Source organism: Mesoplodon bidens, assembly GCF_964165515.1.
Source record: "Mesoplodon bidens genome assembly, chromosome: 16".
Taxonomy (NCBI): Eukaryota; Metazoa; Chordata; class Mammalia; order Artiodactyla; family Ziphiidae; genus Mesoplodon; species Mesoplodon bidens.
In genome coordinates this window covers 39017521-39089609 of record NC_138173.1, presented here as the reverse complement: position 1 = coordinate 39089609, position 72089 = coordinate 39017521, and the positions used below count along the sequence as shown (strand labels likewise).

Here is a 72089-nt window from a genome sequence, read left to right as displayed (position 1 = left end):
GTTTTGTTCACCACTGTATTTCTGGCCACTGGAACTTTGCCTGACACTGTAAGTGCTAAATAAATATTTTTGCAGGGAGGGAAGATGAAGGAAGGAAAGTAGGAAGGAAGCGGGCAAAGAAGGGAAGAGATGAAGGAATGTCATGTAATGTTAAGTAGTAATCAAGGTGCTTAATGTCTGTCTAAATAGTATAATTTGATTTAAATAGAGTATGTGGGGTTTTTTTCTTTCGCTCCACTAAGCATGCAGGATCTTAGTTCCCTGAGCAGGGATCAAACTCATGCCCCCTGCAGTGGAAGTGCAGAGTCCTAACCACTGGACCGCCAGGGAATTCCCCAATAGAGTTATTTTTAAATAATATAAAATGCATTGTAAAACTTTTGAAAAATAGAAGTTTGTAGGGGATATCAACTTATGATGAAGAAGATTTGAATTCTAAGCACTGAGATGAATGAATCACCTGAGTGAATAAACTGCAATGATGTAATATTTAATGACGATAAATATCAACTATTTTGGTATTCACCCATAATGTAATAGTACTTTCTTATACCTTTGAAGAGTTCTTATAAAAGAGTAAATTCCAATTAAGAATACAGGCCTTGGGACTTCCCTGGTAGTCCAGTGGTAAAGAATCCACCTTCCAATGCAGGGGACATGGGTTTGATCCCTGGTGGGGGAACTAAGATCCCACATGCCTTGGGGCAACTAAGCCCACATGCCACAACTATTGAGCTCACATGCCTCAACTAGAGAGCCCACGTGCCACAAATTACAGAGCCCGTGAGCAAAAACTAGAGAGAGAAAAACCCACATGCCTCAGCTAGAGAGAAACCCGGGGACCACAACTAGAGAGAAACTCGAGCAGACCACGCACCATAACAAAACGATCCCATGTGCCTCAACAAAGATCCCATATGCCGCAACTAAGACCTGACGCAGCCAAAAAAATAAGGAAAATAGATAAATAAAATAAATATTAAAAAAAGGAATACAGGCCTTATTTACAATTATCAAGATATGGAAGCAACCGAAGTGTCCATCAACAGATGAATGGATAAAGATGTGAGATATATATATATATATATATATATATATATATATATATATATATATATAGGATATAAAGGATATATATATATAAAGGATATATATATATAAAGGATATATATATATGTATATAAAGGATATAAAGGATATATATATATATATAAAGGAATACTACTCAGCAATAAAAAGGAACAGAATTTTGCCATTTACAATAACATGGATGGACTTGTAGGGTATTATGCTAAGTGAAATAAGTCAGACAGAGATAGACAAATACTGTATGATATCACTTATACATGGAATCTGAAAAATAAAACAAACTAGTGAATATAACAAAACAAGAAATAGACAAGCAGATACAGTAAATACACTAGTGATTACCAGTGGGGAGAGGGAAGGGAGGAGGGGCAAGATGGGGTAGGGGATTAAGAAGTACAAACTATTATGTATAAAATAAATAAGCTACAAGAATATATTGCACAATACATAAAATATAGCCAATATTTTATGAATCACTATGTTGTACATCTGTAACTTATATAATATTGTACATCAGCTATACTTTTACAATTAAAAATGAAAAAATAAAAAAGAATACAGGCGTTAGTAAACAATAACTAAAGTACCAGGTCCAGGGCAGTATGGTGTTAGGGTAAAATCATTTGATTCAAGACACTTGGAAGTTTAGTCCTAATAATCTCATATGCCAAATAGGTTTCAATTTCTTCACCTGTGAAATGAAAATAATGAATCTGATTATTTCTGAAGCAGTTCTGAGTTATAAATGTCTTTGATTTTAGGATTAAGTTTTATATTTTGGTGAGAATGCCAGTAAAACAGCTACAATAAATAGTATGTTCTCAATGTATGGAGATGTTTATAGTACTAATTCTCTGTGTCTGTTAAGGGAAGTTAGAGTTTGGTATTTAAAACATAAAAAATGGTTAAACAAAGGCTTTAGCCATTTTTTTAACTCTTAGTTTTGTATAAATGGCATCACTTTGATTTTTTTCTCCGTATAATTTAAGTAATTTGCCTGCTCAAGAAACTACCCAATTGAACCAGAAGTATTAGCTCAGATGAAAGAACTATGTTATCTGATGTGCGGCCTCAGAAAGCAAAATCCATTAGGCAAGATGGTCGTATGGATGCAGGGGGTCCTACACGATTACCATAGATAGTACTGTTTGATACCCAGCAAAGAGCTAACGTAGAGTCACACATTATCTTATCTGATTCTCACCACAATCCTTTAGAGTAGAAATTCTTATTTTCATTTTAAGAATAAGAAAATAGAGATGTGGGGAGGTTAAGTGACTTGACTATGGATATGCAGCCAATAAATGGTGAAACTGGGCTGTGAATCCAGGTCTAAGCCTGTGCTCTTAACCAACCCTGTATGCTGCCTCCATACTCTCTCACATGCTCCAGCTTAATGAAGAGTAAAGGAAAAGGCAAAGTAATGGGATCAAATTGTTCTATAAGATCTGTTATGAATTGAATGTTTGTGCCCCCACCCCCAAATTCACATGTTGAAGCCTAATCCCCAGTGTAATAGTATTAAGAGGTGGGGCTCTGGGGATGATTAGGTCATGAAGATGAAGTCTTTGTGAATAGGATTAGTGTCCTTATTAAAGAGACCCCAGAGAGGTCCCTTACCCATTCCTCCATGTGAAGACACAATGAGAAGATGGTCGTCTATGAACCAGGAAGTAGTCCCCCACCAGAGGCCAAATCTGCCAACACTTTGATCTTGGACTTCCAGACTTCAGAACCATGGGAAATAATGTATGTTTTTTAAGTCACCCAGTCCATATTATTTATTATAGTAGCCTGAACAGCCTAAGACAATATCCTTTAACCACTCGTAGGCATTACTGATATCTCTAAGTAACAATGTCTATGGGCAGTAGACATAAGGGCTCACAAAACCACCCTGTCAATTGACCCTTCAGATTGAGGTCCATCATCACTTTCTGGAATATAACCAAGTCACCACAGCAGATAGAAATAGGGTTCTATTAAATTTTCTGTCCTGAAAGTGGCACAGATGACTTTCACTCACAACTCATTGATAAAATTTGATCATATGACCACTAACACCAGGGGCCAAGAATTCAATCTTATCATGGAAGAGAGGAAACCAGAAACATTTGAGAAATCATACTAATGGTTACCACAATAACTACAGCACCGAGTCATGTGAGCTGCAATGTAAGTGTGTAAAAGTGCTTGGGAGCACAGAGAAGGAGGAGCAGAGAAGATTCCATACAAGAGGTGACAGATTGGCCCTTAAAATACTGGAAGGATTCGCTTTTTAAAGAAAAGTGTATTCCAGGAGAGGGACGAGAACTACAAAACAGGCTCCTGGCGTGAAGCTCCCCTGCATGTTCAGGACAGCAAGGAAGTAGTTGGGAAAGATAGAGCAGCAATGCTTAATTTGTATTATGCTTAGGAGTCTCCTGAGGAGCTTGGGGCCCCATCCTCAGATATACTGATTCTGCAGATTTTGAGCAGGACCTAGATACATCCATCCCTACCCTCTATATCTTTCTGTGATTCCAGGGAAGGAAGTCCAAGGACCACACCATGAGATATACTAAAATGAAAGTCCGAGGAGAAGGAACTAGTGAGGCTCTAGAAAGGAAGTGCTGGATCCAGAACCTGAAGGTCCCAGTTTTCCTAGCTAGAGAATTGTCCTCACACTTTCGGGAAGAGAAATAATTGGTACTTTTAACCAGTAGAGATTTTTAGAGCTGTTGGTGGCAGTATGAAGGACAGATTGGAATAAGAAAAGAATGAAATGAGAACAACTGCCTTTGGAAGCTACTTCATTAATCTAGCATATAGTTAGTGAAAGCCTGAACTACAGATGCTAACCTGAAGCTCGGATATATGTTATTTTAAAAATCTGTAGCAACAGCAACAATTGTCTAGAACTTAGACTAACAAAAGATTTTTTCAGAGAGAAGTATTTTATCATTGACACTGTTAGGCTGCCAATGCATAGAGTTGATAAAAATCTGACTGACTTTTAGTAGTTTTATTATTATTGTAAATTCTCTCCAGATTATAAATGCCCTTATTGCCTCTACTTTCCAGTAGAACACTCCAATCACTTTACCTTTGGGATGCCTCTTGTGGACAACCAGATTGCAGTTCAAAAGGAGCTTTGACAAATATATACATCCATGAAGCCACCACCACAATCAAAATATGAAACATATTCATCATCAAATGGTTCTCTGTGCCCCTTCCCCAATCTCCACCACTGGCCACTGATCAGTTTTCTATCACTATAGATTTGATTTGTCTTATCTAGAGTTTCATATAAATGGAATCATACATATTCTTTTTTGTCTGGCTTCTTTCACTCAGCATACTGTTCTTGAGATTCATCCACATTGTTGCACAAATCAGTAGTTCATCCATTTTAATCCTGAGTAGTATTCCATTGTATAGGTGTGACACAGTTGTTTATCTGTTCACCTGTTGATGAACATTTGAGTTGATTCCAGTTTAAGGCTATCGTAAATAAAGCTAAGTTGACAAATTTTTGTGTAGACGTGATTTTTACTTTTGGAGGGTAAAAACCTAGGGCTGCTAAAATTGATGTGTCATAAGCTAAGTGTATGTTGAACTTTACAAGAAACTGCTAAACTGTTTTCCAAAGTGGTACCATTCTGTATTCCCATTAGTAATGTATAAGAATTCTAGTTGCTTCACGTTTTAGTAGATACTTGGCATTGTTAGATTTTCTAATTTTAGCCATTCTAGTGGATGTAATGATACTTCATTATGGATCCTTTCCTTTGGCTATAAATTTTTCATTAAATTAGGGACTGTACTAGATCATCCTAATTCTTTTTAAATTAGGGACTTGTACTAAATCATCCTAATTCTTTTCTTAACACTCTCTATCACAGATGTAGCTAAAGGAAGAATTCAGCTGTGAACCTTTATAAGGATAACATATCTCTTCAATAATAATAGGTAGACTCAGGTTTTAATGATGAAAGAAAAATAAAATTCTATAAACTTCTTTTTCGTCCACCCAACATTTTACTTATACTTATCCAAAGAAAAGTGGATATTCCTGAAGTTCTGCAGCACTTCTTTTTCCTACCTCGTATATATATGAGGTATATCTTATATAAAGCATTTGCTTTTCCCTATAGAGCTTATTTCTTTTCTGTATTCCACATAAATTTCATTTTTTTGGTTTGAACTAAGAGTAATAGACTTAATTAAACTTAAAAGAAGTTTCAGAGAAAAATGAAGAGACACACCACGCAATTATTTTAGATTACAAACTGGTTTTTTAAGGAAGACCCCAAACCCAACTGCTCCAGAGTGAGGCAGAAAGCAGAGCTGAAGTGATACTGCTGTAAATCGGTTAAGAACATTTTACTTTACCTGGTAACTAATGTAACACTTTCGAATTGTTGAAGAATCACATCCTCAGTTGAAGATGATGATTTGGTTCCTGTGGGAAAACACACCCATGCACACACAAACGCATGCTCAATACACTCTCAGCTGATGTCAATAAGGTCTAGGTATGGGTTTACACAATTCTGCATTTAAACATCTGGTGAGAGGGGTAAAAATTATTGGCATTGATAATAAAACAATAAGGATAAGCTAATTGGGATATTAGTTAATAAGCAGTGTACATATGCAACAGCATCTTTCTTATTTTGCAGCATAAATGCAAGAACTCTTTCTATTCGCATACACCTTTCTCCTACCTCTAAGCAGACATATATGATCTTAGAAATTTAAAGCTGATGGTTCAGCTATCTAGTCCAACAACCTCATTTTCCAAACTGAAGAAATTAAGGTCCACACCAGTTAAGTGACCTGTCTCAGGTCCCTTCTGTAATTAGTGGCAGAGTTGGATCTAGAACCACTGATGGATATATCTCCACTGATCAATTTACCATATCATCCTGTGTCCCATAACGGTTAAAAGATAGAATTGGGTTGTTGGCCATAGGTGCATGGGTTTATCTCTGGACATTCTATCCTGTTCCATTGATCTATATTTCTGTTTTTCTGCCAGTACCATACTGTTTTGATTACTGCAGCTTTGTAGTATAGTTTGAAGTCAGGGAGCCTGATTCCTCTAGCTCCATTTTTCTTTCTCAAGATTCCTTTGGCTATTTGGGGTCTTTTGTGTTTCCATACAGATTGTAAATTTTTTTGTTCTAATTCTGTGAAAAATGCCATTAATAATTTGATAGGGATTGCATTGGATCTGTAGATTGATTTGGGTAGTATAGTCATTTTGATAACATTGATTCTTCCAATCCAAGAACACGGTATATCTCACCATCTGTTTCTGTAAGCTTTGATTTCTTTCATCAGTATCTTATAGTATTCTGAGTACAGGTCTTTTGTCTCCTTAGGTAAATTTATTCCTATGTATTTTACTCTTTTTGATGTGATTGCAAATGGGATTGTTTCCTTAATTTCTCTTTCTGATCATTATGACAAAGGAGGCAAGAATATACAGTGGAAAAAAAGACAGTCTCTTCAATAATTGGTGCTGGGAAAATTGGACAGCTGCATGTAAAAGAATGAAATTAGAACACTCCCTAACACCATACAGAAAAATAAACTCAAAGGGGATTAAAGACCTAAATGTAAGGTCAGATACTATAAAACTCTTAGAGGAAAACACAGGCAGAACACTCTCTGACATAAATCGCAGCAAGATCTTTTTTGACCCATCTCCTAGAGTAATGAAAATAAAAACAAAAATAAACAAATGGGAACTAATTAAACTCAAAGCTTTTGCACAGCAAAGGAAACCATAAACAAAATGGAAAGACAACCCTCAGAATGGGAGAAAATATTTGCAAATGAAGCGACCGACAAAGGATTAATCTCCAAAATATACAAACAGCTCATGCCACTCAATAACAAAAACATAAACAACCCAATCAAAAAGTGGACGGAAGACCTAGACATTTCTCCAAAGAAGACATACAGATGACCAACAAACACATGAAAATATGCTCAACATCACTAATTATTAGAGAAATGCAAATCAAAACTACAATGAGGTATCACCTCACACGAGTCAGAATGGCTATTATCAAAAAATCTACAAACAATAAATGCTGGAGAGGGTGTGGAGAAAAGGGAACCCTCCTACACTGTTGGTGGGAATGTAAATTGGTACAGCCACTACTATGGAGAGCAGTATGGAGGTTCCTTAAAGAACTAAAAAGAGAGCTACCATATGATCCAGCAATCCCACTCCTGGGCATATATCCAGAGAAAACCACAATTTAAAAAGATACATGCTCCCCAACATTCTTTGCAGCACTATTTACAACAGACAGGACATGGAAGCAACCTAAATGTCTACTGACAGGAATGGATAAAGAATATGTGGTATACCTATACAGTGGAACATTACTCAGCCATTAAAAAAAGAACAAAATAATGCCATTTGCAGCAACATAGATGGACCTAGAAATTTTTATATTGAGTGAAGTAAGTCAGACAGAGAAGGACAAATATCGTGTGATATCGCTTATATGTGGAATCTAAAAAAATTGTACAAATGAACATATTTACAAAACAGAAATAGATTTACAGATGTAGAAAACAATCATGGTTACCAGGGGGAAACAGGGAGAGGGATAAATTGGGAGATTGAGATCGACATATACACACTACTATATATAAAATAGATAACTAATAAGCACCTACTATATAGTAAAGGGAACTCTACTCAATACTCTGTAATGACCTATATGGGAAAAGAGTCTAAAAAAGAGCGGGTATATGTATAACTGATTCACTTTGCTGTACAGCAGAAACTAACACAATATTGTAAATCAACTATACTCCAATAAAAAATGTTTTTAAAAAAGACAGGGAGCATAAAAATTAAAAATTAGCATACATATTTGTAAAACATTTAAATAAATGTGATTTCCTAATGGCTTAACAAAATGTAAGTAAAATTTCTTTTTAAAATAGAGCTAAAGTTACTTCCAGATGGCATCAATTTATTCCTTTCCCAGTTTCCATGATAGAAAAATGAGGAAGTCAGGGTGAAGAGTTCCCTTTTCTCAAAAAATTACTTGGAAACGAACTCTACACCATCTCCAAATTTCTAACACTCTTAGCTTAACAAGGAAATTAACTCTTCTTTGCAATCAACAATACAAAAAAGTTATGATGTTGTTCTTTGCATTCTGGGTGAACTCATGGGTCTTGCCCTCTTGCATTCAAGAATATGTGAGGGTACAAACAGACCAATGTCCTGCAAAACCCTAGACTGACAGATAAAGCAGATATCGGGAAGATCTTGTTTGGGAGGAATTCTCATGAATTTATATATCCTAGACTGCTCCCCCTTTACAGTTTTGGATCAAACAAATGATTCTCATGTCTCCTACCTGACATTCCACAGGGTCCAGGTCTCTTCACAATTTGGCTCAAATTTCCTGGAAATTCTGCCAAAATTCAATCTTAGTTTGTGAATCTTGGCAAAGGATTCTGCTGGCCGCTCCAAGCTACCCCCAGCCAGGAACATGCACTGCCTTCCCAATCTGGAGGATCTGGAGAGCCAGCCTTACTGTGTGTTTGTGTTGGTTATCCTCCCCAAGTCCAGGGTGATGTCTCCTTTCCTGAGTTCCAGGTCTACAATTCCCTAATGTTGACCACCACATCCCAGAGGGAAGATAAAAATCCTGGGGCCATACTAATGGTGAAAAGTTCCTCTGACATGGCCAGTTTAGTCTTGGTCTCTGTCCATTGCCAGCCCCCAGATAGCACTCTTAACATGGTTCCACCATCCCTTGACATCCCTTCAGGGTGTCCTAAACACACTTTTAACTACTCTTCCCTTTACCATGTGCCTCACAACACCATGGGTTGAGGGAGTTATAGTGTATCACTCCTATTTTATCATTTGGGGATTCTTGTAATAAGTTAAAATAGGTTTCTCTATAGTATCTCTCCTTGCATGAAGAACTTCAATCAGGGAAATTTCAAAACTTAAACCTAATTCTCTTTTAAAAATATAAGCTGCTGGGGCTTCCCTGGTGGCGAAGTGGTTGAGAGTCCGCCGGCCGATGCAGGGGACACGGGTTCGTGCCCCGGTCCGGGAAGATCCCACATGTCGCGGAGCGGCTGGGGCCGTGAGCCATGGCCGCTGAGCCTGCGCGTCCGGAGCCTGTGCTCTGCAATGGGAGAGGCCGCAACAGTGAGAGGCCCGCGTACCACCAAAAAAAAAAAAAATATATATATATATATATATATATATATATATATATATAAAAGCTGCTATCTCCTCAAATTAATAATTACATTTAGAGCAATCTCAATTGTAATTTTGTGATTGCGTTAAATCCCAAAGTGTCTTTCTAAAGGTAATGATTCTAAAATCCACGGTAAATTAAGCAAGTGAAAACACTCAATAAAATTTGGGGTGAGGGAAATACTGATATAACTTAAAAGCATAAAAAAGCTATAACAAGGAGAACATTTCTGTCTTAACATAGAACTCAGTAGAGGACTATGAAATTTTTTAAAAATCCAAGAAAACATAATATAATAAATATTAAGGGTTAAAACTCAAATTGGAATATTTGTTTATCCAAAGAAAAAGTTATCTCACAGCATACATTAAAATACTTTATAGAGTTAATTTTTTAAAAAACAATAAAAGGGAATTTTTTTTGCTTAACTCAGTCTTTATAAGCATAAATTATACTCAAAATATAAAAAAGATGAGCTGGTTATGTATGACTTCAGGAGGGTGAGAATAAATAAACTTATGGATGTCAAAATTACCACAAACAAAATATATTGACAAAAGACAAACCAACAAAAAGACAAAAGTATCTATAGCATATATAATGGCAATGGATATATGTATGTATACATTATAGTTAATATGTAAATGGTTTTTATAAATCAAACAGGAGAAAATGAACATACCAATCAAAAGCTGGTAAAGAATATCTATAGGAAATTCATAAGAAACCACATTAAATTGGTCCATAAACATACAAAATATGTATAACCTAAGAATCAGTGGGTCTAGTCTAAAAACCAGTATTTCAAAGAAAAATTAAAATAAGATGCAATTTTTCACCTACTAAATTTACAAATATTAAAGAAAGTACAATGCTGATGATGATGTAAAAATACTGTAAAAATACCATTCATTACTACTGATTGTTTAAATTGGTAATTTCTGAAAAGCAATCAGAAACATGTATCAAGAGTCTTACAAATGTCACATTTTTTGACCTAGATATTCAAATGTTGGACATTAGTCCTGGGACAATAAAAAAAATTATGCAGAAGTGTGGATATAAAGATGCTTATCATAATAGCATAATTTGTAGGAAAGGTTAGATTTTTTAATGGAAATATGTAGGCAAGTCAGTGTCAGGACATAAAGTCAGTAGGTAAAGACTCTTGCTTCTTAAAATTATTTTCATCCACACATTTCCACAGGAATGCAGGGGCCAGAAATTCAAAGTTGTTAAAAAAAAAAAACCAAAAAACATGTTATACAGTTGGCCCTGATTGAGGCTAGTTTATATGAAAGACTTAAGGTTTAAAGTCAATGAAAAAACCTTTACATTAAGATCATGTCAGTTCCAGATCTCTGAGACTTCAACATGCCTGACTGGCTCCATAGAAACTGACTGTCTAGAAATATTGGTAGACATTCGCAACCAAGGAGACATTCTGGGCTCACAAAGAACTGTGTACCTGTAGTCTACTGAACTAGGGTGATCATTCTCCCCATTCTGCCTGAGATAGTCCTGGTTTACTCTTATTGACTGGGTATAAATGTTTAATTTGCTCTCAAAACCTCCCCATTATTTGGATGATAAATTATATGTCATCCTAATGACCCATTTATTTTTATTTATTTATTTATTTATTAATTACATGAATGAATCAACAGTTTAAATTTTATTTATTTATTTTTTGCTGTGTTGGGTCTTCGTTTCTGCGTGAGGGCTTTCTCTAGTTGCAGCGAGCGGGGGCCACTCTTCATTGCGGTGCACGGGCCTCTCACTATTGTGGCCTCTCTTGTTGCGGAGCACGGGCTCCAGATGCGCAGGCTCAGTAGTTGTGACTCACAGGCCCAGATGCTCCGTGGCATGTGGGATCCTCCCAGACCAGGGCTCGAACCCGTGTCCCCTGCATTGGCAGGCAGACTCTCAACCACTGCGCCACCAGGGAAGCCCGCATTTATTTTAAGTAAATAAATTCCACTCATTTTAATTAAATGGTGTTTTGACGCAATGGAACATATTGAAGAGCATTAAATGAAATAGCTCTCCTCAGGTAGGTTTATTCCTAGGTATTTTATTATTTTTGTTGAAATGGTAAATGGGAGTGTGTCCTTAATTTCTCTTTCAGATTTTTCGTTGTTAGTGTATAGGAATGCAAGAGATTTCTGTGCATTAATTTTGCATCCTGCTACTTTAACAAATTCATTGATATGCTCTAGTAGTTTTCTGGTAGCAACTTTAGGATTCTCTATAGATAGTATCATGTCACCTGCAAACAGTGACAGTTTTCTTCTTTTCTGATTTGGATTCCTTTTATTTCTTTTTCTTCTCTTATTGCCGTGGCTAAAACTTCCAAAACTATGTTGAATAACAGTGGTGAGAGTGGGCACCCTTGTCTTGTTCCTGATCTTAGAGGAAATGGTTTCAGTTATTCACCATTGAGAATGATGTTGGCTGTGGGTTTGTCATATATGGCCTTTATTACAGTGTTTTGTGACCACCTAGAGGGGTGGGATAGGGAGGGTGGGAGGGAGGCTCAAGAGGGAAGGGATATGGGGATATATGTATACATATAGATGATTCACTTTGTTATACAGCAGAAACTAACACAACATTGTAATTATACTCCAATAAAGATGTAAAAAATAATAAAATAAAATTAATAACAGATGTAGTCAAACTAATATACATTTTATTTTGGAATCAATATGTATACGCATTGCTTATGTCTAATTATCTTCCTCACCTAAATATATCTGTGTATGTGTGTGTGTTTTGTGTGTGTACATACATATCCCCATACATGTTGTACATTTATCTCAAAGCTGTTTTATATTCTCATATCTCATTACTGACTAAGGTCCTTTACCATAATACTTTGATTTACTTCTAGTAATGTCTGTTTGCCACAAGGCATTTAAGAATGTGAAACCTGAAAAGGAGATTAATTTGAAGTCGTGAAATGCAGGCTAATAAAATGTACATGAAATTGCCTTGAAAACAATAGTGAAAAGATTTTCTATAGATGAGTACATACATGGGAAAAAAACAAAAGAAATAGCTCAATGTAAGTCATTACAGTATGTGCCAAGGGTGTGTCCATTATGTTGTTCTTCTCTTTGAGAACTCATGAGAGGCATTTCTCTCTGGACTCATTGACAGTGTAGCTGTGTTTCTCCTGAGAATCTGGTGTAGTTTTGTCTCCTGGACTCAACTGTAGAACTGGTCCTGTTTCCCACCTTGCATTCAGACATTGCTAGATGCTTGGAGCCAACCATGATGTTCACTTTCAGTCCAATCATGGCCCTAGAGTTCTGGGAGATAATTAGGTCTAAAACTTAGACCTAATGTTTTATCTTCCCTTCAAACTGCAAATACTTGTTTTTCATTTTAAGGGTTTAAAAGTAGCAGAAATATCATGCCAACCACCCACCATTAAACAATGTTTTCCAAAAGATACATATTACTATAAGAATGCTATAGGTGTCAGCCAGCATACATTGTATTTGTCAGGTCACCCTTCAAACAGCCCATGTCTTACCATTGCTACATGTGTGATGTACTCTCATAGTGCAGTCAAGAAAAAAAGAAAAAACCAATGGCTTATGCTATGATCAGGAGTTGATTGGGGAGTTTATTCCTGTAACTAGTATCTCCCTCCTGTTCCTTTATTTAGGTCAGTTTTATTGGTTCTGCAGCCACAGAAAGCTTTCACTCCAAATGGCATCTGGCAACTTAGTCTCTGGTCTGTGTAAGGATATGATATAATTCTTCCTCCAATATCTAGAAGGTAATAGAGGCAGCTATTGACAGAGCTTCAAGTATCAGGGCAAGCCTAGAATTGACTAATGTCATTTTCAACATTAGTTGGCAGAATGTAGGGACTTAAAACAGAAAAGAGAGGGTTTAGGCAACAACATGCTCAGATTTTGTTTTCCTTCCTGATACCTTTGGACTAAGCATCATCATTTCCTCAGCTATAAAGACATATTTTTAAAAAGACATGGTCGTACTATCTTTGCAACTTTTCTGTAAATCCAAAACTATTCTAAAGTAAAAAGTTTATTTTAAAAAAAGCACAGTTGCCAACTACAAATTGGGAGTTACCATCTACCTCTACAAGGATTAAATCATGAGCTGCTGCAGCTGCTGACCTTCATCACCCCCTGAAAAAAGTTCAGGGTGGAGATCAGGAATGAGGCCCTCTATGCCCGGGGAAAACTGGCAGAACCGCTTTTCAGAGAGTTAGATATTTTCAGATTTTATGAGCCCAATTCTTGCATCTTCTCTTATCTAGAAAAGCACTAAAATCCTTCGTGGTGACGTCTGCTCCTCGTGACTAGCAGTAACCTTCTGCAAAAAATATGTGCTTGGGGGCTTCCCTGGTGGCACAGTGGTTGAGAGTCCGCCTGCTGATGCAGGGGACACGGGTTCGTGCCCCAGTCTGGGAAGATCCCACATGCCGCGGAGCGGCTGGGCCCGAGAGCCACGGCCGCTGAGCCTGTGCATCCGGAGCCCGTGCTCCGCAACGGGAGAGGCCACAGCAGTGAGAGGCCCGCGTACCAAAAAAAAAAAAAAAAAAGTGCTTGGTTGCATGTACTCCCCCTTCACCAAAATCACATATATACTGACCTTCCCCCCTACCTCTTTGGAGCAGTTTCTCAGAGCTATCTGAAATGCTGTCTCTGGGCTATCGTCCTCATTTTTCCCCAAATAAAACTTAACTCTCAACTCTAATGTCAACACAGTGTATTTTTTAAAAAATTATAAACACTCTTTGTGCTAGCTATAATGCTGCTAAACAAATATTTGCAGTTCTTCAAACTCCAGGCACATGGTAGGATTGCACTTTCTGGACCCCTGAAGTTACTAGGGCCATGTGACCACCTCTTGTCAATGAATTGGGGCCAGAAGTATTTCCTGGCATTGTAGTCAGGTGCTGTTATAAGACACTGCTTTCTCTCTGGCACAGTGATTGAGACTGTTCTAGCCAGAGGATGTTCCACCACCCTGGGTCTTGAGCAATGATGACAAAGGAGCACAGCAAAGTCCCAGCTGACCATCGATGGACATGCAGTGTGATATGAATCTTTATCTTTCAAGCCACTGAAATTTGAGGGCTGCTTTTTCTCACAGCATAATTGAGCATATACTGATGCAACATGCCAGGACTTTAGATAGAATGGTGGAATCCAAGTTTATTTGACTGTACTCTGTGTGTGTGTGTGTGTGTGTGTGTGTGTGAAGTTTATTAAATGGGTCCTTAAACACTATTTAGTATAATTATGTTCTTGTTTGTCCAGCAGAGTTCAGGTTAACATCTATTGCCCTGGAGTATCACAAAGTTGCCTTTCGTTGTCAGAAGTGTCTCAGTTTACACAACAAATTGTACAGTCATAACAGAGCAACTGCATGTTTCTAGGAAATGTATTAGACTTCATAGTATGCATTTTGCACACAAACCTCAATAAAAGCCTCCATTTAATTTTCCTAACTTTATTTTTAATTTCCTTTATTTTTCCAATTTATTTAAAATATTCTCCATTTTGCTCTAATGTAGTATTTTTAATTTTCCATTGGGAAACAAGCTGATATAGTAATGTGTGTAAACAATTTATTTTAATTACTTAGTTTTAAATTAATTTATTAAAAATAATTTTTATTTTTAAACGTGTTTGAAGAATTGTAAATGGCTTTCCTTCTTTTAATACTGTTACATGTCCTTCATCTAATATCATTTCCCTTCACATTCCAGTAAAGCAGCCCATTCTGGTGACTGATTAGCCCTGAGATTAACTACATAATGTGCTATGACAGTTGCATCAGTCAGGACTTTTACCTGCAAGCAACGGAGGTAGATTCTGGCTGAGTTAAGAAGAAAAAGGAATTAAGAAGATATCAGGGAACTCCCAGAATCATTGGAAAATCTTGAAGCTAAGCAGCCATGGAAAATCCCCCCAAATCTAGAACCTTATTCAGTGAGGAAACAGCTTTAGCTGATTGGCCCTGCAGCCATGAAGAGAAGCTTCTTATTCTTTACTTCTTGAGTTACGAGTTCCTGAATCAAATTCTGATGTAGATATCCCTGACTGATCTTCTGGGTGCTTGTGTTCTACTGCAAAGAAGGCTGGAAAAGCAAAAATCTGGCATTTTCAGCAACTACAGTAAAAGACAGTCTTTGTTCTGTACAAAGATATGTAGTATGGGGAATTAAGTAAATATTCCCTTGGGCTTTTGTTAAGGGTTTAGATGCTGAAACAGAATAATTGGAGAACCAAAATAAATGGCAAATGTCTGTTTTAGGCAATGAAATTCAATACAGAATTGCAAGTGGTCGTTATAGTGTACACACATGTGGCTTTGATCTACTGTTTGGCCAAATATCCACAGTCCTATTTATTCCCATGCACTGAGACCACAGCCACTATTTGAAAAGCCAGATGCATTCATCCACTTTACACCAATTAGAATGTTCTTTCTTCAGTAATGACTGCATAGAAAAAAACTAAAAGGAAGGCAAATATCCTTCTCTCTTACTACAAAAAGTCTTCAATAACATCTTCATCCACAGATTTAGGTGAAGTAACAGCAATTCTTAAGAGAAGAGCTTGCCCCAGAGTTAGGAACAAGCCTACTTGTCCACTGTGAATCCATTTACCCAAGGTCCTAGCTAAATAAACTACCAACATTAAATAAAATGTTACTCTTCAAACTGAAGTTAGAAAACCAGCTCTGCTACTCAGTCACAACATGTCTTTAGATATCCACTGGTGTCATTTTTACCACCCATGAAATGAGGCATTTGAGAGCAATAAGATCCTCAAAGTGCTTCCAGATCTCAAATTCTATGCTTCAGTAAATATAAGACAAATAGGCAGGATTGTGGCCAGGTATAGTCTCTGGACCTAAGCATGATATTAATATATGGCAGATACTTACTGAAGGTTGGTTGAATGAAGGAATAAATTACGAATGGACAAATTAAGTTAATGAATTATGAATGAACAAATATTTCTTTAATTCTTTGTTGAATGAAACATAACCAGATCAAGGACTACCACTCAGTTGAACTCCCTCTGATTATGTTTCCTCTTTTCAACTAATCCATAAGTTTTCTCCTTTTTCTTTTTCTTTTTCTTTCTTTTTTTTTTTTTTTCTTGCAGTACACGGGCCTCTCACTGTTGCGGCCTCTCCCATTGCGGAGCACAGGCTCCGGACGCGCAGGCTCAGCGGCCATGGCTCACGGTCCTAGCCGCTCCGCCACATGCAGGATATTACCGAACCGGGGCACGAACCCGTGTCCCCTGCATCGGCAGGTGGACCCTCAACCACTGCGCCACCAGGGAAACCCAGTTTTCTCCTTTTTCTAAACCAACACTATCACTAAGAACTGCTCAGCTAAAATGCTCTAACTGCACCTTTATTTCTATTTACTTTTTTAAAGTTTAGTTGAGTTATATTTTATACACTACACTATTTACCCACTTAAGTGTACAGTTCAATGTTTTTTAGTATATCCACATTAGCTGTAAAACCATTACCACAATCTAATTTTAGAACTTCTTAAAATTCTTCCTCCAAAACCCTGATACCCATTAGCAGTCACTCTCCATCTACCTCCTACCCCCAGCCGTGGGCCAACACTAATCTACTTTTGGTCCCAATAAATTTGTCTCTTCTGGACATTTCATATAAATGGAATAATAAAATATGTGCTCTTTATAACTGGCTCCTTTCAGTTAGCATAATATTTTCAAGGTTTGTCCTTGTTGTAGCACTAGTCAATGAATCATTCCTTTCTTTGGCCAAATGACATTTACTTGTATGAGTATATCATATTTTATTTATTCATTCATCAGGTGATGAATATTTGAATTGTTTCCACTTTTTTTGCTATTATGAATAATGCCACTATGAATATTTAGGTAATAGCTTGTTTTGTTTTTTATGAATGGATATTTTCATTTCTCTTGAGGATATACCTAGAGATGGAATTACTGGGTCTTACGGCAACTCTATGTTCAACCTTTTGCAGAACTATGAGACTATTTTCCAAAGTGGCTGCACCATTCTACATTCCCAGCAGCAATTTATGAGGGTTCTGATTTCTCCATCCCCTCACCAACACTTGTTATTATGTCTTTTGATCATAGGCTTCCTAGGGGATGTGAAGTTACATCTCATTGTGGTTTTTTTTAATAGTTCATTATTTTTTTTATTAGTTTCTGCTTTATAACAAAGTGAATCAGTCATACATATACATCTGTTCCCATATCCCTTCCCTCTTGCGTCTCCCTCCCTCCCACCCTCCCTATCCCACCCCTCCAGGCGGTCACAAAGCACCGAGCTGATCTCCCTGTGCTATGCGGCTGCTTCCCACTATCTATCTACCTTACGTTTGGTAGTGTATATATGTCCATGCCTCTCTCTCGCTTTGTCACAGCTTACCCTTCCCCCTCCCCATATCCTCAAGTCCATTGTGGTTTTGATTTACATTTCTTTGATAACTAATGATGTTGAGAATCTTTTCGTATGTGTATTGCTCATTTGTATATCTTCCTTGGAGAAATGTCTATTAAGATCCTTTCATCATTTTTAATTGGGTTGTCTTTTTATTGTTGAGTTGTGCAAGCTCTTTATATAGTCTGTGTACAGGTCACTTAGCCGATATATGATTTGAAAATATTTTCTCTCATTCTGTGGATTGTTTTTTGCACTTCTGTATGGTGTCATCTGAAGCACAATTTTTTTTTAATTTTGATGAATATCAGTTAATCTATTTTTTCTTTTGTCAATTATACTATTTCTTCTTTAGTCAGTTCCAGAAAATTATGGGTTTCTAGGAATTTAATTTTTGACATAGAGTTGCTCAAAATTCTCTTTATTTGTGCAAGATCAGTGGTGATGTCCTTCTTCCATTCTTGATTTTTTTGATTTGATTCTTCTCTTTCTGGTATCATTGATTTTCTCTATTGTTTTTGAATAGATCATGCCACTCCCTTGTGGCCTGCAAAGTTTCTGTTAAAAGTCAGCTGATAGTCTTATAGGAGTTCCCTTGTATGTATCTAGTTGCTTTTCTCTTGCTGCTTTTAAGATTCTATCTTTATCTAACTTTTGCCATTTTAATTATAATCTGTCTTGGTGTGGACCTCTTTTGGGGTTCATTGTGTCCAAATAGAGGAAGACTCTCTGTGTTTCCTGGACCTGGTTATCTGTTTCCTTTCCCAGGTCAGGGAAGTTTTCATTTATTATTTCTTCAAATAAGTTCTCTTCCTTTTCTCTCTCTCTCTTCTCCTTTTGGGATTCCTGTAATGGGAATGTTAGTATGCTTGATGTTGTCTCAGAGATCTCTTAAAGTATCCTCTTTTTTAAAATTCTTTTTCCTTTTTCCTCTTCAGCTTGGGTGATCTCCACTACTCTGTCTTCCAATTCAGTCATCCATTCCTCTGTATCAGCTAATCTACTGTTAATTTCTTCTAGTGTAGCTTTATTTCAGTTATTATATTCTTCGGCTGTTTGATTCTTCTTTATATTCTCTAATCTCTGTTAAACTTCTCACTGTGTTTATCCATTCTTCCCCCAAGTTCATTGAGCATCTTTATGATCATTAACTTGAACTCTTTATCAGGTAAATTGCTTATCTCCATTTTGCTTAGTTCTTTTTCTGGGATTTTGTCTTGTTCCTTCTTTTGCAGCATGTTTCTCTATGCCATCATTGTGCTTAAGTCTCTGTTTATTTTTATATATTAGTTAGGTCAGTTGTATTTCCTGATCTCAGAGAAGTGGCTTTATGTAGGGGACATCCTATGGGGCCCAACAGCACATTTCTCTTGGTCACCAAAGCTGTATTTTCTAGAGCTGGCCCCTACATAAACTGTGTGGGCCCTTCTGTTTTGGTAAGGCCAACTACTGTGGGTGTGCTGGTGGGCAGGGCTTGGTCCCAGCATGGCTTGCTGCATAGCCCTGCACATCCTGGGGCTTGTGCTGAGCTGCCAGTGGGCAGAGCTGGCCCCAGCCCATTAGCTGCCTGTCTGTGTCTCATGCAGTGGCTGCTGGCCCACTGGTGAACAGGGTCAGGTTTGAGGGATCTTTTAAATTTTTTCTTTCCTTGATTCTCTCTGGTGAGCTTCTAACTGGCTTACAGTTTAGCTTGATGCTTTCATGAAGCTACCAAATTTCTCTTAATTGGTTACCACCACAACCTCCATTGTTTATAAGAATATACTTAGGCATGAATTTCACCATGCTCTGTGTTAAATAGAGTCAGTTACTTTGGGGAGAACTCATAGCTTTCTGCTCTATGGCCTGCCCTCTTCCTGGCACAACCTCTGCACCACTGTTCCAGATTGGGTGTGGGGGACCCACTTCTTTAAAATGACACCACTGCCTCATGAGCAGTATCCTGGCCTAGAGAAGCAGCCTCTAGTCTTCTCAGCATGCCTCTTCTAATGTGTGACCTCCACCCTATAAGCAAGATTGGACAAGGTTCATCAGGGCCCCAGGATTCTTTGCCTGCCATGCCTAGGGTAATTTCCACCTTATGGGTAAGGGATGGGTAGAGGAGGAGAGATTCAAAACCCTCAGTCACTCTTTCTGGGAACAAAGGCTCTGTAAAATAGATTCAGGAAGCGGACAGTATCCTTTGAGGCATGAAATGAGAGACTGCACAGTGTGGGAGGTGCAGGGTGATAGCACAGCCCTCAACTGGGAGCTAAGGGGGAGAGGGAGACCTGTGCTCTTGGCTGGACCCATCTGGAGTAGAGCTTCCATCATGATGAGCTGGGAGCAGGGAAGAAGGACGTGGGTTGTGGCTCAAGTGCCACAAACTCTTGCTATTCTTATTGAGGTATAGTTTCTTGAATAAATGTTTATTTATTCATTAAATATAAATGTAGTTCTTTCAAATACATTTCTAATTGTATGTCCTTAAGTCAGTTTCCAAACAGATTAACTTTTTTTCGTGTCTTTTTCCAGTTATGATTGTTTCATTGGGCAGAGAAAGTTTACAAAGCTCATTACTTCACCATTCCAGAAATCATCTCTCATTTAGCTTAAATAGTTGTTTAAACTTCAAGAAGTTTTGATTAGCATGTCATACAGTTTATATTATAAAAACTTCCTGGAGTTAAAGTATGCTGCCTCCCTTGACATCTTCTTTACTCTCATGCTTTTCATTCTATCAAATAATCAAGTTGGAAGAACCAGAAAAATCAATGAAGATTTTGAAAAGAAAGCCTAAATATATCAACAAGTAATGACGATGAATGGAATAAAAGTGATTCCTGGGGCATAATGTGTCTGTACATGCCAATTTTGTGCCCATGTAGTTTCCCATTCACATATCTCAATTCAGGAATAACTGGGGTGGGGACAGGCAACCAATCCATATTACTGTAAGTGGTCAACTTGAGGAATAATTTTCATTCATTTGAAAGGATCTGTAAATTAGTGTCATTCTGTAGACTCTCAAGATGCACACTCAGATCTCATGATAGTATTTTTTCAGTCTGTTTCTGTCAAGCCCATATAAACCATTTTTCCACTTTCATTTAGTTTAGTGCTTTGGTGATAAAGGGTTTTGAGGCCAAAATATTAGTTATTCTGATTTAAAAGCAGCTGAGAACACATAAATTGCTAAATTTTCTTTCGAGTCTTAGAACTGGTAAATGTTTTAGCCTTGGAAACCTTCAAATTTAATGTGGTCTAAATCAATGCTATACAAAACATGGTCTGCAGACCAGCCCTGGCCCATGAACTGTTTGTTATAGATCTGTAAAAAGCATAAAAATTGAGAATAAATGTTTATAAACATTTATACCAACTTGACAATGTAGCTTTATTTGAATCTAGTAATAGCAAATTTGGGATTAATGTTTGTATGTCTTTGTGTTTTTGTTTCATTTTTATACTTATTCATTTTCATCATACTTTGTAAAAGAATCAGTCCATGATAGATTGAAAATAAACAAAACAGTGCTTTGTGGCAAGTAGCTTGAGATATTTGAGCACAAGTCTATGCCCTCTCCTATCTTCTCACCAATTCTCCTATGAAGAATGATGATGCATCATAAATGTAAATGTTCCCATTTACATTTTCCATAAAATATAATCTTATGCTCTGTATCAGGTTTCTATTTTGTATAGCAAATTACCACGAGCTTAGCAGTTTAAAACAATGTCCATTTATCACTCACAGTTCTTTAGGTCAAAAGGCTGACACACGTGGCTGTGTTCTTTACTTAGGGTACCCCATGGCCAAAATCAAGGTGTTGGCTAGACTGAATTCTTGGCTGGAGACTAAAGGGAAAATAAACTCCTAAGCTCATTCTTGTTGTTAGCAGAATTTAGCTCTTTGCAATGGCAGGACTAAGGTCCCTGTTTCCTTAGTGGCTATCAGCCAGAGCCTGCTTTCAGCTCCAAGACTCTGCCCATAATTTTTTGTCACTTGGCCTCTTTCATCTTTAAGCTAGTAACAATACATGGAATCCTTCTGCTTCAAATCTCTGACTTCCTCTTCTGTGACCTAAGCCATGTGGTTAGGCCAAGCCCACATGGATAATCTCCCTACATTAAGGGAAACTATGCCATGTAATATAACCTAATCACAGAGTAAAATCTCTCATGTTCACGTACCCAGGGATTATTTGGCCATGTCCATGGGAAGCTGGGGAGGAGAGAATATTTGAGGCCATCTTAGAATTCTGCCTACCACATGCCCTGCTGATTTTCATATCTGAATTTGGCAATTGTTTCCCTTGAATTCTGGCCAATAAAGACTCTTGACTATTAAATAACATTCTTTACATAAATCTACCCTTTGTTTGGAGGAGGTCTTTTTCTGTATAAAATAGGTTAAAATTGTTTCATTTCAATGACCCAAATGATATTCACTAAATAACTCCTATTTTTTAAAAAATAGCAACTGCACCTGTGTACTATATATCATAATGTTTAATTTCAATGTCTCAGATTTCACAGAGTGAATAAAATAAAATTACTTCTTTAAAAGTTCATTTTTTGTAAACTTTATTCTTTTTAAAAAACATTTCCCATTAAGAGTTATTTTGAAGGAACGCCTGTGGTTTCTGCTAATTTATTATAGATCCATCCTTTTATAACATAAACCACAGACTGTGTGATAAAGCATACCAGTTAGAACTATAAACAGATATGTTATAGATAACTTAAGTAATGTTTTTCTCTCCTGTGAATACAATTTGTGTCACTTAAAAGCTGGAATCAAAGGAAGCTTATTTTTAGAGATATTTAAAGCTAGGAGATGTAGCAAGCAATAGCAACACTAGCTAACTAAATCAAATACCATCCCTGGTCTCTGTTACCATTTTAGGGTTCAAGATGAAACAAGATGGAAAAAGCGTAGGATCCCTTGATAAGTATAACTTGCAACAAGTTGGCAAACTGCCAGGAATTAAAAGCCAAAAATAGCAGTTTTGCTGTGTAATTTTTTTTTGCAATGACATTATAGCTCCACATCCCAGCTTGCATTACTCATTTTGTAAAATAAAGAGAAAACTATATATTTTTTAAAAAACTTATTTTAAATAAATTACCCCACCAAATTGACCGGTTAAAAAGAAAATATTCCATGGGCTGATGGCATTTGAGGTTCTATACAGGAAAAAAGAGAACCAAATATTCTTTGACACTGAGAATAATACAGCCCGATATAAAGTAATAATTGCAGTCGGTGCAACTTAACCTCTGCTTAGTACTATGGCTGTTTTTATTAACAGGAAAACATCTAAACCAGTACCTCGTTTCTGAATTGTAGTTTAATTTAATTAACGTTTTCATTGTTTTTCCATGTTGATGCTTCTATATTAAATTCATCTTAAGCAATGTAATCAAGAGACCAAGGACTATATTTCCCAGACATAAAAAGCCGACTTCAGAATATGGTAATTCTTAAAGATCAGGCTTCACCATGGAGAAAGATAGATGTGTAAAGACAAAGTAAGATAGAGTCCATTTTTCATTGGATAAGTTCAGGTTCATGATCTTTGCCTGGTGCCTGGATCATGAAGCTTGATCCAAGAATCAAATGATCAAGTCAGTTCTATGCTTACTGATTCTTTATTCTAATTATGTTTTGTCTTCCCATGCATCTGCAGGTGGGTAGTTCCCAGGAATTTGAATAAACATTTGACCACAGGATGAGCCAAGTACTGGCCAATAAACAAGAGTTATGAATGTACAAGTTCTGATAACCTCCTATTAACCTTTAAAAAGGGTACTGCACCCAATTTCAATATGTCGGGGGGGGGGGGCAGGGGTTTCCCCACTATCAACAAGCAATGCTCCAACACCAGCTGAGTCTCTCTCAATTCAACTCAATTCTGACACTATTTACCAGAAAATAGCATGAGATCCCACAGGTTAAGTAAGGGCTCAGTCCTACAAGATTGCCCCCTGCTTCAGATGTTATTCACAAGTCCAGGTTGTTACCTGTGCTTCTGCTTCACTGGCTACATATTGGAGGTTCCCATGACCCCTTCCTTGGACTTCAGACACAAGTCACAAGTCCAAGTTTTACCTGTATGGACCAGCTATAAATCAGAGGTTCCCACAACCCCCCTCTTTGGGTTTAATTAATTTGCTAGAGTGGCTCACAGAACTCAGGAAACCCATTTACTCACTAGATTACCAATTTATTACATAGGTTATTAAAGGATACAAATCAATAGCCAGATGAAGAGAAACATTGGGTGTGGTCCTGAGGGTGGAGTTTGGAACCTTGCACAGTGACACATGGAAGCATTCTGGTTCCCCAATCTGGAAGCTCTTCAAATCCCCTCCTTTTGGGTTTGTATGGGGGTTTCATTACATAGGCATAATTGATTTAATCATTGCCGATGGTGATTGATTCAACCTCCAGCCCCCTTCTCCCCACCCCAGAAGGGAGGAGGTGGGACTGTAAGTTCCAACCCTCTATTTGTGGTTGGCTGCCCTGGTGACCAGTCCCCTTCCTTAGATGCTCTCCAAAAGTCAGTCCATTAACATAAACCCAGTTGTGGTGGAAAGGAAATTGTTATGGATAACCAGATACTCATTTCACCTCTATGGTTCTAAAGCAATTTCAGGAATGAAGACAAGAGACCAGTTATTATAATAAGAGATGTTCCCTTTACTCTTATTGATCAGGAAATTCCAAGGGTTTGGGGAGCTGTAAACCAGGAACTGTGGATGAAGACCAAATGTATATGAGAAATATATTTTGGTCATCTGAACGACCAAATACATTTCTTATAAATCACAGTATTGCCACCCTGTTGGTGAAGAAGGTGTACCCCACCTTAAATGGTGTGAGATGGCTGAATACACAACAATCCTTGGCATTAGATAGATGAGATCAACAGCAGTTGATTAATCACATGTACTCACAGCCTGGGGGAGGACACTGCATGCCAGGTGGGGCCACGCAGGAGTTGCACTTGGTAATAGGCTAAAGAACCAGGGGCTGTGGGAGACAGGCCCTGTAGTATCAAGAGGGTGAGGTGCCCCCTGGTTCCCATGGTCTATTAGAATAATTTTCCCAACTAGCAGGAAAGCACAGCCTGTTAGGTTGAGGATCGAGTGGACTGCAACTGATATGGCTGATGGAAGAATGAGCTAGGTGAGGAGCCTTTTCCACTGGGTGGGGGGCATATCTGGTGAAAGCTGTAGAACTCACAGTGAGGGCTTTGGGGCCTTGTCAGTTTCAAATATTTCAGGACAGCCCTTGAAATATTGTCTTACAATACAGCTCAAGTGACCAAAGAGTTTGAACAAATCAAAACCCCAACCAGCCCTATCAGGACAAGGAGCACACCCTGGCCACTGCAAATTTTCTCTGAAAATGATAATAATAACAACAATAATAATTCCACAACCTTATCTTAAAGTTCTAGGAGGAAGGACATTCCTTAACCTCTTCCTGTCTAGCTGCTTTATCATCTCTTATGACAACTCTTGATTATGTCTCATTATGATATTTATTCACATATTTGTCTTCCTCACTTTTCCTGCATAAATAATCCCATTTTTTTGTCCATGGGCAAGACCAGGCTACTCCAGGAAGTGACTTGGTTCATGTTCAAACTGCTCCTTACTCACTTCCCTCTTGGCACAGAGACTGTCATTTCTGTGATGGGGTTTTTTCTGTTTTTTTCCCAGAAAAGTACTATTGAAGTTTTATTTACATGAAGTGATTCATTTCCACCCTTTTTGTCCCCCCTCCCCGGTAGCTTAGAAATTGCCAAAAAACCCAAAGTGCCTCATGCTGATGCTGAATCATCTTTAGATGTCCTTGGAGTATGACTCTGAGTTCATGAATGTGCCTGTCACAGGAGAAACTGGCCCTCCACCTCAGCAGACCCTAAATGAAGCTGTCTTCTCTAAACTTGTCCATCACCACCATGGAAAGATGGAGAGTGTGAGCAAGAAATGGAGGGAGGGAAAATGAAAGGGAAAGCGAGAGAGTGGGGTCAGGGGGGGAAAAGGAGAGAGACAGAAAGACAGAGAGAGAATTTTGCAAGAATCAAGTGGATTCCAGAAGGCAGTGCCATTAATAACATGTGTCACCCTTGATGACATTAGGAGCCAAATTCTAGACTTCACAGCCAGGCACCAGGGGAACATTTTACTGGTACAGTCACTACATAAACTCCCATTTGGTCTTTTTTGGTACCCCCTACCCCGCAGGCATCCTGTAAATTTTCTTGACTTTATTTCATAAGATTTCTGAACTTGCACGTCCTCCCTGTACAGTAAGTGCCAGCAAGGCTGAGGTCACAGCAACACCCACTGCTGGAGTTTGGGGGAAGGTGATGGGAAGCAGCTGTTCTGTTCTTGGCTCCTGCAAATCACCTGCTGCCTTATAGAGGATAAAACCCACTCCGTAAGAATTCAGCTTCCTTGCTTTTGTGCTACCTTCATTCATTCATCCATTCATTTATGTATTCAAAAACTACTTACTGAGCACCAACTATAGGCCAGGTATTCCTACCACACTGTTTTATCTTGTCTGGATCTGCTAAGGGAAAGAGGAAGAGAGGAAAGATGGAAACACAGGTGCACTAATTCCATCCCACCCTCCTCCTTTGCCAATTCAAGTACTGGAGAAAATGGAACATAAATTTTAAAATAGCAGAAGGTTAAGGTTAAATAATTTTTAGAGTGAAGAGTTTTCTTCAGGGCACTATCTATTTAAGTCAACACTAGGTCAAATGGATTCTGGGTTGGAAAATTAACCTTAAATTACAGAAGTCAATTTGGTCATCTCACTTTGATCAGATAGTAGTACTTAGCCCTGTGAATCTTATCTTTTAATATATGCAAGCATTTGTTATGGTTTTTCTAAGAACTCTTTCTCCAAGATTGCTATTGATTTTCAAGGTACTGGATCAGATTCTAATTTCCAGCAAACGTATTATTTTTCAAATCTTACACAGGCTAACTATTGGATCCTAAAAGAGGCTGAGGGGAATTTTTTTCCTAAAATACTAAGAAATAAATAGGTACTAATTACAATCCCATATTAAGAAAAGATAACAGTGTCCCCATTGGTTTGAAAGAAAACTGAGGGTTGTTTTCTTCTTCTGAGCAGTATGTTAATGAATGTCTACTTCCATGGTTGATATAATCCATAGCCTGTTGAAAATCCTCATTTTCACACCCTAACCTCAGAAATAAACATTACAATTAGCAAACTCCTGAGTCTTTTGAGAAAAAGTGGTCAGTAGGAGAGCCTGGGAAGTATATGATGAGTCTAATAGTAGGAGATTTATTTTTTATAATTTTTGTAAACTAAGTAAGAAAAGCCTTCTTGAAAACCAGTTAGATAGTTCATTGTTGATGTGATCATGTATGAAATACACTAAATATTTCAGATGACCCTGAGATCCATGAGAAAAGGCAAGGGTCTTAGCATCTCAATCTTCAGTGGGGTGAGGTCATGAAGTTACAAGAATTTAATTTAAATAAAAACACACATTCACACACACGCAAAGCATTAGTCTTCTCAAACCTATAAAAAAAATTGTGTGTGTGTGTGTGTGTGTGTGTTTTCATAAACAGAGGGCATGAGCTCTTAAGTAAGAAGATTAAACCATTGTTCAAGCTGAGGAAAAAGGGAGAAGGATTATGTCTGCTGTTAGGATCAATGCCACAGTGAAGAAAACTGCAGAGAGTAGAAATCATCGCGATCATTTGAAGATGGTCTTTTTCTCTATTTGATAGCCTGAGAGGGGTTATAGAAATGAAGGCTGATTTCCCCAGCCTCCAAATAAGACCCCTGGTGGCCATTAGCTGTACATGAGCCTCGTGAGACCTTGAGCAGAGAACACAGCCAAGCTGCCTGGACTTCTGACCTGCAAAATTGTTAAATAATAAAAGAATTTTGTTTGAAGCTGTGAAATTTGAAGTAATTTGATACATGGCAGTTAGGTAAAGCAGGCAATCAAACACTGATTCTCTGCTTCCAAATGAAGTGCCAAATGGACCAAAAAGAGTCATGCCTCCAACCTGCCCTATCTCACTCCCAAAACTCCTGGTCACAGCTTTACGTCCTTTTTGCCCATTCCCTACTTGCCATGCCTGTCATATGGGATGCATGGTACTGTTTTTCAAGCTCCTTCCACCGTGCTGTTGCATCTCCATCCTGACATCGTATCCTTGGACCCACTTCATATGAAGCCTCTCCCGGAAAAACATTGGACTCCAGACCCTTGGAGCTCTGCTAACTCCCTCTCAGTTTGCCCCAACTGAGAAGGCAGAACCCTTGTAAATTCTTACACAGTTCAACACAATCACAGTTTCTTCATTACAGAAAAATGCTTTCCTGGAGGAAAAAAATAGATGGATATAGAAAACATTTCAGAAGACAAACAGTCAGGTTTGGAACTGACAGGATGAAGAAAAAGAGTCAGTAGTGTGGAGCCTGGGAAGCATGAAGAATGGTGAGGTCACCATCAGACTTCAGAAACTTAGAGCTGGCCTTTTAGGATGAGATTGATTTTATCATGCTGAGTGTGAAGTGTTCGAGGGACATCCAACTGGCCATATACCCCTTGGAACTGTAAGATCCTTGTGGCCAAGGACCCTATCTTACCATGGTAGCTCCAGAGCCTTTCATAATGGTGAGTGCATTTTAAGTGCTCGCTCCTTGAGTGAATTAATAGAGACAGAAATTATTCACTTAACAATTATAAGTGCTCAATTGGAGTTTGAAGGGAAAGGTGTTAGAGGTAACCATGAAGAGTAGGAAAGCACCAGTCTTAAGCCACAAATTAACATTTAAGAAAAAAATCTTACAGGAAGCCTAGAAGAGATAAAAGTCAAACACAAGTTAACTATTAGATGGCATTACAGACTTATTAATTTGGGGGGGGGGCGTGTGTGTGATTGTTGCTGTAGATTTATAAAACATCTTCTGTTGGAGAGACATACTAAAATAATGGTGGGTGGAGTAATCTGGGGTGAAATGTCTTGGTTTTGATTTAAAATACTTCCAAAAATGTGTGAAGAAAGAGGGGGTTGAGAATAACGAAGCAGAAAATTGGATGGTTAATAAAGCTGGGTGATACATGCATGGGGATTCAATAGACAACTCTCTTTACTTGGTGCTTGAAAATTGCTGTGATGAAAGGAAAGAAAGAAAGAAAAAAGAGAGAGAAAGAAAGGAGGGAAGGAGGAAGGAAGGCCACTCAGAAAACACATGAAGAGTTGCAACAGGTTGCCAACTGTTTTTCATTGACATTACACACTGAACCTTCTTAGTCTACTCTAAATCCAATTTGTCAGACTCTAGGGATTTACATCTGTTTCTAAGCCTTTAGAGTTTTCATTCTTCCATTCATCGAATGTTTACTACAGGGTGACCCTGGGTGAGACCCTATGCTAGGATTGGGTTGATTGAGTAACAGATAACCACGTTGTGTGGGAAACCCACAAAGATGTTATTTTTGCCATAAAATATAATTACTCTGCAATTCACCATGGGAACAGCCTTATTGAACAGCTGTAAAATACATGGGCACAATGCTCCTTCCTCCATTTTCCAATGTCCTGAAAACAAAAATTCACCATTATTACTCTATTGTGTCACTACTTAAAACCAAGGCCTCCAATCAACCTGACTCCATCAGAGGAAGGCAGGTTTGGAAGAAGAGACTACCTGCTCCACAGAGGGAGCTGCAAGGGGATGGGCAATGCCCACCCAGGCAGAAAAGATACCAGACAGCCCCAAGCATCCTCCTGACCTAGTCCTATAACAACCCCCACAGAGAAGTGAATCTCCTTAATGGAAAATAGATATGTTTCTTACTTACACCTATTACAGTTCTACTCTTAAACATTTCCTGCCCCCTAAATACTCTGCTCAGCTAAGGGGAGGTAAAGGAGTGGGGAATTCCTGATGTCTCCAAGTGCAGTCAGGATGAAGCACAGCAGACAAGATTACTTGGAAAATGCCTTCTTCTTCACTCATCCCTTCCTACTCAGGCAGTGCAAGAGAAAGAAAGGAGCTTGGGGTGGGAAAATGTGGTGAGTAGGCAAATTAATACCTCGCTCTTTGTTTCTGATTAATTCTGTTTCTCTGGTGGCACCGGACTGTGACCCAAAAAGGATGAATTCTGCAGGCTTTATTAGATTTCAGTATCATAGTTGGAGGAGACATGCAGCATTTCAGACATGTACACAGACTCCTCTTTTAGGTCTAACAGAAGAAGAAAATGACATCACGCTAAGGACAGGAGTTCAGAAAAAAAATGATCTAGAAAGTCTAATTTAGTAACCATCTGGCTCTAGCATCTTGAGAATAAATCACAGTGTTATGTTTCAAAAGGCTTCAGGGCTTTAGGCAAACCTAAGCCTCAAGATTGGATATTGGCTCTGCCACTTACTGGTGTGAAAAATTCTCTTAACTTCCTGACCCTTAGCTTCCTAACTTTCAAGTCAGGTTAGTGGGCTAATAATGCAGTCCAGGGTGGTTGTGATGATTAAACGGGGTATGCATGTGCACAGGCAAGGTGTTATTCATGTGACTGAGTGATGTAGATATGAACTCCTCAGACCAAAGCTCAGGTGTGTGAAAATGTAAGTTTACCTTTTTCTATGGTTGAATTTAGACAATCTAATTAAATGTAGTCCGTTCCAGGTAAATCAGGTTGATTCAAAGTATTCTCAGTCAAAAGTGATGGATGTGGTCATATTTGACAGTATGAGTGTGAACCTTTTTCCTTTGAGTGGGGCAGGGGGTGGGAGATGCTACAATAAATGGGAATGGGGACCATTCCTTCTGGATCAAACCCAAGCAGCTGGAGATGGGCACATGGTTGATGTTGGCCAACAGGCTAGCCTCACCCAGTACATCAAATCAACAGTGAACAGGAAGTGAGGGACAGCAGAGAATTTATTCTGGCAGCAGCAGCAGCAATGGCATCCAAAGTCCTATTCTGGGAGTGGCAGAGGTTGAAAGCAGTGATGTCCTGTGTCCATTTCTGACAGGGGTGATGCAGTGGTGGTGTTATCCACATCTCACCAAAACTTCCTGTGCTGTGGTTTTGGCTGGAGGTAATTCACCCTTTTTCTTGAGCCCACTGTTTCTGAGAATTCTCTGGTATCCTTACCATAAATTCCTTTAATGCTTATGTTAACCAGAGTTGTTTCTTTGTTTCTAACCATGGATTCTGACAATTCACTTAAGCATTTCTCCTGGCATCTCCCTGAGAGTGTGGTGGGGTGAGGTATCCAAGCTCCACAGGGATTTACATGGCAGCAGTTCATCCAGAGGGGTCTCCTGGATGTCGTTCATGATCAGTTCCACAGAGGCATCTGCGGAGATGTATGTGGTTCTATCTAGTCTTTAGTCATCATCCCCTCTCCACAGCAGCCACACCTGAGATGTCCTTGTTCCTATCCGGCCCCTCGTCTTATGGTTCACACCACATCTACTATGGGCAACTCCATCCTGCAGGTCTTCCAGCCTCATTCTCAGATGCTGGACAATGTCAGTCCCATGGAAAGAATCTGCTGTCCCTGCACCGCATTAAGGGATAAGGAGGATCTGTGGTTTTGCCTCAAGTTAGTCTGCCTTGGTGCTTCTGTTTTCTAATCCGTAGAGGCACAAGGAACTATGGGGTCTTGCTGCCTCCCAAGACCCTAACAAGAAGTGGAGGGCTTCCCTGGTGGCGCAGTGGTTGAGAGTCCGCCTGCCGAGGCAGGGGACACGGGTTTGTGCCCCGGTCGGGGAAGATCCCACATGCCGCAGAGAGGCTGGGCCCGTGAGCCATGGCCGCTGAGCCTGCGCGTCCGGAGCCTGTGCTCTGCAACGGGAGAGGCCACAACAGTGAGAGGCCCGCGTACCGCAAAAAAAAAAAAAAAGAAAAAAAAAAAAGAAGTGGAACGTAGAACTCCTCGATATTTGGATCCCCAAATCTGTCTGGGGCTTCTATGGCCGTCCCCTGGGATTCAGTCCAGCATAGGAGAAGGGCAGGTTGCAAGGATTGGTTCTTGAGGACATTCACCATATCCTAGTGTTTTCCAACTCTCCCCCACCCCCAGATCTGAGGATTGTGTACTTCTCAGAGGGGGGGGTGGGGGAAGAGCGTGTACCACATATTCATCCACTTTTATTCCATGTTTATTGTCTAGACCAGGACTTTGGCACATATATCACTATTTATTTAAAAAATGTATGCACATGGCTACTTTATAAATCATATTAAAATGTATGTAGCACAAAACAGTAGCTTTTATCTCACCTTTACCATCCCCCAAGTTATTACTTTTAAATACTTTAGCCATTTCTTTTACAATAAGATTATATTGCTATTTATTGATTTATCTATTACCTTTCTCTTATGAAATATGTATATTTAGTTCTATTACATTTCCCTCTTCTTCTGCTCACCCTTCCATTAAAAATGTTATGAAAACACATTAAAAGACAAAGATATAGCACTGAAAGGTAGGACAGTGATTTGACTGTCAAGCAGCTTAATGCCAGAATATGGAGGAAACAGCTCTATATTTACATAGGTGAACTAAGAATTACAGCTGATAAAATTTGATGTGAATATCAAAAATGATTATTAAAAGAGAATATAGATAAAACAAATATACTCATAAAATTATACAAACTTAAGAGTAGGCAAAGGAAGATGTAGGGTGGTGATAGGAGGAAAAACATGTTAAAATATTCATTTTACACAGAAAATAATCAAAATACAGTACATACATTTTCTACTTTGTTTAACAGAAAAGATACTTTTGAATAACTTAAGGATAATCACATGCAGAATTAAATCAGGATTATTATTTCCTAAATGAATAGAGAAAAGACAAAAAAGAAGAAATCCCAGAAAATAAGGAAGGGTAGTTGACATGACTGCATAAAGATAACATAAGAAAAGGCCTATTTTTACTTGGTTTTTTTTTAGTGTTCTAGAGTTTCCCCCCCAGCTTTATTGCGGTATAATTAACAAATAAAAATTGTATCTATTTAGGTTATACAACATGATTTTTTAAGGTGTACAGTGTGACAACATATGTATACTTAACATATATAACATATAACATATGTATACTTAACATATGTATACGTTGTGAAATTATTACCACATGCAAGTTAATTAACACTTCCATCACCTCACAGAGTTACCATTTGTGTGTGTATGTGTTTGGTGAGAACACTTAAGATCTACTCTCTCAGCAAATTTCAAGTATATAATACAGTATAATTAACTATAGACCCATGATGTACATTAGCTCCATATAACTTATTCATCTTATAGCCAAAAGTTTGTACCCTTTGACTGACATTTCCCCATTTCCCTGGGCCCCAGCCCCTGGTAACTACCATTCTATTCTCTCTTCTATGAGTTTTATATTTTTAGATTTCACATATAAATGAGATCATACAGTATTTGTCTTTTGGTGTCTGGCTAATATCATTTAGCATAACACCTTCCAGGTTCATCCATGTTGCTCCAGATGGCAAATTTCCTTCTTTTTATGGCTAAATAATATTCCATTGTATGTATATGCCACATTTTCTTTATCCATTCATCTGTCCATAGACAGTTAGGCTGTTTACATATCTCAGCCCTTGTGAATAATGCTTCAGTGAACATGGGAGTGCAGATAACCTCTTCTAGATCCTGATTTCATTTGCTTTGGATGTATACCCAGAAGTAGGATTGCTAGATTGTATGGATTGTATGGAGGTTCTATTTTTAATTTTTTGAGGAACCTCCTTCCTGTTTTCCATAATGGCTGTACCAATTTACATTCCCACCAAGTGTACAAGGGTTCCCTTTCTTCACACCCTTGCCAATACTTGTTATCTCCTGTCTTTTTAATACTGGAAACAAACTTATTTTCAAATCCAAGCTCTGCATAGTCGAGCTGTGTGGTTTAGTCAAGTCTCTGAACATCTTTGTAACTCAGTCTTCTCATCTGTATAATGAAAATAAAATGCCCACTTCAATATGGTTATTGCAAGATTGAATGAGATCAAATATGCCTCTTATTGCATGGAGTCAGTAAAATTTCACATTCAAAGTAGCATAGTCCAGGCATCTCTTGAAGAACATAAAGGAAATTCAATTCAAAACTTAAAGTATGACTTCATAAAATACAGTTTTCTCATAGCCCATAGCTTCTTGAGAATCCCCATTCAAGTCCCCCATTAGTTTACACATCACCAAGCTCTCCTTGGTCCATATCAGCTCTTGTTCTCATAGTCCTTTCCACCCTTCCCCCTGAACCATCCAGTCTTGTCTCTCTCTACCCACTTTCCTGATGCTCTATTTAAAAATCAAGAAAATGACCACAGATTCAGATCTCTTCATACAGGAGAGAGGATGAGAGAAGTTGCAAAAACTCAGGCAGAGAAAAGAAGGAAGTGAAATTGGAATTACGCTTTAATAAATTTTATCCCCATAACATATGTAAAGTGCCTTACACATAATAAATACTTAAAACATAATTATTTCCTTTCTCAATGGCTCCCAACATTTCATAAATGCTTAGCCTTTGTTTTTGATATGTCTTCCATAAATAAAAATAATTATTTAATCCTTGAACACTAAATTTCTCAACACTCTCTCTCCAACTCTACGAAATTAGCAATATGAAAATGGGCAGTGCTTCACAGGAGAGGGACTGCTGTTTTAAAGCAAACTTATGATTCAGATAAAATTAAAAACCTATATTACAATATGAATAATCACTTCCTAAAGTCTCTAATCTATGCTTGATTTTTTTTTCATTGTATTTTCTTAAAGCAAGGCACACCTGCACCTCATACCATCCCCGAGGGGGCCTAGAGTGAAACTAGACTCTGCAAAAAAGACCCCCTTGGTGATTCCAACTTTTCTAAAAGTAAGAGTTTTTCTCCTGACATTTTAGAAGTGTTATTAAAACTCACTGGATTCTTGGGATTTGGAGAGGGAAGAAAAGAAACAACTGAAACCTTGATTTTCCTCCCCTGGATATCATGTTTGTTTTGACATGTGGGTGTGGTGTGCTTTTCTGGCAATGGTTGCACAAATTCAACCCTGGGTGTCTACAGGACACAGCACAGCCATGTCTATGTTGCTTGGACAAGGAGTATTGCTTTTCTGTCTGCAGGTCATTCACCCACAGCTGCTGGGTTCAGGTGTCATAGCACCAAGTTTCTCTGCTCTTTCATTAAGATCTTAAGCTACATACTTATGTGTCTGATAACAAACAGGGAGAGGGACTGTCAAAAAGTTTAATGTGGTGGTAGATGGAGATGGGCTTTGGGGTCATGGATCTGTAGGAAATGTACAGGTTGCAAGTTTCTGACCCTTTGGACAAGACACCATTGTCTTTTGTATGACACGTTTCTAACTGCGTGTCAGGATGCCATCATTTCTGCCCCATCATCTCTTTTTCATTCTGCAGTTCTTTCTGCCTCCTATCTCAGTGGAAGGTCTTCTCAGATGTCTTTGAAAGTTTGAGGTTGCATCTCCCTCATATATCTTGGCACTTATGTAGAGAGTGATATGTTTTTTCTGCAGAATTTCTTCTGCTGAAATGAGTTCTAATATTTTATTTGCTTCAGTCATCATCTTTCCCTTCCTCCAGCCATGGATTATTCTGCTTCAGCCATACACAGTGGACTACTTGGGGTTCACACATTCATCATATTATTTCACACCTCCATACCTTTGCATGTGCTGCCCCCTCTCCTTAGAATTCCTTTTCCTTAGAGCCACAGACATAGAAAACAAACTTATGGTTGCCAAAGGGGGAAAGGGGGGGTGATGGATAAATTAGGAATTTGGGATTAACATATACACTCTACTGTATATAACATAGATAACCAACAAGGGCCTACTATATGGCACAGAGAAATATACTAAATATTTTGTAATAACCTATAAGAGAAAAGAATCTGAAAAAGTATATATAAAACTGAATATATATATATATATATATATATATATATATATATAACTGAGTAACTTTGCTGTACACCTGAAACTAATACAACATTGTAAATCAACTATACTTCAATTTAAAAACATTTTTTAAAGAATTACTTTTCTTCACTTCATTTAGCTATCACCAGTGCTTGTCTCTCAAAACTCAAGTCGTGTCACTTCTCCCCAGAAATCTTCCTTGACTCTCCCATTGTGCTCCCCTAGCAGCCTGTAAATACCACATAAAACCAATATTTCCTGAGCACTTATTAAGAGCTAAGCATTGGGCTAAGCACATAACCTCTATTAATTCATTTAATCCTCATGACAAATTTATGTTGAAAGAACTGTTAGTTAGAATCCTTTTACAGACAAGAGGAAGAGATGACGAAACATTAAGGAACATGCCCCAGGCCAAGCTGGTGGTGAGGTCCAAATTCAAGTGCAGGTCTGTCTGACTTCAAAGCCTGTCCTCTTTAGCAATAGATTATTTTACCTTTTCTAATAATTAAGGTATATTTGCTGATATACTTTAATTATGGGAATGCTTTCCTGGCTCTTCCATTAATCTGAAAGTTCCTTGGGGTCAGAGCTAAAATCTTACTGCAGCATATACTAGTAAACTGCCTGGCTTAACACAAAGAGCTGTTGAATAAGTAAGAGTGGAGGTCTCTGTTCTGTCACTTTCTGTGTTCAGTTTACATTAGAGTACGTCTTTTCTCAGTAAAACTGAAACTCAACTTCACCAGGTCAAACCATACCATATGCTAGTGAGGAAAAGCAGAAGGAATCCGAGGCAACTGCCATATTGGCAGCTCTGAGTAGAGTGAACAGGAAAAACAATGTGTAAATGCCCATGGATGCCAAGCTCCAGGGATGAATTAGTTTGTGCAGCTGTGAGTCAGTGGCAGCCAGCCCACCAATTTCACACAGGAAGCAATCATCAATAGAGGAACACAGACAAAGGGCAGAAGAAAGATACCCTGTGAAACCAAAAACTGATTGAGAGAAATCCACGTAAGTCCAAATAAAGAACAAGATGATGTAGACAAGATTAAATGTAGTGTCTATTTCAGTAGTGACCTTACAGGACTGACTACAGGATGTGCCTGAGCATTTGCGGTAATCAAATCACCTATAGTTAGGACTTAGTAGTGACTCCCAGAGAAACAGAGATCCAGAATTTGCTTAGAGAATCGTACCAAGGAGAGAAAGCATCTGCACTCATGGAAATAACTATGTGGCAGTTTTCTAGGCAGTTTTGAATCCCAAGCTCACTTACTTAAAGAATGAATGAGAGTGTATAAAAGCAAATATGTGGCATAATTAAACAGATAAGGTGATGAATGAACAGTCCTACTGAAAGTAACAGACTAGGAATTTGAATGAGAAAAAATATGATTGTGGATGAGATCTGTGATGAGGAGAGGAGAGAGTTAGGTATTTTCCAGTAATTTTGAATGTAGCAATTTTAGGGGGTCATGTGTTATATGCATAGCTGGAGAAGTCATACAAGTATAAGAAACAGGGAAGAAGAGTTATGTAGTTAGGTAAGATTGAAAGGTGACTGAAGAATGGGTTTCAGATGAGACAAAAGGGAGAGTATAGATGAATGTGTATTTCAAGTTTTGAAATTAAGAAGAAAATATAAAATTATTGGGAGTAAACAACATGCAGCAAGAGAACAGTGAAGAAAATCAGGAAATGATTTCTTTTTGGATGTCAAAACCCTGGAGATAAAAATCCTGGCTTCAAAAGAAGGAATTTCAATAAAAGAAAATGGGGCAGGAGAGTTTTGGGGAAATGAATGAAAGGGGCAAAAATTAAAATGATAAAAATAAAACAGCAGCCCACTGTAGAAAACCTAAATTCCAAATCTATAGAAAGAGAGCAGTAATACTAAGCTTGAGACAGCAAAGCACAAAAGGAAGGGGGTCAATCAAAGCAGAGCCAAAAAGATTAAATAAAATGTGAAGAGTACAAATATGGAGAAAATGTGCCTTCAAGTTGGACATTTAAATAGTTGGGATTTAAGTTGGGATTTAAATAGTGCACATGTACAGAGCCCAAGAGGAGAAAAGAAGAGTCAATGTTTCAGAATGAGAAAAAAAGTTGAAAAGACACTGCTTTAGGGGCTCTTCGTACAGATCGGTCTGGGAATACAGGTATATGGGGTATAGTGGTTAATGAAAGTTTGAAAATTATGTCATTTCTAGTCAAATTATGGCTTTGAATTGTAGGAAAAGAGCTAGTATATAAAATATTACTGCCCCCAAAGAAAAGGGGAAGAGGACAATTATGGAAGGAAATTATACTTATCCTATAAACCAGTGGTTCTCCATGGCAGCATGTTAGGATCCTATGGGAGCTTTTTTTAACTGTACCTGTCTAGACCCTGGCTCCAGATATTCTAAATTAATTTGTTTGGGGTGGGGTCCCAGCATCAGTATTTTTAAAAGCCCCCTTCAGGGGAATCCACTATGGGGTCAAGGTTGAAACCACTGCTACGTGCCCATGAGTCACTTGATTGTAAGAAGGAATTGCATCTGTGTTAGCTAGGAAACATGAAAGGTGACTGTCTGAAATATAAGATTTAGGAACAATCTGTAAGAGAAGTCTAATTGAAGAATTCTTATTTATATAAAGCTATTTACCATGTAGAATGACAAATCTAAAAGAGAATCAATAGAGGACATATTTATGTGTAAATAAAAATAAGTGAAATTTAAAGTTGAAAAATATCTAAAATAAAAAACTGAGAAATTTGGCAGGGATATTTAAGGAACCAGCAAATCTTCTTAGAATATGAAGATATTTACAATAAAGTGAAAGGAATAAGCAAAGAGAAGGAAGACTATGATCTTATAGAAATGATTTGATTTATGTCTTTGCCTCCCCAGTAGATAGAGCAGGGCCTGGCATGAAATTGGAATTCATAAATTTTGCTGAATAAAGGAAATCTGCATAAGGGTAGGCATGAGAAAACTGGGTAGGAAATCAGGGAGGCAGTGTAATGGATAATGAAAAGCAATGAACTGGCAGTCAGTGCTGGGTTCCACCTACCAGCGGGTCGTTATGTGAGAGGACAAATCAATACATCTCTGTGGCTTACTGTTGGACTATGTGGGCTCAAAGCTCATCTAGCTCTGAAAGTTTATGACCATATCGTAGCTTAAAAAAATAAATAGACCATCAAAGGGTAAAGAGAAGTCAAAAACCTTAAAAAAGCAAAATGGGGTGTGCCAGAGGCACATAATAGAATTCATAGATAGATAAACTGAAGGTGAGGAAATGAAAGCCAAAACACCAAAAATAGGAGTAAATAAAAGGAGTTTAGAGGTGCACTAAGATGTAAGCTGCCTGAGGGCAGGAGCTTTGTCCATCTTGCTTCTCACTCTATCCCCAATACCTAGAACAATGTTTGGCTTATAGTGGGTGTTGACTTGACTGGAAAGATGGGGAATGCCAGATTTTTATAGAGATCCAAACAGGGCACTGATCTGGAAAGTGTCATGGAGGAGATGGTCAAAAGAAAAAGATGTCCAATAAGCACAAAGTATTCACAAATCATCAACATCATGTATCTGTATGATTGATATCTTACATGGGGATTGCCATCAACTTACCTTACTGCATACCCCGTGCAGTAAGTGCACCAGGACATGGGCCACATGAAACATTGGCTTGAAGCTAAGTGTGGTGACATGGAATTAATTCAGATATTGAAAGGACTTTAAAGCAGTACAGTACTGGCCAAGTTCGTTTTTTTTTTTTTTTCCCTTCGGCCAAAAGCATGTGCTTTTCCACAGAAGAACACCAAGAGGCCTTGATCATGAATCCGTTTTTGTATTGCAGGACCATTCCTGAGGGAATACCTCAATTATACTAAAAACCTTCCCCAAATAACTCCAATGCCTTCAAGGTTTAGTCCCAATTATTTTTTCTCCAAGTAAAGCAGGCCCTCTAATTTACAACTCACAGCTTTCCAAAGAGTAGGAACTTTAACAAGGAGTCTACATTTACCTATCTTAAGTTCAAAGACTATATGGACTTACTTAAGCTTCCCTGTCTCATTTCATCACCCACAAATCAAGAGCTTGGATACAATAATGAGGTAACCCAAACCAGAGGTCCACAGGCATTGTTAGAGGATGCTGGCCAACAAGTTGGGCCAAGTTTTCCAGGGTTCAACATGGCATTCCTTTCATCCAGCAGCCAACACATTTGCATTGAACACCTGGATTGGACACTGTACTAGGTGCTAGAAAGATTCATAAGTCAAAGTGTCTCCCCAGAAGGCTTTATGGTCTAGTGGGAGAGACAGACAGGTCCACCTCTAAACAGGAAGGGAAAAGAAAGAGAACTGATATTTGTTAAATATCTGCTGGAGGCCAGGTACTGTGATATAGGCATTATCTTCTCTTCTTTAATCCTACAATCTCTTTTACAGACAAGAAAACTGAGGTTCAAAGAGGGTATTTACTTACTCAAAGTCACAGACCTGAGTGTAGCATAATACAATGGGCATCCAGAGTTTTTCTCCTTGAAAATCTATTCTCTCGTCCCTCTACCATACCCAAATGCAATTTTCAAAAAGTGAAAATAACAGTGGTGATAAATGCTATACTAGTAGTAGTTTGAACAAAGGGCTATGGGAGTGCAAAGGGCACAGTGAAACTGTGACTAGGAGAGGAAGGGGGTCAGGGAAGGCATCACCGAGGATGTGACATTTGAGCTGGGCCATGTTAAACAGCTGGAGTTAGTCCTGCTGGATTAGTAATGTGTTGATTTTTTGACTACACCTCTTGGGCACTTACCAGAGCCACAAAGTGAAGGAAGCAATAATTCTTCTCTGGTCACCCAAACTGCTGAAATGGAGTCACCTGCTATTTCCACACCCACTGGTTTCACACAGAGAGTTTCTCAAATAGGGTTACAGTAAGAGGATGTTAGCTTAGGGAGTAGCAGGTGTGTGGATGGAGAGGGATGTGGGCCATGTCTGTTGGGAAGGGGAGTGTCACGGTGCTTTTGAGCCCCTCTTGTTTGTATGCTGGGACTAGAGGTACCAAGAATAGATAAGTGGAAGCTCCAAAGAGGATCTGCAAAGGCACATGGTACAATTTTCGTCTGAGAGTTGTTTTAAAAAGAAAGATCTCAAGCATGGATTTTTTTTTAAGAAGCAGAGTTTCTGTTTACTTATTGATGGTAAATCAACAGGGTTGCATGGCAGCCAAATGGGTCTTTGAATGTGCTGCTTCATTTTTCCCATTAAGTCTAAGGAGTGTCCCAGAAATGGAAAAAATAAGGCATTAAACTTCAGTGAAGCAAAATTTGGAAAAATGTGTGTGATCCACTGAGCAAAAGACACTGGGTTGGACATTAATGGAAAGAAACTTAGAGTAAATTATGGAAAGTTTAGTGATTATGTACTCTGAAAATTAAGGAAAATAATGGAATGCCCACATGAAGCACATAGAGTCACCAAGTGGGGAGGGAAAGGGAAAAAAATTGAAAAGATTTTTAAAGCACTATGATGTTTCTCTATAGGAGAAGGTGCACAAAGGCAATAGCTGAATAACTACAAGCCAAGTGGCTGAAGCAGAGAATGACTGAGCGGTTCCCAGGTAATCTTCCCTCCCAGGTTAACTCCCCTCTTATAAATGATTCCTCCCACTGTGACCATTGATCTCTCTAAAATTCAGATCTGATTATATCACTCCTCTGCTTAAATGTCTTCAATGACCTAGTCTCAAGAAAAAGTCCAAATTCCATGGTGTGCCATGCAAGAACTTCCATAATGTAGCCATTCATACTATCCAGTTTGTCTCTCCCCTTTCCCAACTCACACTTTATTCTCTAATTGTGCTGAACTATCTGAAGATACCCCCAAAACGACCTTTGAAATGTTGAAAATACTATTTCTCCTACCTGGAATGCTATGCTTCACCACTATCTTCTTTTTTCAAATATTTGAAAATAATGTTTGAAATAAATGTTTCAAATATTTTGGGTGTTTCAAACATTTTGTTTCATTTTGTATGAACAAAACTTTCAATTCTCACAAGAACTTGGAGGCAGAAGACAATTCTTATCATCCCTATTTTATTGTGAGAAAACTGAGATTAAGTCTTTTGCCCATTACTTAAATCCAGCCAATCTTGTTTCCCAGTTCATGATCTTTCTTAACATCTTAATAAGCAAAGTATGTGCTGTAGTGGAGTTATGTATAAAGTGCTCTCTCAAATCAAAGACAAGAACTGAGCCCGGAACTGAAATTCAGGAAAACTTTCTTGGAGGAGCTGAGCCCTTTCTTGTGCTAACCTCAGGGTCAATACAGTGAATCACTGCCTTAGCTAGTTGAATGAGCAGACCCACTTACCTCAAATTAGGTGAGAAGAAAGAAACCAGGGTGGCAGTCAGATGATTCACACAGTTGTGACATACTCTTTGTTAAATATTAATATTTTTATACCATTTGGGAAATAACTATTGCCCCCAATATCCCCAAGTCCCACCCTTGTCATCCTGGCCATCCTAGCTGCAATGCCAGCTTTATAAGATTTAAGCTTCCAAACAGGTGTGAATCAGCTTCTATTTTTGCTATTCTATTCCATTGACTTAATTCTCTACACCAAAAACACACGGCTGTAATTAACTATAGGTTTGTAATAAATCTTGATATCAGCTAGGCTAAGTCCTCCTACTTTGTTTTTCTTCAGAAGAGTCTCAGCTATTCATGGCCCTTTGTTATTCTGTTTATGTATTTTTTATGTTTATCAATATACTTTGTTTTAGGTATCTATTGCTATAGAACAAATTATTCCATTAGTGGCTGGAAACAACTCATACTTATCTCACAGTTTTTGTGGATCAGGAATCCTGGACAGGCTTAGCTGGGGGCCTCTGGCTCAGGGTCTCTCATGCTCAAGCTGTGGGCAAGAGCTGGATAGTCATCTCAAAACTTGACCTGGGGAGGAGTCACCTTCAATTTCCCTCATGTGGCTGTTGACAAGCCTCAGAAGATCCATGTCCAAGTTCAGTCACTCTGGCCTCTCCACAGGGCTGCCTGGAGATGTAGAAGCTGGCTTCCTCCAGAGCAAGCAATCCAGAGAGAGTGAGAGCCAGCACCTGAGGCAGAAGCCACAGAAGTGACATCCCATCATGTCTCCCATATTCTATCCATTAGAAAAGAGTCATTAAGTCCAGTCCACCCCAAGGGGAGGGGATCACACAAGATATGAGGAAGCGGGGATCATTGGCAGCCATCTTAGAGGCTGTCTACTACAATTTATTTATGGTAAATGTAAATTTTTAAAATAGAAAATACCTTCTCATATTTAAAAATTTTACATGTACCAGAGGCCATATCGTAAGAAGTGTCCCTCACACCCCATTTGTCAAGTTCTATGAAAAATATTACTGAAATTTTGACTGTAATTGCAATGAATCTAGAGATTTGAGAATTGGTATTTTTGTGATATTGAGTCTTTCTCTCTCCATGAAAAGATGAAGTGTCTTTTGTCTAGATCTTGTTAATATCTTTCAGTATACTGTCATATTTTTAATTTATTTAGGTCTTATTAATATCATTCAATAGATTATCATAACCTTCTCTTTAACAATTCTGCACATCTATTAGATTTATTTCTAGTACTTTATTTCTGTTGTCATTGTAAATAACACCTTTTAAATATATATATTTTCTGACTACTTATTCCTGATTGTATATATGCAATTGACATATATCCAGCACCTTTGCTAAACTCTCTTATTAATTCAAAAGAAATTGTCAGTGTATCTTCTGTGTGGATAATTTTGTAAACCACAGTGATGACAGTTTTGTTTCTTCCTTTACAAACTGTATACCTTTTATTTATTTTTCTTCTTTTACTGTGTTGGTTAGGGCTGACAGTGAACTACTGTTTTGTTTCTGATTTTAAAGGGAATGTTTTGACATGTCATGATTTAAATAAATCTTATGTAGTTCTTTTGTAGATATCACCTAGCAGATCAAAGATGTTCTTTTTTATTTCTAGTTTACTAAGATATTTTAAAATAGTTAATGGACTGGGAATTTTAATTATTCTTTTATTTTCCATATATTAAGATGATTATATCATTTTCTTCTTTAATCTGTTAATATGGTGATTCTCTATTATTGAATTAACTTCATAATTAGGAAACCATCTTAGTAATGATGTATATTCATTGGATTTTATTTGCCTATTATTTCCTTTAGAATTTTTGTATCTATATTAGTGAATGAGATTGTCTTGTAATTGACCTTTTTCATACCATCATTGTCTGGATTTGATAATGAGGTTTAATAGCCTCATAAATTAAGGTGGGAGTATTCTCTCTTTTCTTATTTCCTAGAAAATTTTGTAGAAATACCTGTTATTTAAATATTTGAAAGTATATGAAAGAATTTGCTTGTAAAATCATCTGACCCTAGCATTCTCTTTGTGAGAAGATTTTAAACTTACACTGATTAAAATTATTTTATGGTAATGTGACTATTCAGGCTTTCTCTTTTCTGTTGATTTTGATATGTTATATTTTTTCAAGTAATTTGCCCATTTCATCTAATCTTTTTTTTTTTTTTTTTTGCGGTACACGGGCCTCTCACTGTTGTGGCCTCTCCCATTGCAGAGCACAGGCTCCGGATGCGCAGGCTCAGCAGCCATGGCTCACGGGCCCAGCTGCTCCACGGCATGTGGGATCTTCCTGGACCGGGGCACGAACCCGTGTCCCCTGCATCGGCAAGTGGACTCTCAACCACTGCGCCACCAGGGAAGCCCTCATCTAATCTTTTAATGGATTGGCATAAGTTGTATATAATATCCCATTATCTTTTTAAGTTCTTTTGCATCTGAAGTTACATCCTCCTTTTTTATTTATAATATAGGTTTTTTGATGCCTATCTCATTTTTAAATCAATCTTACCGGACATTGAGCAATTTTGTCACTTCACAAAAACCCAACTTAGTTGATTCTCCTTGCTTTCTATTTCATTTATTTCTTTCATTTCTACTTTTATCCTGATTATTTCATTTTCTCCATTTCTTACTTTATTGTTATTTTTAGTTTCTTTTTTACTGAAGTATAGTTTACATACAATGTTATGTTAGTTTCAGGTGTACAACATAGTGATTTGACATTTATATACATTATGAGATGATCACCATTGTAAGTCTAGTTACCATCTGTCACCATTTAAAGTCATTACAATATTATTGACTATATTCCCTATCCTGCATATCAAATCCCCGTGACTTATTTACTTTATAACTGGAAGTTTGTGCCTCTTAATGTCCTTCACCTATTTTGCTCATCTTCCCTCTATCTCCATCTCAGTTTGTTCTATCTATGAATCTGTTTCTGTTTTGTTTTATTTATTAATTTGTTTTGTTTTTTAGATACCACATATAAATGATATATGGTATTTGCCTTTCTCTGTCTGACTCATTTCAATTAGCATAATACCCTTTAGGTCTATTCATGTTTTCACAAATGTTTATAATGGCTGACTAATATTTCATTATATTATATACATGTACCATATCTTCTTTATCCATTCACCTATTGATGGACATTTAGGTTGTTTTCATATCTTTGCTATTGTAAATAATGGTGCAATAAACATAGCATTGCATATTAGCATTTTCATTTTCTTCAAATAAGTTAGCATTTTCAAATTAGCATTTTCATTTTCTTTTTCAAATTAACATTTTCACTTTCTTCAAATAAATACCCAGAAGTGGAATTGCTGGGTCATATGATAGTTCTATTTTTAATTTTTTGAGGAAACTCCATACTGTTTTCTATAGTGGCTGCACCAATTTACATTCTCACCAACAGTGAATGAGGGTTCATTTTTCTCCACATCCTCGCCAACACTTGTTTTTGTTTTTTTCTTTTTGATAGCAGCCATTCTCACAGCTGTGAGGTGATATCTCATTGTGATTTTGATATGCATTTCCCTGATGATTAATAATGTTGGGGACCTTTTCATGTACCTGTTGGCCAGTTGTATGTCCTCTTTGGAAAAATGTCTGTTCAGGTCTTTTGACAATTTTTAAAATTGGATTGTTTGGGGTTTTTGATATTAAGTTGTATAAGTTCTTTATATATTCCAGATATTAACCTCTTATCAGACATGTGATTTGCAAATATTTTCTCCCATTCATGAGGTTGCCTCTTTGTTTTGCTGCTGGTTTCCTTCACTTAAAAAAAATTCAGTTTGATGTAGTCCCATTGCTTATTTTTGCTTTTGTTGCCCTTGCCTAAGGAGATAGATCCCCCAAAATATGCTAAGACCAAAGTCAAAGAGCTGACTGCCTATGTTTTCTTCTAGAAGTTTAGTAGTTTCAGGTTTTCCATTCAAGTCTTTATTCCATTTTGAGTTAATTTTTGTATATGGTGTAAAATAGTGGTCCAGATTCATTCTTTTGCATGTAGCTATTCCTATTTTCCCAACATCATTTATTGAAGAGACTATATTTTCCCCATTGTATAGTCTTACCACCTTTGCTGTAGATTAATTTGCCATATGTGAATGGGTTTATTTCTGTTGTATTGATCTATGTGTCTGCTTTTACGCCAGTGCCATACTGTTTCGATTACTATAGTTTTGCAGTATAGTTCAAAGTCAGGGAGTGTGATACCAATTTTGTACTTTTTTTTCAAGATTGCCTTAGCAATTCAGAGTCTTTTGTGGTTCCATACAAATTTTAGGTCTATTTGTGGTTTTTTCTATTAAAAATGCAGTTGGTATCTTGATAGGGATTGCACTGTATCTTTATATTGCTTTTGGTAGTATGGGCATTTTAACAATATTAATTTTTCCAATCCATGAGAACAGTATAAATTTCCATCTATTTTTGTCATCTTTAATTTTTTTCATCAATGCCATAGCTTTCAGAGTACAGGTCTTTCACCTCCTTGGTTAAATTTACTCTGAGGTATTTAAGTTGGTGCAATTGTAAGTGTAATTGTTTTCCTAATTTCTATTTTTGATAGTTCTTTGTTAGTGTATACAAGTGCAACAGATTTCTGTATGTTAATTTGTATCCTGCAACTTTGCTGAATTCACTTATTAGTTCCAATAGTTTTTGGTGGAGTCTTTAGGGTTTCCTGTTTATAGTATCATGTCATCTGTAAATATTGACAGTTTTACTTCTTTCTTTCCAATTTGGATGTTGTTTCTTTTTCTTGTCTGACTGCTGTGGCTAGGACTTCTATAGTAAAAGTGGTGAGAGTGGGCATCCTTGTCTTGTTTCTGAACTTACAGGAAATGCTTTTAGCTTTTTGTCATTGAGTATGATGTTACTCATTGATCATTGAGTGTGGCCTTTATTTTGTTGCAGTATGTTCCGCTATACCCACTTTGTTAAGAGTTTTTATCATGAATTGTGTTGAATTTTGACAAATGCTTTTTCTGCATCTATTGAGATGATCAATGATATTTATCCTTTGTTTTGTTAATATTGTCTATTATGTTGATTCATCTGTGGTTGTTGAACCACCCTTGCATTCCTGGCATAAATCCCACTTGATCATGATGTATGATCCTTTTAATGTACTGTTAAACTCTGTTTGCTAATATTTTGTTGAGGATTTTTGTACCTATGGCCTGTAATTTTCTCTGTGTGTGGTGTCCGTCTGGTTTTGCTATCAGGGTAACTCTGGCCTCATGGAATGATTTTGGAACTGTTTCCTCCCCTTCAATTATTTTTAGAATAGTTTGAGAAGGATAGGTATTAACTCTTCTTTAAATATTTGGTAGAATTCACCTATGAAGCCATCTGCTCCTAGACTTTTGTTTATTGGGATTTTTTGAGTTACTGACTCAGTTTCATTACTAGTAATTGTTCTATTTAGATTTTCTGTTTCTTCCTGATTTAGTCTTGGTAGGTTGTATGTTTCTAGTAATTTATTCATTTCTTCTAGGTTTTCCAATTTGTTGGTGTATAACTGCTCATAGTAGTCTATTATGATACTTTGTTTTTCTATGGTATCAACTGTAACTTTTCATCTTTCATTTCTGATTTTATTTGGGCTCTGACTCTTTCTTCTTGATAAGTCTGGCCAGAGGTTTGTAAATTTTGTTTATCTTTTCAAAGGACAAGCTTTTAGTTCTATTGATGTTATCTAGTTATTTAGTCTCTATTTTTTATTTCCACTCTGACCTTTTTTATTTCCTTCCTTCTGCTAACTTTGGGCTTTGTTTATTCTTTTTTTTTTCTAGTCCTCTTAGGGGTAAGGTTAGATTGTTAGAGATTTTTCATGCTTCTTGAGGTCGGCCTGTATTGCTATAAACTTCCCTCTTAGAACTGCTTTTGCTGCATCCCATAGATTTTGGAAGGGTATATTTTCTCTTCTTGTTTGTTTCAAAGTTATTTTATTTTCCTCTTGATGTCTTCATTGACCATTAATTGTCTAGTAGCATATTGTTTAGACTCCACATATTTTTATTTTATTCAGTTTTCTTTTTGTAGTTGACTTCTAGTTTCTACCATTGTAATTGGAAAAGATTCTTGATGTGATTTCAATCTTCTTCAATTTACTGAGACTTGTTTTGTGGCCTAACTTTTGACCTCTTCTGGAGAATGTTCCCTGTGGACTCGAAAAGAATGTGTATTATGCTGGTTGGGGATGGAATGTTCTGCATGTATCTATTGTCTATCTAGTCTAATGTGGCACTTAAGACCAGTGTTTTCTTAGTGATTTTCTGTCTGGATCCATTACCATAAGTGGGGTATTAAAGTCTCCACTATTACTGTCAATTTATCTTTTTTATTTCTGTTAACATTTGCTCTATATATTTAGGTGCTCCTATGTTGGGTGCATAAATGTTTACAAGTGTTATATTCTCTTGTTGGATTGTCATAATTATGTAATGCCCTTTGTCTCTCTTGCTATTTTTAATTTAATTTTTGAGTTGTAGTGTTAGCTTATTAATCTTCAATCATTCTTTTCTAATACAAGTATTTAAGTACTGCTTTATCTGCATTCCAAATATTTAATATGTAATATTTTCACTTTCAATCAAAGTATTTCCCAAATTTCATTATGATTTTTATCTGTCCCATGAGTTATTTAGCCTTAAAATTTTCAAATGCATGGTGTGGTTTAGTAATCTTTCTGTAAAATATTTCTAAGTTAATTGCATTGTTATCACAGAACATAGTCTGCATGATAAGAATTCTCTAAAATTTGATGAGTCTAAATTCTGGTTAGTTTTCATAAATGTTCAATGAATGCTTGAAAAGAATGGTTTTCTCTAATTGTTTGGTGTGAGAGTCAATATATCAAGTTTGTTGATAGTGGTGGGCAAATGTCCTTTATTCTAAGTTATTGATTGTTCTGCTTGATTAATCAATTGCTGAGAATTTTTTTAATATTGGTTATAATAATGGTAGATTTTTCTCTTTTTCTTATAGTTTTTAGTATTTACCTTATATGTTTTGAAGGTATGTAATTATGTGCATGAATGTTTTGAACTGTTATTCCAAGGGAATTCAACCTTTTACCATTATATAGCGGATATTTTTATTTCTAGTAGTGATTCTTGTTTTAAAGTCTTATTTTGTCTGAAGTTCCCATTACCACACCAATTTACTTTTCATTATTATTTTCTGGTATATCTTCTTCCAGCATTTTACTTTCAATTTTTATATCCTTATACTTTGTGCAAGTCTCTTATAAACAACATAGAGTTAGATCTTTTTTAAATCCAGTCAGACAAACTTAACCTTCTAACTGAAAAGTTTAGTTCATTGATATTTACTGAGATTGTTGATGTATTGAATTTCTCTTTACCACCTTATTTTTGCCCTTTTATTTGCCCTGCTTTTTTTGTTTATATTTTTCATTGCCATCTTTTGGATTGCTTAAGGTTTTTGTTATTTTTCTTTTTTTTAACCTTTATTCATTTGGAAGTTTACACTGTATTTCTATTATTTCAGTAGCTGTTTAGAAATTTTAACATGTAAACATATTAAAGTCTAAAATGCTTTAATATTAGTTGCTCCAACTTACATGCTATTATCAGGAAATATTTTACTTGTATTCAAAATTGTTTTCATATTCCACAAATTAAACATTATTATTGTCATTGTTGTTTTAAATACTGTTTTATACAATAAATATTTATCTAGATTTACCCACATGTTCACTCCTTTCTTCACTATCCTTTCTTTCTTCCTTCTCAGACCTTCCCTCTGGGATCATTTTCATTCTTCTTGAAGTGTATTCTTCAGTAGTTACTCTACTGTTGGTAATAAACACCATATTTGATGGTAAACAGTTTTTTTGTTTTCCTGAGAATGTCTTCATTATACTCACATTCTTAAAAGACAGTTTTGCTGTGTTTACATTTATTTTCTCTCAGACTTTGAAAACAGTATAACACTATATGCTATTTTTCATTTTTGTCTTTGTTATCTGTTTCTAATCTGCTTTTTCTCTCTGACTACACATTAAATTTCTTTTCCTTTGCTATTTTGCAGCTTCACTGCAATGTAACTAGATATATAGATATAGATATACATATAATGTTTGCATCTTTCCTGCTTGGAACTTAGTGATTCCTAAATCATAGGATGTGTGTCTTTTATCAGTTTTGGAAATTTTTCACTGTTATCTCTTAGAATATTACCCATTTTTCATTTTCATGGCCACTCCTTCTGTAACTCTGATTACATGTATGTTGGACATTTGCTTTCATGTTATGATCCATGATTTTTGATGTCTCCTTCATGGTTACCATATCTTTGACATTGGTATGCATCTGGTCATTTCTGTAGGGTCATCCTATAATTCAGTCCTTCTCTTGAGTTGTATGGAATCTGCTTTTAAAACTAACTGAGTTTATTTCAATTATGCTTTTCAAGTCTATAATTTCTTCTTCAAATGTGCTTTATCATCACTGAGAGTCTCTAAACTCATACTTTCAGTACTGTTTTATGTTCCTTTAAACTTATAAAATATGCTCTTTCTCTATTCTATATTTGAATATTTGAATATCATAAGTCTTTGTATGTTTGATATTTGTTTATTTGTTTCAACTGTTGGGTATTTCTGCTGATTCTCAGCCATGTTTCTTGTTCCCACATCTGTTTTGTAATGTTTAACTGTTGAGTTGTTTACCTGATATACTTTTATCTTAATGAATTCTTAGAGGCATGAAGTTGAGAGTTCTTTCACCCTCATAAGATTTATACCTGCTTCTGGAATCCACCTTTAAACCTATTATTTTCTAATAATTTTCTTTTAAGATAAAATAAGAAAATTTCCCATGTAAATTAGGATTTACCTCTAGTTCACTGTTCACTGAAGATGTGGCCCTTTTTGTTAGGTATGGTCTTGGCTTCACATGCAGGTCTTTTATGTGACTCCTTACATTATATGGACACCAATATTTGTTCCCTGCTACCTATGAGGCCATTAAAACATAATCTCTGGATCACCAGAAATCCACAGGTGCCCAGAAAGCAGTCATGGACTTTTCTCCCAGGATTTATGCTTTTGTTTCATGTTTGAGTGCTGGGGATTTCCTTACTCTGTTGCCAGCTCAACCATGTAATGAATAGTTTTTCCAAACACTTTATATAGTATCTGGGATTATTCTGTAGTGTAAGGCTTTGCAGAATATCAAGTTTGTAAAACTGCCAGAAATGGAAATCTAATTTATTCTTTTTAAATTTTGCCTAAATTAGAACAGTTCCTTTTTTAGATGACTAAGTTATTTTCTATTAAAAATTCCTTATAATAAAAATATGTTTCTGTAAAACAGAAAATTACAAAAACTTCATAGAAAGAGAATATTGCTAAAAATTTTACCACTTCCCCAAAATATTCATGTATTAGGTTAAACCATTCAAAATAGTCCTTCTATAGGCCAAAATTAACTTTACATGGTTCAAATAAATATTTCCTTCCAGTGTTTTTTTCAATAACTGTGTTATATAAAGTAATAATTTATATATAATCTTATATATTTTTACCTTTGTAGAAACATTTCCCCATTAAACTTCTCACAATAGCTTGCTTATACAATACTTATATACATGATATTTAGCCTGATTGTTTTAATCATTTCCCTATTTTCAGACATTTAAATTGTTTCCACATTTTTATATAGCTAATACTATGGTGAACATCTTTATGCATAGAGCAATTTTCTGGATTTTGTATTTTCTCTTAGAATGGAGAAATGGAAATGAAATTGCTGATTTAGAAGCTTAAAGTTTTTAAGAATCTTATTACCTATCAGCAAGTTACACTCCCACTTGCAGATGTAAAATATCAGAATAGAATATTTGGAGTCTCTCTCAGTTTCCTAATTTGGTATTCCAACACCTCATTAGAAAAGTTATGTGATGCTGTAGCTCTAACCTACATCTAACCTATTGAGAGGTGTTCTCATTTTCATATTATCTGTTCTTGGTTTAAATATCTCCCAGATACTCACCACATTTTGTGTAATTACTGAAAGAATCTCATCCAACTTCCCTTAGGAATTTTTTCAAAAGTACTATAAAAGTCAAATTACTTAAATCTACCTAAATTAACTCTTCAAAGAGGTATGCCAATTCTCACCAAAGGCCTAAAATTTAGTTGCAAGCAAGTGTCAAGATTTCATTTCATTTCCATTTGTGGAAACACCATTTTGATCCTCTCTCCCAAATTCTTCTCTATGCAACAAAAAAGGCAATAACTCATACATTTTTTTCTCACTAGATTGTTTCAATAAAAATAATAAGAGCTACTTTTTATTAGGTGCCTAATCTATGCCAGGAATCATGTTAGGCACTTTACATGATCTCTAATTCCCATAATAAACTTGCAAAGTATCATCATGCCCTCTTGATATCTGAGGAAAACTGAGTCTCAGAGAGGTTAAAGAGCCATGGAAAATAAAGGGTGGGATCAGAGTTGAAGTGGATTTGGCCAAAGTCAAGCCTTCCTCTACAGAAATATAAACAAACACACACTAGTCAAAGTTATGGCTCAATAAAGCAGGAGAGGGAGTCTCTTTTGTGCAGCACACCAGATGTCTTGGGGCAACAAAAGGAGCCATGGACATAATGGTTCACCCTTTATGTCATAGATAGAACTTAAAGGCCACTATAAAGAAATCTAGCTAACCAACCTTGTGAAATAGCTGCTGAGGAACAAACAAAAAAGTTGAGAAAATGAATGCATAGTCTGAAGATGGTTTTCCCTGTGGCTTAGTTTAATCAGCTAATAACACCCAAGAACAGCATGGCTAAGCTAGTTTTTTCATTCAATGCCATATTCAAGCGATGTTGTTTCACAGCTTTAATAGCCCTGTCAACATTCATCAGGGAATCAGTGCAGCCCTCCAGAATCCTGTCATAAAAACACAGTGGCTTTTTAAAATTAGAGTTGTGCAACCTTCAGCACACTCCAATTCTATGTTGAATTGATGTGTCTCACTCTCACCTTAAACTCACCAAGATTCAGATGAATCCAAGGGAAGCAGAGAGGGGTCAACATGGGCCCAGATGAACAAATGTATTTTCATAGGTTTCACAGTAAACTTTTATCTCTTGAGGCCATGGCTTTTTAAAAAATGAATAAATTATGGTAGGAAAATCTAACTCTCACCAACATGACAGTTGTTAGGTAATTATATGCTGGACACAAGTTCTGTGAAACATAGAAAAGTAGATGTAAATTCAAGATTCTGGTGGCATCAAGGTTGCTATATGCATGTATATACACGCATATAGCACCTGCACAGAGAATGTTATTCAGGCAGGAAATTGGGAGCCTAATTTGTCGGTTTTATTATTTTTTTAAAAAAATAATATTATTTACCAAAAGTCTTGCATCCATGTTTTTCTTAAAAATATAATGAGTCTTCTATGATTATCATCCCTGGTTTTTGAATGGATCTGTGTACTCACTGAAAATCTATAGCTGGAGGTATTAGGAAAGAGGAGGGTATTCAACAGTAAAGTATAGACACTTGCTGCTTTCCCTAAAAATCTGATTGCAGAATCCTAGATACTTTGCTATTAAAACCACAATACATTGGGCTTCCCTGGTGGCGCAGTGGTTAAGAATCTGCCTGCCAGTGCAGGGGGCACGGGTTCGAACCCTGGTCCGGGAAGATCCCACATGCCACAGAGCAACTAAGCCCGTGTGCCACAGCTACTGAGCCTGTGCTCTAGAGCCCATAAGCCACAACTACTGAGCCCGCGAGCCACACTACTGAAGCCCATGTGCCTAGAATCCTGTGCTCTGCAACAAGAGAAGCCACTGCAATGAGAAGCCTGCGCACCACAATGAAGAGTAGCCCCTGCTCACCAAGACTAGAGAAAGCCCGTGCACAGCAACAAAGACCCAACACAGCCAAAAATAAATAAGTAAATAAATAAAATTTGTTAAAGAAAAACATAAAACCACAATACATTATGGTGATGGTCACTTCTGGGTTTGAAGCTTCCATTGTCCATGAATTAAATGGAAAAAATTTGTTCTTTTTATTTTTGCAATTCACTACTCAGGAGCTGTATTCAAAAATAAATAGCTCTAGGCAACTATAGGAAGAAAACTTCCAGTTGAACTGATATGAAACCCATTTGCTAAATATGGGGGTAAATTAAGTTTTTAAATTATACAATGTAAAAATAAATAGCTCTTACAATGGAAAGAACTAGAAAAGATGCATACTCTGAATCTCCACCTATTAGCAATCTTTTTGCCACAGCTCTCATTTTCTCTAAGATTAAATAATATGTTAAACATGATTTGGTCTTTTTTTAAGTGTATATTTACTATAAATCAATTATCTTAAATTTGATCTCAAATTTAATTTTTCTTCAAATAAACATATACAGCATCAAATAGTATAGATATAAAAAAAATTTCCTCACTTACTCTACTCAGAGTATGCCAATCATGAAATCAAAATTGTTTCATTTTTTAAAATAAACCAAAACTTTTTATAAAATGTTGCTTTCCAAAAATTCATGTACAAATTTTGACCTCACTTTTGAATTTTCCTTGGCAAAATTTCTGGAATAAATTAATCAAATGCAACCCTCCACAGGGAAACACTTCCAAAAAATAACTTCCTCCACTGAAATGGAGTCTACAGAATGACAAGTGACTTCTCCACTTGACAATGTAAAAATTTAATGCTTATTTGCCAAAATATTCATTTTTATTGATAAAAGGAGACTTTGATTGGCAATTCATTAGATATGTGAAATAATTTATTTCCTGTTATATACCAAATATTCAGGTACAAATATATCTGAATATCTAGCATAAATGCGTTGGAAAGAGAAGAGCAAATCTGGGGTTATATTTTTATTCAGGGTAGTAATCTAAGAATATTCCTACCTTTTGATAAATTAGGTTTGAGGCCAAAGTGGAATAAAACAGGTAAGGAATTAAACTTGTTAAATTTTTTGTAATTGTTGTAATGGGAAGTAACATCTCATAAACTTGTTTAGGAAGAAAATTCTGACCTCCTGTAATAAAGTAAATATGTGCAGAGAAATGGCATGAGTGTCAAATTAAGGGTTGATCTGTCTTCCCTGGAAGAAATACCAAGCCACCTTTGGTCAAGGGCTAACTTCATAAATGAGCCTAGCAGGTAGTTACCCAACCTGTGTGTTCTGAAATCTCTAGCAATGCTGCCTTTCTCAAAACATCTTTCCAGTGTCTGTTACTGGTACCTGAAATTCCACCTTTAGAAGATTATTTTCCTCCTTTCATGTTTTGTCCCATGCTAAAATGTAAATACTACAGATAATAATAATATATGAAGCTTATCAGTCATTTCTGTCTTCATGGTGATGAGTTGTTAATTGAAGAGATAAAGTTTGAAATAATCATCTGTAATGGGAAAGGAAATGCTAGTAAAGGGAGAAGGCCCTGGAAGATTCTGGAAGGCACTGGGAATTATGGGAGGTCACGGGGAGAGAAGGGGAGGCAATTTTTAAAAACTTTTTATTTTATATTGGAGTATAGTTGATTAACAATGTTATGCTGGTTTCAGGTGTACAGCAAAGTGATTCAGCTAAACATATACATGAATCTATTCTTTTTCAACTTCTTTTCCCATTTAGGTTATTACATAATATTGACCACAGTTCCCCATACTATACAGTAGGTCCTTGTCTGTTATCAATTTTAAATATAGGGAAGGCAATTAAGCCAATGGAAGCTTCACAGTTTCTATTTAAATGGAGTTATAATCATTCTGGGGCATAGCTGCATGGGGCGAAATGTTGCTGGTTGGATCAAACTCTGCTTCTAAGAGTTAGGAAGATAACACAAGTAAGGTCTTTTGAAACAGAAAATAAAGTATAAAATAGCTAAGAAAACAAACCGTCTTTTGATTTGAATATATGATCCTCAAAGAGTCAGGATCTACAGACATCTGTAACTGCAGCATTTCTTTTTCTGTGTCTACAGCATCATTAGAAGGCAAGAAACCCAACAGCAACTCTTTCAGAGGAGGGTCCAAGGGAACATAACATAAGTATTTCTCTAAGTGTGTTCCATGGAATACTTAAGTAGATAGATGCTAGAGTGATGAGTGGGAGGGAGTTCTTTAGATAAGTAAGTTTGAGAAAAGCTTTACACCATAGGTCTCTCTTAAAGGGTTAAAACATGTGTATGGCAGAGACTATTGCCTGTTCATGAAAATCCATCTCCTTGTTCTCCAGATCACATTTCCCAGCATTCATTTGCACTAGGTGTGGCCATGTGCTGGGTTCCAGACAATGGGATTTGCTTTCTGGGTAGAAGTCATGTGTATTACTCTCTGGATTGGCCCATAAAACCTCCCATGCACCATCTTCCTTGCTCTTTGCTCCTTCCAAATGTCTGGAATGGAATAAATCTGGGGTGATCTGAGGACCTCTTCGTTGAGGATGATGAAATTGATGGATGGTGAGTGGCTTTATGAATTACCTTTTGGAGGCAGCCATCTAATCAAGAGCTCTACTGTTGGACCACGTCATGAGCCAGAAACATATTTTATAATGTTAAGTCACTGAGATTTCAGTATTTTTTCCTATTACAATGCTTTAGGTATTTATCCTAACTAATAAAGTGCTTTGCATCTTAAACATTTGAAAGGCATTGCAGTTAAAAAATCATATTTACTTTTATTAAACCCAATATTTTCAACCGATTTAATCACAGTACATTTATGGTTTTGTTTTGTTTTTACTTTAACAACTATTAGCTAGTAGAACTATTAGTTTTTTTTATTGGGGAAAAACTGTGTCCTTCTTTTTTTTTCTTTTTTTTTTTTTTTGCTGTACGCGGGCCTCTCACTGTTGTGGCCTCTCCCTTTGTGGAGCACAGGCTCCAGACGCACAGGCTCGGCGGCCATGGCTCACGGGCCCAGCCGCTCCGCGGCATGTGGGATCCTCCCGGACCGGGGCACGAACCCGTGTCCCCTGCATCGGCAGGCGGACTCTCAACCACTGCGCCACCAGGGAAGCCCTATGTCCTTCTTTAGGGAAGATTCAATAAGCCTTTGTTCACTCCCTCTAGCCTTCTAGAAGTTTATTCTAGCTAGAAGAAAAGTTTATTCTAGGTAGAAGAGGAGAGGACTAAGAAACAAACTATGGCCAGGATTATGGGAATGTACAGCACCAGGGATTTTAATTATAAACTCACCCACAGAGCCATGTTAGATATTCCAATGCAGAATTAACTAGGTGAGTGCAGAGAACAGAGGCATATGGTATCTGAGGAAGCAGCTCAGAGACAGCCTCTCCCACAACTGGAAGCTGGGCCTGGCCCAGGAGACCTTTGCCTTCATCCACGAGGACTTTGATGTCAAAGAGACCTTCTTCAATTTCTCCAAGAGGGAAGTGACTGGCCCCTTTTGACCCTGTTCTCATCAAGGTGAAAATTTTCCACCTGGACAAGTACAAACAACTCAAGTCAAGGTGCCCATGATGTACTGGGCAGGCAAGTTTGCCTCCACAGTTGATAAGAATTTTCATTGCCACATCCTCAAACTGCCTTATTGAGGAAATGCCACCATGCTGGTGGTCCTCATGGAGAAGATGGGTGACCATCTTGCCCTTGAAGACTACCTGACCACAGACCCGGTGAACACACAGCTCAAAAACATGAAAACCAGAAAAATGGAAGTCTTCTTTCCAAAGTTCAAATTAGATCAGAAGTATGAGGTGCAACTACAGGGACTGAGGAGTATGTAAAACAGCATGGAAAGGCAATCAGCACAATCCAGGTGGTGGGGAGTAATTTGCAAGAGAAGAATATTCCGTTTCTTTGACATATTAGTTATAAGGGAAAAAAGGAAGTGGGAGTGGTCTATATATTGAAAAAGCCTTAAGAAATATATCTGCCATTTGCAATGTGTCATCTTTATCTAGATCATGATTCAAACAAACTATAGTGAAATATGACATTTGTGAGAGAATAATTTAACAGTGGATACTACTAAGTATTCTTAATAATATCTGACAATTGTATTGAATTTATGATCATAAAAAGTCTTTAGAGACTCCCCTGGTGGTGCAGTGGTTAAGATTCCGTGCTCCCAATGCAGGTTCCTGGGTTTGATCCCTGGTCAGGGAACTAGATCCCGCCTGCAGCAACTAAGAGTTCTCATACCACAACTAAGGAGCCAGCGAGCTGCAACTAAGGAGCCCACCTGCCACAACTAAGACCCAGTGCAACTATATATATATTATATATATATATATATATATATATATATATATATATATATATATATATTATATATATATAATATATGTATATATAATTTTTAAAAAGAGTCTTTATCTTCTAAAAAAAAAAAAAGATGAGGTACATGAACTGCTGAAGGAGATGGGAATCAGCAGAATCTTCTCACCCTGGGCTGACCTGAGTGAACTCTCAGTTACTGCGAGAAATATTAAAATAACCAAGGTTTTACAAAGAGCAATGATTGAGGTTAGTAAGGAACTGAAGCAGTGGTGGGAAAACTGTCAGAAATCACTGCTTATTCCATGCCTCCATCATCAAAGTGGACCGACCATTTCATTTCATGATCTTGAAGAAACCTCTAGAACGCTGCTATTTCTGGGCAGGGTGGTGAATCCAACTCTCCTGTGACCTATGACATGCATGAGTATTTAGAACTATAGCAAATGTTGAATCTGAGGTGTTTGAACCTACAAAGGACAGTGGCAGTGGGTGTCGAAAAGAGAGAGTGTCCCCCCTTGTCCTCAAATGTTAGTTTAAGTCGTTCTGAGATAAATCTGAGTATTAAATTCAAACTTATTTTAAGGAGAAAAAATAAAGTAAAAGGAGGGGGAAAAGCGAGAATCATATATAGAAGTTAAGGATTAGTGAGAAGAGACAAGTGTGGTGACAAGGTTCTAATTTTTTTAAATTTTGCCTTACTTTCCTCTTTTCATATAAGGAATCATTATACAGGAATAGTAATTACTAATAATGGCCTTGTTCAGTTACTTTAATAAAAATACCTATTGTAATCTTGTACCTATTAGGACTCTATCAGAATGAGCAACTCAAATGAAGGGGATTTATTGGTCTCAGAGGCAGGACAAACCTTAGTACTGGTTTGCTCCAACTGCTCTATGATGTCCTCAAGGATGGGCCTTTTGGCCTTGCTGTTCTTCCTCCTGTGAGATTAGCAGCATTTTCAGTTTGCTTTCCATTGTGGTTGCAAGAACTGCAGTGGTTCTAGGGTTTGCATCCATACATCAGAGGAGAACTTATTTCCCCCAAGAAAACTTCACCCACATTCTGTTGATCTAATGTAGGTCAACACCCCTTCTTTTTTTTTTAACATCTTTATTGGAGTATAATTGCTTTATAATGGCATGTTAGTTTCTGCTTTATAACAAAGTGAATCAGTTATACATAAACATATGTCCCCATATCTCTTCTCTCTTTCGTCTCCCTCCCTCCCACCCTCCCTACCCCACCCCTCTAGGTGGTCACAAAGCACCGAGCTGATCTCCCTGTGCTTTGCGGCTGCTTCCCAGCTATCTATTTTACTTTTGGTAGTGTATATATGTCCATGCCACTCTCTCACTTTGTCCCAGTTTACCCTTCCCCCTCCCTGTATCCTCAAGTGCATGCTCTACTAGGTCTGTGTCTTTATTCTCGTCTTGTCCCTAGGTTCTTCATGACCATTTTTTTTTTAGATTCCATATATATGTGTTAGCATATGGTATTTGTTTTTCTCTTTCTGACTTACTTCACTCTGTATGACAGATTCTAAGTCCATCCACCTCACTACAAATAACAGTTTCGTTTCTTTTTATGGCTGAGTAATATTCCATTGTATATATGTGCCACATCTTCTTTATCCATTCATCTGTTGATGGACACTTAGGTTGCTTCCATGTCCTGGCTATTGTAAATAGAGCTGCAATGAACATTTTGGTACATGACTCTTTTTGAATTATGGTTTTCTCAGGGTATATGCCCAGTAGTGGGATTGCTGGGTCGTATGGTAGCTCTATTTTGAGGTTTTTTTTTTTTTTTTTTTTTTTGTGGTACACGGGCCTCTCACTGTTGTGGCCTCTCCCATTGCGGAGCACAGGCTCCGGACGCGCAGGCTCAGCGGCCATGGCTCACGGGCCCAGCCACTCCACGGCATGCGGGACCCTCCAAGACCAGGGCATGAACCCGTGTCCCCCACACCGGCAGGCGGACCCCCAACCACTGCGCCACCAGGGAAGCCCTATTTTGAGTTTTTAAAGGAACCTCCGTACTGTTCTCCATAGTGGCTGTATCAATTTACATTCCCACCAACAGTGCAAGAGGGTTCCCTTTTCTCCACACCTTCTCCAGCATTTATTGTTTGTAGATTTTTGATGATGCCATTCTGACCAAACACCCCTTCTTGTATCTGCACAAATTCCAGTGTTTAGGAAAATGCCGTATACTGATTGACTTGTGTTTGCGTAACCTGGACCAGTCACTATGGCAAAACGGACCATCTGATTAAATTACACAATTCAGGCCCCTCACTTGTAGCTGGTGGTAGGTTAAATCCTTCCCCACACCATATGGCTGTCACACAACAGGGGAGGGGTGGAATTATTGATGAAGGGACAATCACAGATCAAATTTTGAATAAATTATATAATAATAAGAGTTAACACTTACACACCAGACACTTACTATATACCAGGTACTATTCTAAGTGTTTAAATATAAAATAAAAATATAATTAACTCATTAAATTGGTTAACTCACAGCAACACCATTAAATAGGCACTATATTAACCTCACTTTACAAATGAGGGAACTGAGGCATAGGTAGATTTTGTTTTGTTTTGTTTTGTTTGGCACAAAATCAAAGCATGTAGGTAACAGAGCTTGGCTTTGATTATATACAGTCAAGATTTACATATACATATGTAAATATACACTTAATAATATGTATAAATACATTTATGCTTTTACACACACATATATACTTATACACATATTTATACCACATACACACACTCACTCACACACACTCACATATTGGATAAATCCAGCTCTTCAGATCTTATGATCAAAACAAAGGCGCCATCTGCTGTTACAACCCTCTAATTGCAGAAAAAGCACCCAAGTGGAAGTGAAGACCCTCAAACAATAGAAACTTAACTTCAAAGTAGTCTAAAATCCTAAATCAGAGCTCTGTCTCTCTCTTTGAGACGTCCTTATCATACCTGAAAACACATTTAACCTTTCAGTGTTGCTTCCAGCTGGCCCTGCATACTTATTCTCTATATGACCTGTGAAAACCACTCCTGAATGGGAATCATTTCATTCTCATGTCCATGGAAAGACCATAACATGGAATTTTTTAATTTGGGGATAAAATGAGTTGTCCTATATTACACACCAAGTCCTTCCATCTTTAGCACCCAGTCCAGCCCTGTGCATATGTCTGCCTGTTCCAAGTGGCTGATTTTGGAGGCAACATGGTACTTTTCTTCCTCTTTCAGTTAGTGGATAAAATGTGATGACTGCAAATCTTTCCCAGGACATGGGAGTACATTGTGGCAGAATCCCTGTTTAATTTCTCTAACTGCTTTGTTAAACTTGGGACTTGATATTGGTCTGACATAGTGGGGGAGCTCTCCAGGGATGATACCTTGGATAGAGACCCAACCCTGTGTTTTCTCTTCTCTTTCAGAATAATTAATTCTAGATTTTTGAAACTACTTCCATAATTAACCTTGAATTGAAACAAGGTCACCAGGAGCAGTACCCTCTAGCCCACACCTTCTTGTCAGCCCACTGTAACTTACCCGGTCAGAATTTCCTCCAGTTAATGATTTAATAAGCCTTCTGGTAAACCAAAGGAGCAACTTAATATGCTCACACTGACTCCTCTCCTTAAAAGTGCTATTAAATATAGAGTGCCTGCATCACTCTCAAGGGAGCACCCTATTAAAATAAATGATTAGTTACTATACACACACACACACTCATTCACACAGACTCACACACAAGAGTCCAACACTGTAGGCTTAACCTTTGGGCTGCTGAACATCAAGTTTCTCATAGCACGTAAGGTGTTAATAGTGTGGTGTTATTTCAGTGCATTTAAGTGAGCTGAAAGTTTTTGGCAAAATAGAACATTCTCTTAGTTCATATTCAAGTAACAAAGGTTGCATAAATGCAGATTACACAATTTCACAGCTGTACAACATCAGCATGTTTTTAAAAAGACATAAAAGAGAAGGTGCTGAGCAGAAGTTCACTGCTACATGGCAAGCAGTGTGGTTTTCAAAGGTTTTCCCTTGAATCAGTGTCTCGTTAAATAGTTTGGCAATAAGGATTTATCATAATCAGTGTGAACTGCAAATGTTCCAAGGTCATGAGCTTTTCAGTGGGTAACAAGTGTCATTAAAGGAGCCCCCGTTCTACTCAAAAAGCTGCTTCTGCTCCTTTGGTCTGTTGGTAGACCCCAAATCTTGCTTCCGGGAACTTAGGTCCAGAGTTCTATACACAAGTCAGGGATAAAGAAGTAATGATATTTACATACTCTTTCTTTACATAATCTGGAAGACTCAGAGTTCAAACTACCTATTCTAACAAGAGACTATGAAAATATTTCTTCAACACCAGTGAAAATTCTGCACCTAATTAACATTTTTATTTCTTAATCTTTTCAGTTCAGCTGAGTTTTCTTTTTGGAGTAAACTCTTCCCCTTGATTACAAGGGCCATTCATGAACCTACCTGTCAGGGAGTCTTCAGTGTTCTTTTGTGGGCTAAGATACCGTATCACCCCACTACTCCTCCTGCCAGACCCAGTCCTACCATCTCCCTTCTGCCCTAGACTCCTTGTACAATAGCCAAAGTCTGAAGACCTGGATTCAAGTTCTAAAGTGAACAAATAATGAGGGAACTTTCTGCCATGATGGAAATGTTCAATTTCTTGCTTTGAACAGTAGATAGAAGAGTTTATAGACTTTTCAAAACTCATTGAAATAAATACTTAATACCTATGCTCTCTTTGTATATAAATTAGACCTCAATTTTTAAAAATGAGCACACATCCTCTATATCCATTAGGAAATTCTCTTTGGGGGACATGAGTTTATTGCCCTCTATGGAACACCCATCTACCTGGGCAAAACTGAAAGAAGCACAGGCCTTAATTTCAAGTTGGGCTCTGTGACTATGTGTTGATGATGGAGGCTCCTAAAGAGAAACCTTAGTGACTCATGACCCAAGTCCAGAGATGACACCACCTTTAGGATGAGAATGTCCATTGTGAAGGCTTGCAATGTCTCCCCTCCAAATTGCCTCGTATTTACACACAGAATATTATGACTCCTTAGACATGGTAGAAAAAGTAACTTCTGCTGAAGACTCAGTCTTGTAACACCCAGAGAAGTCTTGTGAGGAGAAGGTATAAGGAAGGATCTAACTCTAATTATGCTGCCATTCCAGGACCTGCCAGCCTGCCTCTCATTCTGGTTACCTCCAAGTAATGGCAAGCATCCAGTGAGCACTATGTACTAGATGTAGTTCTAGATACTTGACTTGTATTAACTCACCTAATCATCACATCTTCTTTAGTTGGTACAGAGAAGAGTAGAAGGACGGAAGGTGCTATGGTGTGATTGCCTTACCTACCTCGACAACTTGATCTTCTTCCTCCTTTCCCACCATTTCCTCATGAAATCAAAGAAATGGGGATAAGCATGATCTCTGAAGTGCAAGTCAAGAATGGAAACAGGAAGACAAAGGCAGCCGGAGCATAGGTCACTTCCACAGTTAGAATCAGAAGGAACCCCAGGAGTGGCATGTGAAGGGCAGAGAAGTATACTCTACCTTGTGGGCACATTTCCTGCAGAGAATTTAAAAACAACAATAAAGCTGATCTCCTTTTTATTATCACCATGTGTTGATAACTCTAAACAATATCAATGAGAAGCTACTGTTTCCCCCCCAAAATCTTTTCTCTAAGTTCTAAACCATTATTATAGTTTCCATTGAGTTTTACCATTAATATGCAAACTTGAAATTAGTACATTTTTATTAGTTAGTCTTTAGTAGTTATTGTATTATGCATAGAGTTAATTCAGAAAACTCCTAGTTATATAGTCAGCCCTCAACACATGTGGACTAAGCTACACACATTTGTTTTGAGAGTAAGTTGGTAATAGTTCAGAATGAATCTTTCAAGCTCACTTTGGGTACAGTTCACCTCTCCAACCCCATGGTACTACATATTCCTCTGTTTTTGCAGTAAATAAAAATAAACAATGACATCACAGTGATTGTAAAGGCAAAGAAAGAGAACTTGAAATACTTTAATTTGGCATTCGGTGTGGGCACTTGAAGTTTTTACTTTTTGGAACTTTCAGAAAAAGTCAGTTCATTCATTACAGTATTACTTCCTTGTTGGAAAATGCTGCAGAATGTAAGTGTAACAGTGAAAAGGCTTTCCCAGGGAAGATGAAGCTATGTCCACAGAAAGACACAAAAGAAAATATGGTACAAGAGAATCAGTTCAAATTTTATTCTCTCTTTGATGCAGTTTTTTTCTGTTATTTTTTTTCTGATGTAAAGCTTTAGATGAGATTAATCAAACACAAAAATATTTGCAAACAACCAGCATCAGCTTTGAACAATGCATAGTGAGACATCAAGCTTTAAAATGGATTCTTTTAGACAGCTAACACAGATCGTGTAAGGCTGTTAACCATGCAACAAAAAATATAGGGAAACGGACATTTCTTAGAAAACAGAATGAAATTTTGAAGAATGCCAGGAGAAACCACAAAAAAATGCAGCTCTTACATTGCCAGAAGCAATTAAACAATAATAGATGAATCCCACAATCATTTTCACCAAGAACTAGACACTTATTCTAAAGCCATTGGTCAAAAAATGTCCATTTCCTTTGTCACTTAGCTACTTTTAAATGATTTTTTCAGAAGAATTAAAACTTTGGAAGTTCTTACCAGAAATAATAGAGATTTCTGATAAATTTTCTAGTGGAGATATTTCTGCTGAGAGGTATTTGAAAGGCATATACCCAGAGAAAACCATAATTCAAAAAGACATATACACCCCAATGTTCATTGCAGCACTATTTATAATAGCCAGGACATGGAAGCAACCTAAATGCCCATCGACAGATGAATGGATAAGGAAGATGTGGTACATATGTACAATGGAATATTACTCATCCATAAAAAGGAATGAAATTGGGTCATTTGTAGAGACTTAGATGGATCTAGAGACTGTCATACGGAGTGAAGTAAGTCAGAAAGAGAAAAACAAATATTGTATATTAACGCATATATGTGCAAACTAGAAAAATGGTACAGATGAACCTTTTTGCAAGGCAGGAATAGAGACACAGACATAGAGAATAAACATATGGATGCCAAGGAGGGAAAGGGGGGGTGGGATGAATGGGAGATTGGGATTGACATATATACAGTAATATGTATGAAATAGATAACTAATGAGAACCAGCTGTATAGCACAGGGAACTCTACTTAGTGCTCTGTGGTGACCTAAATGGGAAGGAAATCCAGAAAAGAGGGGATATATGTATACAAATGGCTGATTCACTTCACTGTACAGTAGAACCTAACACAACATTGTAAAACAACTATACCCCAATAGAAAAAAAAAAAGAAAGTCACTAGAAATGTGTCTGAATGAAAAAAAAAAATGAACAGTATTGCAATTTCTAGAATATTGTGATTGGGATTTTTATGAATTTCTACCAAATTTATCTTATGTGTGAGACTTTTCTATTTGTATACATGTTGTTTCACATGAAAAAAATTGAAATTGAAATTAATAAAGTGTTCTTCCATAAGATAGGATGGCAAATCTGTTCATACTATTTTTGGAACGTGAATATGCAAAGAAGATAAGCTTGTCATTGACAAATTTGCAGAAGTTAAAGCTCAGAAATAGAAACTGTAATATATTATTCATTACAGTTTCAGAAAAACATAGGTATAAGGATTTTCCCTTCCCCCGCAAAATATATTACTATAGTTAAAAGTCTTACTCCATTACTTTTTCCTTTTTGTACTGTATGTAATATTTATTTTCACTAGTACGATCATATACATATACATCAAGAGAATTAAATTTTCACAGTGTTTCTTTTCTGGCTAGTATTATTATTTAGCTCATTAATTAGTTTAGTGTAGAGAAGGAAGATTTTTGTTTTAAATAATCCTCTGTGTTAAACATACTACAGACATCACTGAAGCCAGTTATAAAAAGCCAGGTATAAAATTGGAAGTGAATTGTGGACAGCCCTGTGGTCTGACATCCTTTTTTACTATCTAATATCTAGTGTATTATAATAGCTTCCAACATTTTAAAATATTTCTCTTCACTCCATATTTACCCTTTATGTTCCTGTCAGACCCATCAACCAAATGTGCATGGCGTAAGTCAGCAGTGACTCCAAAATTTGTATATAAGAGGAGCTTTCTTAGAAGTGTCCATCTGCTTGGAGGGGACATCAGAGGCCTTGTCTAAGGATGAATTTGCTTAGCAAGGGCAAGGGTTTAACTAATATGTTTATTTGGAGGCATAGGAGGTAGGGAGGAACAGGTGGGGAGGAGTCAAAACCAGCTTTCCTGTCTACTGCTGAGTGATAGCATGGAGGTGTACTAACTCCACAAGTCCGGAGATCAGGAAACCCAGGTGAAATCCAGTATATCAGCTAATCATGTGATTGTGGACAAGTTTTTACTCTCAGTCTCCTCACCTGAAAAATGATGGGGTTGGGCCTAGATGGTCTTTAAAGCCCCTTCCAACCATAACATTCAATGGTTATGACTCATTTGCCATGGCAGTCTTCAACTATGGATGGCCCTAGATTTATGCCAAATTTACATTGCATCAAAGTGGAGAGACAAACAGCCACGGAGCCAGAGACTATGAGTTAATCGGCAAGCCACAGTTGGATAAATGAGAAAGTATCAGGTTCCTGTTTAAGAGACCAGGTGTTTTACATAGTGTGTGTTGTTCTTCCATAAACTTTGGCTTCTTAGATCATGTCTACGTTCACAAGTCCTTCTGTAAACCGTGTCACTATCAACTGAGACAAACACTTAAGTTTTCTCTTTCTGTGTCACCTGGAACTCCTTTAATCCCACTGGACAAAAATTGGGTAGAAGTAATTTTAAAAATTGCTGCATATCAGTCTAGTTTACACAACAAATATTTCCATATGGGCAGGAGCCAGTTTTCTGGTATTTGGAGGACAGGCCAGATCTCAGAGTGGTCTTTTAACTCAAAAACCAAATGTGGGGTGAGCTCATTCACTGGAACTTTGTTAAGGAGAATTCATTTCATTTCCTTGGCATAAATTAAGCTGTAGTGAGCGAGTGAAAGATTCCACCACCTTTCACTGAGATGGTAAATTGAGCTCTGCAGTGGAGGTCAGAAAGAGACCTGGGCCCTCTGGAGAATGTGGAGGAAGTGGGACCCGATGGCGTGTGTTGGTTTCCTGGCTGGAAGCCAGGGAGAATCAAACAAGTGGCCAGTGAAACTGCAGGCCTACATCCTTCAGTGGGAGAAGAGCTAGTGAGAATCTCTGGATCCTGCCCAGGCTGCAGTGGGGGAAAGAGGAGAAGGGAGAGACTTGTCTACAGGAGAAGGAGGTGTGCCTACATCACAGCCCTCTTCTCGGACTGGAGACACCCCTACCAAGGGCAAGGAGTAGTCCTGGGGGCCCCTCTGTCCCTGGTGAGTGCAGGCTGGCTTCTGGGGCCTCCAGGCAAGGAAGAGCCTCCATTGCCAGCTCCTCTGCATGTTGAACCCTTTGAATGTGGATGTGCCATGGGCTTTCTCCTCAGACTTCTGGGGTCCTCAGAGTCCCCATCTCTCAGAGCAGCTTCCAACTCCCACATCTGTAGTCAGTTGCCATCTGTGTAACGCCAAAACTCCTCAGCCGCTGCTCAGCCCAGACCATTCTCCTGTGAGCTATACTCCAAAACCCAGCAGCTTACTGTACCTCTCCACACCTTTAGGTACCCCCACATCCTATCTGAATCCAAACTAGATATCTGAACGCTCACACAAGCCCTGTGTCCTCTCAGAATATGCCACCAACACCCTTTCACTCACCTGCCTCAGAAACCAGAAATTCAACCCCATCACAACCACATCCAATTAGTCACATCATCATATAGACTTCATTTCCTTACAGTCGCAAATTTATTTTTCCCTCTCCGTTCCCACCACCACTGAATTAATTCAGTCCCTCACCCTTCATTTCCCGGAGTCGTGCACCACCTCCAACTATCAATAGTGACCCTGCTGCCAATCTTTTTCCTCCAATGAGTTCTCCATGTGCTCGCAGAATGAGCTTTCAGAAATGCATATATAATCCCATTACTCCCCTGCTTAATAACCTTTGATGTGGCCTAAAACAAAGTCAAAAGGCAAATGATAAAATGGGAGGAAATATATGCATCACATATGATAAAGAGTTAACATCCCTAATATATTCAGAGTGCCCATACATTGGTGAGAAGACAAACAGAAAAATGGGCAAAGGCTATAAACAGGCCTTTCATCCACTAGGAATGAAATGATCAACAAACCTATGATAAGAACCTACTGTATAGCACAGGGAACTCTACTCAATACTCTATAATGGCCTATATGGGAAAAGAATCTAAAAAAACAAAGAGTGGACATATGTATATGTATAATTGATTCACTTTGCTGTACACCTGAAACTAACACAACATTGTAAATCAACTATATTCCAATAAAAATAAAAACCTATGAAAAATGTGTGAGCTCTCATCGTCAAGCAAACGCAAATCAAAAGAACAATGAGATTCTACTTTTTTACCTTATAAGATTGGCACAAATTAAGTTTGAGAACATCTAGGAAGATGTGAAGAGGGTGTGAGGACTTATGCATTCTCATATATTTCTACAACCTTTATGAAAAGTAGTCTGCCAGGATACCTGCACCTGTATCTGCCTGTACCAGATGCCAGGATACGTTCAAATTTAAAAAGGAATGGAACATTCGGGGCAGCTATCACACCTAGAACTCTTTCCAACTAAAAGAAAAGTACCAATATGTAAGAATATTGGTATATGAATGTTTATTACAGCACTGTTTGTAACAGCAGAAAAACTAGAAACAACCTGAATGACCTTCAATAGAAAAAAAAGTTAAATAAAATACATTCATATTATGGAACAATATTATGCAGCCATTTAAAAGAAATGAATGATCAAAATGTATTATCATGGAAGGGTATCCATAATGTATTATTAAGTTTTAAAAAGGCAGGTTACAAAGCAATGTGTATAGCCTTATCTTGTATTTGTGAAAATTAAGCAGTCATATATTTGCACATATTTATTTTATAATCAAGATGTGAAAGAATGTATACCACGGGGGAAACGGAGGTGGAGGCTAGAAGAAGAGATTTTTTAAATATAGCTCTGATTGTTTAACACTCATTTCTCCTCATCCCAGGACCCTGTGCATTTTCTTCACAGCATGCCATCATCACAGTCCATAACGAATTTCTTATGTTTATTTCTAACATGGCTTTGTCTATCTCTTTCTAATAGAATATAAATTTTGTGAGAACAGAGACCCATACCCATCTTGGTAACCACTAACTCCTCATCTTACAGGGCCTGGCACTTAAGTCGTATCTTACAGGGCCTGGCATTTAAAAATACTTATTGATTCCATATATATGTGTTAGCATACGGTATTTGTTTTTCTCTTTCTGATACTCCAATAAAGATTTTAAAAATAAATAAAATAAAGTTAATAAGCTAAAAAATACTTATTGAATTGGTTTATTAATTAATAATTCAATGGTTTCTGTAATTAAAAAAAGAAATTAAAAGGTCAAACTCCTATAATGGCTATTTACAGTTTCTGGAATAAAAGCTTGAAGCACATTCATTCATCATCAGCTTCCTGGCTTTCTCTGCAGCTTCATCTCCCTGCTCCCCTCACCATGGCCCCCCATTCTGCCCCAGGAGTTCTTCTCTTCAAGGCTAAGATTCCTTGAGGGCAGGGACCATGTCTTACTAGATTTTGGATCCCTATGCCTTAATACAGTGCCCAGTATGTTATAGTTCCTCAGGGAATGTTTGTTAAATGATCACTTCAATTGCAGACGGGGGAGGAGGGGAATTAATGAAATGGCTTAGACCTGAAGGAGGGGGTCCCCTCTCAGTGGGAGCTGCCTTGCCTTACAAGCTCTGGGACCTTGGGAAAATCACTTATAAAATGGATATAACTACAACATTAACCCCTTTACAGGGTTATTAGTACCCAGTGAGATAGCAGGCGTGAATGTATAGTGTAAACTTTAAAGAACTGTACATATATTGTTATTTTTCTTAGATAGATATAGATAGATAGGCTTAATGTCACATTTATTTCTCTAAATCAAATTTAATCTGTACCAGATGCCACTGAATAGCAAAAAATTCAATTTCATTATTGTTGGTGTTTCCTTCCACTGCCCCCAGCATCATTCAGAAGTGCCAAGCACCTTTCCCTGGTCTTCATATTTAAAGAGGGCCCTCTCACCTCCAGCTCCTACAGCTCACTGTGAATATGCTTATGGTCCAAGCCCAGGAGGTCCTCATGTAGACAGGAGACCCTGTGCTTCCATGCCAATCTGGGACATGCAGTTTTGCCCCGGCTGGGAGCTCTGGCATCTGGAGGCCAAACTGACCAGGTGGACCATGAAGCTTTCCCTTCTAGGATCCTGGCAGCACCGTGAGGAGCCAGGATGCTGTTCGTAGCTCAAGAACCCATAGACTGGCACCCATTGGCAGCTTCGGAAATAGTTCTTCCTTTCCCAAGTTGACCACCATCTCCACCCTGCCAGCATGCTTCTCTCCCTCTCTGAACAAATGTAGCACAATCTCCTCACAGAGAAGTCTCCAAGCAACTTCTAAGATCCCTGAGACAAGGGAACACAAAGATCTGGTTACCTTCCTAAAACCAAAAGAAGGACAGAGCAAACATTAACAGCCCTTGAAATTAGTCTGACACCTCATCATTATTAAAACAATAATCAGGATAGAGGAATAATAGGAAACCTACTATAATGCAGTTGACTACAATTCCTGTGAAAGATTTCTCTTAAATGACTCACAAAACTATAGCTTAAGAATTTGAAAAGGACCCTTGAGAGGGCTCACCTAGTTCAAAACATAAAGTAGGGCTTCCCTGGTGGCGCAGTCGTTGAGAGTCTGCCTGCCAATGCAGGGGACACAGGTTCGTACTCCGGTCCGGGAGGATCCCGCATGCCGCGGAGGGGCTGGGCCCGTGAGTCATGGTCGCTAAGCCTGCGCGTCTGGAGCCTGTGCTCCGCAACAGGAGAGGCCACAACAGTGAGAGGCCCGCGTAATGCAAAAAAAAAAAAAAGAATGCACTTTTCTTTACCCCTCACTTATACTTAAGCTTGCTGTGCCAGCTTTTCTGTAGGCGATTCTGTGATACATCTCTGCTCTCAGTGAATTGTGGTATGTTCATCAGCACCCCAAGAATTCTCAGTCAAGATGTGCTATCTTTGATAGTAGAGGCCCCTGCTTAAAGAATGAGTTATCCAGTGGCTCCCCTGCCTTGGGATCTCATGCAAAGCTGTGTCACCTGCTTTAGTGCATAGAATTCCTTTCACGATGATGTATCACCACTTTTCTAATATCCAAGGTTATCGCTGTTTGCTATAGGTTCAAGGTGCTTTTTTCCATGTCACATCATCCCATAGGTACAAATAGGAAGTTGTAATAAACCAATT

At 37.6% G+C, this 72089-nt stretch overlaps 1 pseudogene across 1 annotated transcript; it reads left to right on the top strand.

The window, feature by feature from the left end:
* Positions 1-25635: 25635 nt before the first annotated feature.
* LOC308630022 (protein Z-dependent protease inhibitor-like) lies at positions 25636-58921 on the top strand (annotated as a pseudogene). The gene is made up of 3 exons: positions 25636-25767; positions 57508-57987; positions 58634-58921. The product of its transcript is annotated as a protein Z-dependent protease inhibitor-like (transcript).
* The last annotated feature ends 13168 nt before the right edge of the window (positions 58922-72089 follow it).